The sequence below is a fragment of the Lepus europaeus genome, chromosome 3 (genome assembly GCF_033115175.1).
Source record: "Lepus europaeus isolate LE1 chromosome 3, mLepTim1.pri, whole genome shotgun sequence".
NCBI lineage: Eukaryota > Metazoa > Chordata > Mammalia > Lagomorpha > Leporidae > Lepus > Lepus europaeus.
Genome location: NC_084829.1, coordinates 48274553 through 48346641, shown reverse-complemented (window position 1 = coordinate 48346641; position 72089 = coordinate 48274553).

Here is a 72089-nt window from a genome sequence, read left to right as displayed (position 1 = left end):
AATCTGGATTGGGTGCTTGGTTTATAGCTTCAACTTTAGCTTCCTTGGTGAATGAACTAATGGATGGAAGCTCTCTATGTGTCTGTCTGTCTGTCTGTCTCTCTTTCTCTTCATCCCCCAAAATAAATACTTTTAAATATTTCAGATTTTTTAAAAGCACGTCTTTATTTCCTACCTCTATTATGCCCAATCTGTCAAGAAAGATATAAAGCAAAAAAACAACACAGACACCTCTCATGCTGAGAATATTACTATGTCAATATAAGTTGGATGTTTTTCATAGACAATACTAATTATCAAAAATATCTTCTTCTCCTTTCTGAGTGAAAAGATTATGCTTCCTTGACTCTTAATCATATATATTCCTGAACAATGAAAGCTATACATGTCTAATAAAATGAAATATCAAAAAGATGGAATAGTCTGTCTTCTCTTTCCTCCTCTGCTGAGGTGCTTCATTAAGGACAAGAGCCGCAAGATGAACCGTGCCTGACCACATTCAGTGGTCAACTACCAGGAGAGTTAGGTAGCACCTGAGCATACCTTTAAGTCAAAACAAAATGAAAGTGTATTGTGTAAGTTACTTCTCTTGGAGGTTGCTTATCACTCTGCCACATATATGCCATTCTAACCAACATTGTCATGTTCTGTAAATCTTACAGAATGTAAGCCTTATTACCTGGTTCATAGTTAGTAAATGGCAGAACCAGGAATTCAACTCAAATCTCACTGCAATATCACTATAGGATTCCTACTACACAACAATGACCTCTTACTAAATTTTCTTACTCTGTCATTCTTATGCCCCACCATGGAACTCTTATGCCCCCTAACACACTGACAGCCAATGTAGGTGTGACCTTAAGCAGTGATTTCCTATCTAGTCAACTGAATAATTCTTTCTCTCAGAAGGCTGTATGGAACTTCTTGCCAAAAGAATTTCCTAAAATATTCTTTGGTTACTCTGTTAAAACCCATTTTTAAAGAGAGCCATGGAATTTTCAAGTTTAGAAATAGCTTATTATTATCTACTTTGACCTTATTTTAAAGAATAGAATATTACAGTCTATAGATTCTATGACTTCTCTATGCTACCATAATTTTAATCAGTCAAACCAGACTATAATATAGTGTATCTATAATAATGGAAATGTACAAAATGTTTTTAAGCCATCTAAAGCTTGAGTTATGGAGTCAGAATATCTGAATTGAATCTGAGTTCTGTTGGCTTCTGGCAGTATAAAATTGGCAATTCATTTAAACTCTCGGGGTCTACTTTTGTCATTTGTAAACTGGGAATAATAACCTTGTCTATCTTAAAAGGTTAGTGAGAAGATTAAATAAGTTAATGTAGGAAAAATAAAACATGGTCTGAGAGGTGGGATAAGTAGTGTAAGTGCCCTCTCAGGATGTCTGCATACCATATCAGAGTGCATAGGATTGAGTTCCCCTTCACTTTTAATCCAGATTCCTGCCAATGCACACCCCAAGGCAGCAGATGATAGCTTAAGTACCTCAGTCCCTGCCACCCACATGGGAGATCCTAACAGAGTTCCTGGCTTCTGGTTTCAGCCTGGCTCAACCTCATCTGTTGGGTTCATTTAGAGAGATGATCAGTAGATGGAAGATATGTGTGTGTGTGTGTATGTGATGTTACTCTGCCTTTTAAATAAAAATTTTAAAACTTAACAAATACAGTGTCAGAAATGTATGAAGTTCTATGTAACGCAAGGAAATGTCACTATTTCCCCCCAAATTTGTGTCTTTCCACTAGCTCAGTATTCCCTTTTTGTTTGGAATATGCTATTTGAATTCATACAACTATTCTTTTGCCTTTGCTACTTCCATCAGGTGAGGACATGCCTTTTCTTTCTATGCTTCACATCATTCACCTATTTACTATGTCATAGTGAAATTACACATAAATTTAAACTATTCTCTGTCGTGGGTGTTTGACCTAGCAATCGAGACACCAGTTAAGACAACCATGTACCATAACGGAGCACTTTTGGGTCTGATTTCCAGTTTTTATGTCTAGCTTTCTGCTAATTCAAACTGTAGGAAGCAACAGTGATAGCTCTATTCACCAGGTTCCTGTCAAGCCCATGGGAGATCTGGAAGGAATTCTTGGCTCCTGACTTCAGCCCCAACCAGCGGCCATTTTAGGGATTTTAGGAGTGAAAGCAGATGGGATTTCTCTCTCTCTCTCTCTCTCTCTCTCTCTCTCTCTCCCTCTCTCTCTCTCTTTCTCTCTCTCTTTCTCTTTGTTTCCTTCCCTCCCTCCCTATCTCCTTCCCTTACTCCTTCCCTCTCTGCCTCTGCCTCTATGTAGTTCTGCCTTCAAATTAATAAATAAATCTTTTTTTATCACTCTCTCTCTTTCTTGTAGATAAAAAATAATTTTTGAATCCCAATCTTTTGTTATCTCTCTAATTTTGTGGTTCTGATTGTGTGTGTGTGTGTGTGTGTGTGTGAACTCACACCTACCCCACATCTGGTGCTTATCACATCATGCCTTATATCTTGATATAAGGAGATCTTGATAGGAAATAGTTTTCTCAGTTTGCACATTTTGATAAAACAAGCTGCTCTGCTGAAGAGACCATTGTGGCAAGGAAGTGAGTTTGCCTCAAGTCAAAAGTCAGCTAAGAGTTGGAGAGCTGGAGCTTTCAGTTCAATCCATCCATGATGAACTGCAGTGTATAAACCATGTGAAGCTGGAAGGGGATCCTCCCCAAATGAGTCTTCAAATAGGATCTTTTCCTGGCCAATACCTTGTTGACAACCTTGTGAGAGAACCTGAAGTAGAGGTCTTAATTAAGCCATGCCTTATCCCTGGCCCACAGGAATTAGGAGACAACAAACGTGTTTTAAATTGCTAAAGACTAGCCAAGGGTCATGTAGTAACAGAAAACTGATACACTGCAGCATGTGGAAGGAAGTAAAACAAAAATTAGAAATTTACTTTCAAGGTTGAGCAGAGGAAACAATCCACACATAAGCCAATGCTAATGCATGTTCAAATAGTGCCACGGCTCACTAGGCTAATCCTCCGCCTTGCGGCGCCGGCACACCGGGTTCTAGTCCCGGTCGGGGCACCGATCCTGTCCCGGTTGCCCCTCTTCCAGGCCAGCTCTCTGCTGTGGCTAGGGAGTGCAGTGGAGGATGGCCCAAGTGTTTGGGCCCTGCACCCCATGGGAGACCAGGAGAAGCACCTGGCTCCTGCCATCGGAACAGCGCGGTGTGCCGGCCGCAGCGCGCTACCGCGGCGGCCATTGGAGGGTGAACCAACGGCAAAAGGAAGACCTTTCTCTCTGTCTCTCTCTCTCACTATCCACTCTGCCTGTCAAAAAAATAAAAAAATAAAAATAAAATAAAAAAAATAAAAAAAAAATAAAAAAAAATAGTAAATGCAGCAAATAGAAGAGAAATGTAAACAGAAACTCAACCTCCCAATCGCCAATCATTAGAAAACTTCTTCTAGATGTAACATTTCCTCATTGCACGGAAATATCTCCCATTATCTGTAAATAATAGCAAAGACCTTGCTCTACCGAGCAAAGATTCTAGAGAACTTTATGGAAGTGACAATTCAATCATAGGGAACACCAAACGGATGAAATCTCCTCCTGCCTCTTCTCTCTCTGAAACCTTTCTTGCATATTTTGTCTTCTCTTTGTAATATTACCTCAGTAGACAGATATAAACATTACATTATAAGAATAGAAACAAAGACACTTTCTGTCCTTCTTCCACTTTAATTTCCTATACACGTCATCAGAATGTAGAATTCTGATGAATGAATTCATTAGAATTCATTCTAACGTAGATGGTGCTTTTTGCTTATAAGAACTGAAACTTAGCTAAAAATATCTCCTTATGTTAATGGTGCCATGAGCTGTATGTGGGATCTAGTTTGCATTAATTCAGTAAAGGTAGAATACTATATTACAGAGAACCAAACTTGGAAGCCAAAAAACATTTGAATTTGAATATTGCTCCTATAGGGTGATTTTTTAAATTTGTAAATCTCACCGAATCTGTTTTCTGTCTCCCTTGTGGGTGTCTGGGGATCCAAGTACTTCAGCTACCATCTGACAGAATAGAGACGGATAGGCACTCTGATAAAGGATGCATATGTCTTAAGTAGTGGCTTAACCTGATGAGCCACAATGGCCACCTCTTGTCATTTGAAGACAGGAAGAATTATTAACTCCGTGGGAAAATCTCTGTTTACCCAGAAAATGTCTCCAGTGTAAGCCATATGAGTACAATAAGAGGACCAGAATTAAGCATAAATGAAGTAGAGTACCTTCTAAGTGATGTCATATCAGGACAGTCTCTTCATCTGACTTTCCCTCAAAACAAAGAATAGGCAAGAATATGTGTACAGGAGTGTTATTTTCAATGAGATCCCTATAAGCAAGAGTAAGGAAACTGAACAAGTAAGAAAAGTAAGATGGAAACGTTAGAATAAAAAAAGAGAGAGAAGGAGAAACAGTGAGGGCAAGTGGGAGAGAGAATATGAATATGAATCTTTCAGGACTTTTGAGAAATATGTAGAATACCACCTGGAATTTTTCACATAATTAATAGGAGGCTTGATTTATAATATTTCTGGACCAGAATTGTTGAAGGATTATCCTTGGGAGAATTAACTGCCTTCAATTCCTGGAATAGTCTAGCATGCTATTAAGGAAGACTGAGACAAAATGAGAAAAAAAATAAATGCTTCAGTTTGAGGTGGAACACAGAAAGAAGTAATGCTGAAACAGCCCAGAACTGAAACTGAACTGTAGGTGTGCCAAGACGTATGGCACAGGCAGCAAGCTCTCTCTGACAAGTATTGATTACATCTTCCCCTTGAAATTCCTTTTAACATGTTCTTCTTATTTTCTTCTTGTGAAAAAATGACTTTTATCCCTAAATCAGATAAGCTCCAAAGGTGAATAACTTCTAATGTAGAAAAAGCTAAAATACTTTATCAGATTACTATGGAAATGGCTTATCTCAGAGATTTCATGAGCAGGTAAGTAATATGGTGATATTTCCTGAAAGGCACAGGGATCAAGAAATGAGAAAATAAGCCACTGTATATATTTTCTTTTTTTTTAAACTTTTATGTAATGAATATAAATTTCCAAAGTACAGCTTATGGATTACAATGGCTCCCCCCCCCATATCTTCCCTCCTACCCACAACCCTCCCCTTTCCCGCTCCCTCTCCCCTTCCATTCACATCAAGATTCATTTTCAATTCTCTTTATATACAGAAGATCAGTTTAGTATATATTAAGTAAAGATTTCAACAGTTTGCCCCCACATAGCAACACAAAGTGAAAAAATACTGTTGGAGTACTAGTTATAGCATTAAATAACAGTGTACAGCACATTAAAAACAGAGATCCTACATGATATTTTTTAAAAATTGATTACTTTTGTATGCAATTTCCAATTTAACACCAGTTTCTTTTTCATTTTCAATTATCTTTATATACAGAAGATCGATTCAGTATATGCTAAGTGAAGATTTCATCAGTTTGCACCCACACAGAAACACAAAGTGTAAAAATACTATTTTAGTACTAGTTATAGCATCACTTCACATTGGACAACACATTAAGGACAGAACCCACATGAGACATAAGTACACAGTGACTCCTGTTGTTGACTTAACAATTTGACACTCTTGTTTATGGCGTCAGTAATCTCCCTAGGCTCAAGTCATGAGTTGCCAAGGCTATGGAAGCCTTTAGGGTACACCAACTTTGATCTTATTCCGATAGGGTCATAGTCAAAGTGGAAGTTCTCTCCTCCCTTCAAAGAAAAGTACCTCCTTCTTTGATGGCCCTGTTCTTTCCACTGGGATCTCACACACAGAGATCTTTCATTTAGGTCTTCTTCTTCTTCTTCTTCTCCTTCTCCTTCTCCTTCTCCTTCTCCTTCTTCTTCTTTTCAGAGTGTCTTGGCTTTCTGTGCCTACAATACTCTCATGGGCTCTTGAGCCATATCCAAATGCCTTAAGGGCTGATTCTGAGGCCAGAGTGCTATTTAGGACATCTGCCATTCTATGAGTCTGCTGTGTCTCCCACTTCCCATGTTGGATCGTTCTCTCCCTTTTTCATTCTATCAGTTAGTATTAGCAGACACTAGTCTTGTTTGTGTGATCCCTTTGACTCTTAGACCTATCAGAGTCATCAATTGCGAACTGAAATTGATCACTTGGACTAGTGAGATGGCATTGGTACATGCCACCTTGATGGGATTGTATTGGAATCCCCTGGCGTGTTTCTAACTCCACCATTTGGGGCAAGTCTGATTGTGCATGTCCCAAATTGTACATCTCCTCCCTCTCTTTTTCCCACTCTTATTTTAACAGGGATCACTTTTCAGTTAAAATTTAAACACCTAAGAATAATTGTGTATTAATTAGAGTTCAACCACTAGTACTAGAACAAAAACAACAACAAAAATACTAAAAAGGATAAAGTATTACATTGTACATCAACAGTCAGGACAAGAGCTGACCAGGTCATTGTTTCTTATAGCGTCCATTACACTTCAACAGGTTTCCCCTTTGGTGCTCAGTTAGTTGTCACCGATCAGGGACAAATGATATTTGTCTCTTTGGGACTGGCTTAATTCACTCAGCAAGATGTGTTCCAGATTCCTCCATCTTGTTGCAAATGACCGGGTTTCATTGTTTTTGACTGCTGTATAGTATTCTATGGAGTACATGTCCCATAATTTCTTTATCCAGTCTACTGTTGATGGGTTTTTGGGTCAGTTCCAGGTCTTAGCTATTCTGAATTGATCTGCAATAAACATTAATTTGCAGATGGCTTTTTGTTTGCCAAATTAATTTCCTTTGGGTAAATTCCAAGGAGTGGGATGGCTGGGTTGTATGGTAGGGTTCTATTCAGGTTTCTGAGGAATCTCCAGACTGACTTCCATAGTGGCTTAACCAGTTTGCATTCCCACCAACAGTGGGTTAGTGTCCCCTTTTCCCCATATCCTTGCCAGCATCTATTGTTAGTAGATTTCAGAATGTGAGCCATTTTAACCGGCGTGAGCTGAAACCTCATTGTGGTTTTGATTTGCATTTCCCTGATTGCTAGTGATCTTGAACATTTTTTCATGTGTCTGTTGGCCATTTGGATTTCCTCTTTTGAAAAGTGTCTATTGAGGTCCTTGGCCCATCTCTTAAGTGGGTTGTTTGTTTTGTTGTTGTGGAGTTTCTTGATTGCTTTGTAGATTCTGGTTATCAACCCTTTATCTCTAGCATAGTTTGCAAATATTTTTTCCCATTCTGTCAGTTGCCAATTCACTTTCCTGACTGTTCCTTTTGAAGTACAGAAAATTCTCAATTTGATGCAATCCCAAATGTTAATTTTGGTTTTGACTGCCTGTGATTCTGGGGTCATTTCCAAGAAGTCTTTGCCAGTACCTATATCTTGCAGGGTTTCTCCAATGCTAATAATTTGATGGTTTCGGGTTGTAGATTTAAGTCTTTAACCCATGTTGAGTGAATTTTAGTGTAAGGTGAAAGGTAGGGGTGTTGCTTCATGCTTCTGCAGGTGGAAATCCAATTTTTCCAGCACCATTTATTGAATAGTCTGTCCTTATTCCAGGGATTGGTTTTGGATCTTTGATCAAATATAAGTTGGCTGTAGATGTTTGGATTGATTTCTGGTGTTTCTATTCTGTTCCATTGGTCTATCAATCTGTTTCTGTACCAGTACCATGCTGTTTTGATAACAACTGCTCTGTAGTATGTCCTGAAATGGACAATGGGTCACAGAAGAAATTAAAAGAGAAATCAAAAATCTTCTGGAAGTTAAGAGGATAACAGCACAACATACCAAAACCTATGGGATACAGCAAAAGCACTGTTAAGAGGAAAGCTTATATCAATAGATGTCTACATCAAGAAATTAGAAAGGCACCAAATAGATGAGCTTTCAAGTCATCTCAAGCATCTAGAAAATCTGCAGCAAACCAAACCCAAACCCAGTAGGAGAAGAGAAATAATTAAAATCAAAGAAGAAATCCGGCGCCGCGGCTCACTAGGCTAATCCTCCGCCTTGCGGCGCTGGCACACCGGGTTCTAGTCCCAGTCGGGGCACCGATCCTGTCCCAGTTGCCCCTCTTCTAGGCCAGCTCTCTGCTGTGGCCAGGGAGTGCAGTGGAGGATGGCCCAAGTGCTTGGGCCCTGCACCCCATGGGAGACCAGGAGAAGCACCTGGCTCTTGCCATCAGATCAGCGCGGTGCGCCGGCCGCAGCGCGCCTACCGTGGCAGCCATTGGAGGGTGAACCAACGGCAAAAGGAAGACCTTTCTCTCTGTCTCTCTCTCACTGTCCACTCTGCCTGTCAAAAATAAAAAAAAATAAAAATAAAAAAAAAATCAAAGAAGAAATCAATAGGATTGAATAAAAAAAATTACAAAAAATCAGCCAAATGAGGAGCTGTTTTTTTGAAAAAATAAACAAAATTGACACCCCATTAGCCCAACTATCTAAAAAAAGAAAAGACCCAAATCAATAAAATCAGAGATGAAAAAGGAAATGTAACAACAGACACCACAGAAATAAAAAGAATCATCAGAAATTACTACAAGGACTTGTATGCCAGCAAACAGGGAAACCTATCAGAAATGGACAGATTCCTGGACACATACAACCTACCTAAATTGAGCCAGGAAGACATAGAAAACCTAAACAGACCCATAACTGAGACAGAAATTGAATCAGTAATAATGACCCTCTCAACAAAGAAAAGCCCAGGACCAGATGGATTCACCACTGAATTCTACCAGACATTTGAAGAACTAACTCCAATTCTTCTTAAACTATTCAGAACAATTGAAAAAGAGGGAATCTTCCCAAATTCTTTCTATGAAGACAGCATCACCTTAATTCCTAAGCCGGAAAAAGATGCAGCATTGAAAGAGAATTACAGACCAATATCCCTGATGAACATAGATGCAAAAATACTCAATAAAATTCTGGCCAATAGAATGCAACAACACATCAGAAAGATCATCCACCCAGACCAAGTGGGATTTATTCCTGGTATGCAGGGATGGTTCAAAACAATCAACGTAATACACCACATTATCAGACTGCAGAAGAAAATCCATATGATTCTCTCAATAGACGCAGAGAAAGCATTTGATAAAATACAACACCCTTTCATGATGAAAACTCTAAGCAAACTGGGTATGGAAGGAACATTCCTCAATACAATCAAAGCAATATATGAAAAACTCATGGCCGACATCCTATTGAATGGGGAAAAATTGGAAGCATTTCCGCTGAGATCTGGTACCAGACAGGGATGCCCACTCTCACCACTGCTATTCAATATAGTTCTCGACGTTTTAGCCAGAGCTATTAGGCAAGAAAAAGAAATTAAAGGGATACAAATTGGGAAGGAAGAACTCAAATTATCCCTCTTTGCAGATGATATGATTCTTTATTTAGGGGACCCAAAGAACTCTACTAAGGGACTATTAGAACTCATAGAAGAGTTTGGCAAAGTAGCAGGATATAAAATCAATGCACAAAAATCAACAGCCTTTGTATACACAGGCAATGCCATGGCTGAGGAAGAACTTCTAAGATCAATCCCATTCACAATAGCTACAAAAACAGTCAAATACCTTGGAACAAACTTAACCAAGGACGTTAAAGATCTCTACGATGAAAATTGCAAAACCTTAAAGAAAGAAATAGAAGAGGATACCAAAAAATGGAGAAATCTTCCATGCTCATAGATTGGAAGAATCAATATCATCAAAATGTCTATTCTCCCGAAAGCAATTTACAGATTCAATGCAATACCAATCAAAATACCGAAAACATTCTTCTCAGATCTAGAAAAAATGATGCTCAAATTCATATGGAGACACAGGAGACCTCGAATAGCTAAAGCAATCTTGTATATTTTCTTATTAACCTGCTCAGTAATATAATTTTCATTCATTGTCATTTAGTATAGCTAGAGTCATAACTATAACAGACAAGGACATGTTCATTATCTAAGTTATCTATTGCTGTGTACAAACTCCACAATTGTTGTAGTGATTGAAAACTACTATTGTTTTATATCTTGAGATTCTGGGTTGGCAATATAGGCAGGGTACAACTAGAGAAATTTTTCTGCATATTTAGGATATAATTTTTATATTCAATGAGTGCTATGGACATTAATGAACTAATGCCAGTTGTACATTTAATATACTTGACATACCATGAAAATTCAAATGAAATGTTGTCTATCATGTAAAGAAAAAGTCTTCATTTTTCGATTGTTAGCAGTATTAGCCTACTTGAGGTCAACTTTACAGGATATGTGGATAGATCTAAGAGCAATTATGCATCAGCCAAAATATTTTTGAAATATCATGATTTTGTATGTATATACCCCACATTTAAAGCACAAAAACTTAAGAATGGTGAATATATCTAAATGAGTAAAAATTGTACTCTAAAATGGCAGATAAAGTTGGTTTTCTCATAAGTTAGGGCATTCTTTACCTAAGCATATGTATGGTCCCATGACAATGAGTATTCCTATCATTGTGTTTAATATATTTACTCTGAGACGTTTTTTATTTCGTGAAAGTTACCTGAACTTATATTAGTCCTTATATGAGAGATGAATGGTCAGTATCAAGGAGAATTCTTACATATGTTTGTATTAAAGTTACAGATAGATAGATCATCAAATACCTTTCCAATGAAGTTAGTGTTCATTCTGAAGATGAAAATGAGCCATCAGAAATTTTTGAAAGAGGAAGAACAACAGAGATGACAGATTGCAGAAGGGACACAAAACTTTGCAGCCTCTTTTAGTGGATGTAACGTGTCTTCTTTCGTGCTTAAAATCAGGAGTTGGCCAGGTATCATTTTTGTCTTTGCAACAACTGTAAAACTGACACAGCAGTGGTATGAGATGCATTTACACATTTGAATTCTGTCACTTTTGTTGCTCTGCAAATAACACTCCATGTTGAGGACCTTTTAAACCAATCTTTTCCCATAAGAGGTATATCGTGGCTCAGCTCATGTTAACAAGACACATATTTCTCAAAAGTCCTGTTAACAAGACAATAGGATCTAAATAAACAACTATTTTTGAAGTACTTGTTATGAAGCAAAGGCTAATACACTATTATTATTTTTCTCATAGATAAAGAAAGAAAAAATATCCCAAATTAATGAAATGGAATTTCTAGTCTCTTTCTTATACTCCTCATGCGTATGTTTTCAAGTTAAAAGACGGCTTCTAGCCTTCATCAAACCCTGCTGTCATTCATTAAAAATTTTATATAAGAATTTATAGAGATCTAGAATTTTCTAGAATATTACCTTCAGTTCAAATTATTTTAGGGAGTTGGAAGTTTCCACATCTATGTTTGTGGATGTGTCTTCTGTTAAATGATTGCCCCTCAAGGAAAAATAACCAAGTATGTTCATAATTTCTCCACTTAAGTTTCAGTTATTATAAATAACCATTATGTAACTAATACTCTTTTATTTTAAACTAACTTTATGATGAACATTTCCCAAAATATCTAGTGTGCTTTTTTTTCTAAATTTGAAGGATATCATCGAGGCCATTGTGGGAAGCCAAATAAATAATATCATACTATTCACCAACTTATGAAAATTTTGAGATATTATACAAAAGAATCAGGCAGATGGCAAATAAAAATATCAAATGTGAAAACAGCTGCTCCTAGACAAATTGGTATAACAGAGACAGTATCTGCTCTCTTACCTCAGTAAAAAACTTGGATGATATATGAAATAATATTGTTTAGTCATTGAATAGTAGTCAGTTAGCATGTGATTCTTGGGAGAAGAAAAACACAAAACAAATCCTACAAATTTAGCAGCATGAAGCATTTTTCATTGTTGCAACACAGAGCAAGCTCAAATGTAATTTTGGGGTCTCATTAATTTGAAGAGAAAGTTCAGAATGAGAAGACTAGAATTTTTAGTAAGAACACAAAAAAATTAGAAAGAGAGAAAGAAAGAGAGGAAGATAGGAAGGAAGGAAGGAGGGAAGGAAGGAAGGAAGGAAGGAAGGAAGGAAGGAAGGAAGGGGAGGGGGAGGAAGAGAGGGGGAGGTGGGAGGGGGGAAAAAGGAAGGAAGGAAGGGAGGGAGGGAGGGAGGGAGGGACGGAAGGAAGGAGGGAAAAAACAGAGGAATGCATCTAGAGATTTCCAGAGTTCTTCAGTAAAGTACCTATTCACAGTCGGGGAAATGGTCAACATAAAATTGTAAGAAAGTAGGCAAAACAATTCAGAGATATCAAAATGACTATGAAGAGTTTATCTTTCCACCAGATAGAATAAAAAGATATTGTGATATATGAGACATCAGCTATGGTCCCCTGAATTTTATGGCCCTAACACCGTGATTAAATTAGCCCTAGGTCAAAGGCTTTCTGGGCCAACCACAATATAAATTTAAAAATTCTATAAATATTCAGCTGATTCCAAGTAGCTTAACTGCACTCCAACACAAAACATAACAACCGAAAGTATAAGTTCACAATGTTTAGTGTCAGTCCAAAATTGTCAAGCATTCATTGATATAGGAAAATATGACCTATAATCAGCAAAAAATCAAATAATAGAAACAATCCTGGAAATGAGAGATGATGAAAGCAGTAGACACGGACAATTAGAGAACTTTTAAAATATGCTATAGTGCCCACATTGTGGCATGGTGGGTAAAACTGCCGTGTGCAATGCTGACATCCCATATTGGCATTGGTTCATGGTCCAGTTTCTCTACTTCCAATCCAGTTCCATGCTAATAGCCTGGGAAAAACAGTAAAGATGTCCCAAGTGTTTGGGCCCCTTCCATCCACATGGGAGAACTAGATGGAGCTCCTGGCTCCGGACTTAAGCACAGCCAGCATTGGCCATTTTGGCCATCTGTGGAGTAAACCAGAAGATGGAATATTTCTCTCTCTCTCTCTCTCTCTCTTTCCGTCTCTCTCTCTCTCTGTAACTCTTTCAAAATAAATACTTAAAACTATTTTGCATATGTTAAAGAAAGCAGAAGAAAGTGCAAGAACAAGAACAATTTCAGGAGATACTAATTAGAATTTTAAAGATTAATAATAATAATATTTAAAAGTAAAAATATATTTAAAGAAAAGCAGATTTGGAGAATTTCTAGCACTGAGTATTTATATTAGACAAAAAATAAGGCTTAACTCAAGAATCTATAATTTTAGTATCAGTAAAAAATAAACAGAAAAAATACGACATGATCTCACTCATATGTTGAATCTTTTTCAAATACATTTGAGTTTGTTTATATAGTGAGGTCCATAAAAGAACAAAAATAAGCACTACAGTTGGATGCAACAGTATGAATGACTTTCATAAATAAAGTGTTATGCAAAGGAAACAAAACATATGAACACACATGATGTGTGCTTACATTTATGTAAAACTCAGAGCCAAGCAAATAATCTATACTGCTGGACAACAGAATAGTTACAATCTTTGGAAAAGAAAACTTCAGTTGTGAACGAGAGGCCAAAGGAGAAACTTCTGCAATTTTTGTTATGTTATAGGTAATATGTTGACTCTAACAAAGCTAATCTCATACAAGTTTTGAGCAGAATAACAATTATAAGAGGCCAGGGGGAGTCGGAGGCTTGTTATCTGGGTGAAGATTGATCACTGTAAACTAAGTTCTTAGATTTGAAAACTACTTCTGGTGTTCTGTTGAACCGTAGAGAGACTATAGATAACAGTGGTGTTATCTATCACATTATCTATAATAATTTTTGAAAGCTAAATGATTTTAATATCAAATAATTAATATTTAAGGATATATATCTGCATGTATATGTATACATATATTTATGTTGATTTGACAATTACACAATGTATACAAAGACTTCACATGACACCTCATAAATATATACTGTGGGTGATCCTGTGAGACTGCCTGCCTAGTGGCAGGTGGCAGGAGCCTCAGTAGTTCAAGGCACATTTCCCCCACTCCTGCCTTCTGTGGAAGAGCCTAGTAATTGCCAATAAGGTAAATTGCTCTCTGGTTTGGCCCAGGCCCATCCGGAAGGCTACTGTAGCCTCGTGAACTTCAAGCCGATTGGAGAAGCATAGCAGCACTAATATGAGCTCTATCCTATAGAATTTGTTTTGCCCTGAATTAGCTTTGCCCCTTCTGCCTACCCTTTAAAAGGTGTGCTTGGTCATTAATAAAGCAAACATGTTCACCAAAACCTGTCTCTGGTGCTTCTTGTCAAAGAACGCCGTCGCCCCACCATGCCAGCAGCGCGTGGGCCTCGCAGGATGAGCCCACAACATATAACTGTGTTAATTAAAAACAGAAACTAAGAGCAAGTTAACCATAATTTCAAATAAGAATATGATGAATAAAGGCAAAAGAGGAAGTAAATGAAATAGAAAAGCAAATAAAACTAATAACAGTAAAAGCAAATAAAAGTAGGCTCTTCAAGGATTAAAATAGAGAAACTTCTAGACACACTGATGAAAAGAGCAGAAAAAGGAACATGATACATGAAAGATACATGAAAGAGGAGAAATTACCACAAATATTAGGAAATGCAGGGACTATAGCAATTTTATGCCAATAAGTGGAATAACAGAGGAAATGAACACACTCTGAGGAAAAAAAAAAACTATTGAATCTCATTAAAGAAGAAGATACGCTGAATGGTTTGATAACTACTGAATATTAGCATTTTTCAGTTATTAATCTTCTAACGAATAAAAACCCTGGCCAAGAGAAGTTTGCTAACTAATTCTACTAAATAGTTAAGAAAGCAAACCTTCCAGAAAATAGAAGTAGGATACTTTCCACTTCAATTATACAAAACTACCATTACTCTAATATCAAGATCACTCAAAGACATTATAATAACAGATAACTACAAATGACCTTTGCAAACATAGATGTCATAATGCATATTAAGATTTTAGCAAATTAAAAACATCAATATACCAAATGAACAAAATATGAAAGATCGGACATTATGCCAGTAATGCAAAGTTGGTTTAATGTTCAAAATGATGAAGCCATGTAACTTATCATCTGTTGCCTCCTCAAGTACACGTTAAGAGGATGCTGGGGCCGGCACCTTGGCTCAACAGGCTAATCCTCCGCCTAGCGGCGCCGGCACACCGGGTTCTAGTGCCGGTTGGGACGCCGGATTCTATCCCGGTTGCCCCTCTTCCAGGCCAGCTCTCGGCTATGGCCTGGGAAGGCAGTGGAGGATGGCCCAAGTGCTTGGGCCCTGCACCCGCATGGGAGACCAGGAGAAGCACCTGGCTCCTGCCTTTGGATCAGCGTGGTGCGCTGGCCACAGCGCACTGGCCGCGGTGGCCATTGGAGGGTGAACCAACAGCAAGGGAAGACCATTCTCTCTGTCTCTCACTGTCCACTCTGCTTGTCAAAAAAAAAAAAAAAAGAGGATGCTGGAGTGGGAGTTCATAGCAGCTAAGAGAAAACACTTTACAACTACCCTAATTAGTATAGAAGATTCACAAAAGCCCATCAGTCATTAATTTAAAGTCTCTCTTCAAAATTCTATTTTGAATAAATATTTCAATTTGATATGGAAATCTATTCTCACCTTTATATTCAATGTTTTCCTTCCTGATTTTCTTAGCCAGTGGAATAAGACATATAATTAAAAGGCTATAAAAGCTATAAAATATTTCTATTCACAAGTTACTTAATTGTCTAACAAGAAAATCTGAAGGTATTTATCAAAAAGCAATTAAAACAGTTAAATGGTGTTGTTAGATCATAAATGTCAGTAAACAACAATAAATTTTATTTCTTTAAACTAGCCATGGAACTGGAGCTAGTCAAATAAAAGAAAATAAGTCAGACTCAGAAAGATATGCTGAACAGTTTATATATATTAAAGTCATACAACAGAAATAAGAGAAATCTATTAAACAGAGAAATTTTAAATAAATATTTTAGCACGAGTATTAATTTTAAATAAACATGTGAAAATGTATTCAATATCAATAGTCACTAAAGAATTGAAAGTTATAATCAAAATTAATACCATAAAATTTACAATAAAATTCAGAAACCAGAAATACTAATTTTGGTGAATATATAAAGCCTTGTGCCTTGTTTGTGGCAATGAAAATTTATACAACCTTTGGGAAAACCGTTTGGCAGCTCTAATGAAGTGCTATATAAACTTACCTTAGAATTCAGAAATACCATTTCCATATAACTGCTCAACAGAAATAATGGATACGTTTACATAAAGTATTGTTCCTGAATGTTTATATCTGTTTTATTCACAAACACAAACCCTACACACAACTAAAATAGCCATTAACTTGTTTACAAACAAGAAGGAAGAAAATACTGATTAAAAACAACAAGGAGGAGAGCATGTGGCACAGTGGTTAAGATATCTCTTAAGAAACATCCCATATTAAAGCTGCTGGGTAGGCATTCCACCTCTGCTCCCAACCCAGGATCCAGTAAATGTGCACTTGGGGAGGCAACAGGTGATAATTTATGTACTCGGGTCCCTGTCACTGATATGGGAGACCCAGACTGAGTTCAGAGCGCCTGGCATTGGCCCAGCCCAACCCTTGTTGTGGGCATTTGAGGCATAAGCCAGCAGATAGAAGATCTCCACCTATCTTGGTCTCTGTGCCTTTCCAATAACTGTAAAGCAACAGGGACCTATCTCAAAAGCATTAGGCTAATGAAATATATAATTAGATTTGTGTGAAATTCTATAATGGAGAAAATATAGGTTAAACATGGTAATAATTCATTGTCAGGAGCCATGTTTATTGATTGCAAAGGGACACAAGGGAAAATATGAGTTATTACAAACATTATATATTGTTACTGTGTTGGTTAGACAACTATATGCATTTCTCAAAATTCATCATATATGTACACATTTAATTTTGATTATTTTTGGTAAATTTTATTTACATAATTTTATTTTAAAATAAATCATAAAAATATTGCCTAAACTACTAATATAAACTATGAGTAAATTTGAAATGTATTCTGCATGTTAAACCTGGACGCCAACCAGTCTTCCAAGTCAGACCTAGGAGATGCTATAGTACTGTAGCCAGTGAAAGCTTTGTCCACCAAAATATTTTCACCAGGGGAAAAATGACTGTTGTGATGTGCAGTCAGCTCATGGAAGGAGAAAAAAAGGTAAATCTGTGCTCAATGGAGATTCTTTTTCTATCCCATTTCGTCAGTCAGATAATCTAGCCCACTGCCCAGAGACATAATGATTAGGTGACTTAGAGAAGTATAGAGGGCAAAAAAATTTACCCATGCAGATGGAAATGATCAGGACTAGGGAAGAAGCATCCCCTAGGGCATATTCAATTTAGCAAATCAATAACTCATGTTTAGTTGCTTTTTCTCTCCTTTTACAGCCTATTTTCCACTGATAAATGCCACTTGAGAATTTTATTGCAGTACATACTTTAGCTGAAATACCTCTTTGTCACCAACAGTGAAAGAACTGACGTTTGGATGGGCTTTTGGCACAGCACTTATACCATCACTTGGGACACCCAAATCCCATATCTGAGTAGCTGGGTTAAGTCTCAGCTTTGCCCTCTATTTCAGCGTCTTGCTAAAGCATGCCTTGAGAGTGATGGCCCAAGTACTTGATCCCTATAATCTACATAGATCTAAATTGAGTTCCCAGCTTCTGACTTCACCAAGCCCTGCTGTTGGATGCATTTAGGTAGTGAATCATCTGATGGGAGATCTTTCTTAGTCTTGCTGCCTTTCAAACAAACAAATAAATAAAATTTTAAAAGAAGCTAACGTTTTGTGAATTCTGTAGAGCATTAAAAGTGATGTTTTATTGTTGGGTCACTACCTGTATCATCTCCTTTTCCTCCCAGTAAACCATGAATATCATTTGAGACAATAGTTCCTATGGCATGGAAGAATAATAAGGCTATTATCATAAAATACGATAATATCCAAGCAATGTTGTATACCGGGAACATTAAAGCTGGATTGAGTTCTTTAGGGGAAAATCTGACTCATGTAAGATTTCTGTTATCTTTAATGGGGGATCTTATAGCAGATGGTAAAGATTTTCCAATAAAATGTTAGGTTTAGGTGTCGGATTTCCAGCACAGCAGGTTAAGCCGCCATCTCTAACACGAGAACACTATATGAGCACCAGTTGGAGCTTGAATGCTCCTCTTATGATTCAGTTCCCTGCTAATGCACTCAGGAGAGCAACTGATGATGGCCCAAGTGCTTGAGTCACTGCCATCCATATGGCTCCTGGCTCCTGTCTCAGCCTGAACATTGCAGCTAATTGAGTAATGAACCAGCCAATGGAAGCATTCCCATTCTGTCTCTACCTCTGTGTCTCTCTGTAACTTTGCTGCTCAAATAAACAAATAGATTTTATTATTAGTTTCTTATATACTTGGGATTAACCCTGGTTTATTCAAAGGGTAAGAGGTAGAGTAACACATGCATTAACGAATTTATAAATTACTAGGACAAGGGAATAAGACACATTACATAAGGAAAGTTTCTATTATAATTGTCACTTTGTAAGTGATTTTTTTCTGATTTTTTCTTTCTTATAATCTATAAAGAATCATCTTTCCTTCTGTCTTCCACACAATCTTACAAAAAAAACCATGCCTTGGAATAGTGGACCAGATGGGTCTAGGTCTTTGATACAGAAAGATTGCTGAAGCAGAAGGATGGAATCAATTTTGGAGATCCTTAGCTAGTCCCAGAAATTTGACCAAATTTCTCCCTTTCCCTACTTTGTGCATATTACTTATGTTCAATTACTAACACACTATTTCATAGATTTTAAAAAATCTTGAATTATTCAGAAAAATATATAAGTGCTTTGTTTAATTAAATGTGATATTTATGCTTTGAGTCATAAAACCTCAGGGGGGAATGTTATATATTTAAGGAAATATCCCAGGTATTAAAACTGATTTCTCTTTCAGATTACTCTGCCTCTGTGATATCTTCATCTACATAGGTGGCTTCTCCAGAAGGCATTCTGTTTGGTAATTATAAAGACTGTATATAGAGACTATACAGGCTATCTTAATGGTGAAGAAGAGAACTTGTAAAATATTTATTTAACTAATTTGAAATAGAGAACACTCCTATTCACCAATTCACTCTCCAAAGCCTGCAACTGTCAGAGTGTCTGGGTTAAAGCCTGGAGTCAACTATACAGCCCATTTCTCCCACATGTGTGCCAGGGATCCAGCCACATGAGTCATTACTGCTTCATCCTAGGGTCTGTACTGACAGAAATCTGGGACCAGCAGGCAGAGGTGGGAATCAAATCCAGGTGTTATGATGTAGAAGAAGGCCTCTGAGGCACTAAGTCAAATGTCTGCCCCCCAATAACCTTTTTTAATCAATATTGACTCTCATAAATATATATTTCTATTATTTTATCAAAGTACTTGAAGTATTTCTCAGAGAGATTCCAAAAATTAAAGATTCAAAACCCTTAGGATGATGGAAGATGATCTCAGAGGATGAGATTAATAATCTATTATAATATATGTTTCATCAAAAGAATTACCTTGACTTCTTTTTATTTTTTATGATTATAAAGAGGACAGAATTCATGCAGTTCATAGATACAATTCTAAGAATATAGTGAGACTTCCCTCACTCTCTCCCTCATTCATTTTCTTTTAAATTTTGCAAGGACATATTTTTAGTTTATTTTATAATCACAGGCTTAATACTCTATGAAATAAAGAGCTCAACAAATAAAGTGTAGAAAGATCACTCACTGTTCCACAGGAGTACAGACAAAATATAACTTCCAAATGTAAAAACATGTAATTTCTGAAATTTTACTTTCTAGAGCAGAAATGATTTAAGGTTCCCAGAGGAGGTATTTTGGGATCATAAAGAAAACACAGTTCTTCCAGTACTTAAATATTTGCCTATTGTCCTTTCAAATGCAGGTTCTTGATTAATTAGTAATATTAACTAAAGATCAGGTGTGCATACTAAATGTGCTATGTATATACTAAAGCTTGTTTGGCCTTTATTTATGATAAAAGACATTTGAATAGAAAGAGGAACAGAGAGAATGCATGTAAGCTGAGCATTTGAAATATAAATGGAAATTCATATATATTTTATGAGTTAACTGTACTCATGAAAATGTTACAAAAGTGGATTCATCTACCAATATGCTTCTTAGAAACTTATGCTGTTTTATCTTTCCCAGATTTGATTAATGCTTTCCTTGCCCCTCCTTCCACATCATATGCAGTTTCATAATATCAGGGTTAGTTAACCACCCTTTTTTGCTTCCAGAACAGTATCTCCTTCATTTCTTTTCCCAACAACTCTACTTTAGCTCTCCTCATACTGGTTCTTTCCTTCTCTCTTGTTGCTGCATAAACTACTCATTTAACTAAGCCTACTTTTGATTATTACACAACTATTTTCTCAAACTAAACAAACAAACAAAAAACTCCCTCAATACTTTCAGAATTTTAGAAGAAATAAAATTAAACAAAGCAATTAATTTTAAATATGTACCTTAATTATCCTGATACAATATATCAAACAACATTAGGAAGGCATGTAGTCTTTATTTCATTACAATTCTGAGTTCCTCCAAGCAAAACCAGATTCTCAAAAATACTCATAGCACTGAATCAACACTAAGCTGAAAATAGGAATGCTTTTTAGGTAACCTAGTCCTTAACAAGAGCAGAAAGTACTTAACCATGTATTGAATTCAAAGTGGTATCATCTTGGATGATTTATCCCTAAAAGCTAGCAAAAGAGCACTTAGAAATTCATTTTGTAGCTACTTAATGCTATGACATATTCTATTTTGCATTTGAAAATCATAGAAGTTGTTTTTTCCCTTTTTCCTCTTCAGACGTAAAGAAGTGCGAAATGTAAGTTTGGAGAATTGCTGAGAACAGCCCAATAGCTCTGCCAAATGAGTATCTTGGGGAATATAACTTCTGTTCATTAGAGCAAGGCTTGCTGCTTAAAAGGCTAGCTACCTGCAGGAGTTGGGGAAGAGACTTGGTCAGCCAAATGTTAGTGCCCCTTAAAGTGGCAAACTGAACAGCCAGTTTTAAGGGATGGAGCATTACTTAAAGAATAGCTTGGAAAGGCAATGAACTTACTGACCTAGTTTGGAGAATTTTTGATGTTCTCAAGGTCCTAGCTGTGTTTTATGAGGTGAAAGGAGAGGAAAAGAAATGACGATGTCTAGTATTTTTCCATGAACGTTAAGTCAGCAAATGTAGCTTTTTGTTTAATTTTACACCTTCTTGCTCACATTTTAAAAGTTTTCTCTTAAGAAATTATTTTAACATAACAGAGGATCTGTCTCAAATCTGTGCTGTCATAGAGACTGGACTGTTCAGCGATGTGATCTATCTGAGAATGATCTAAATAAAAGAATCAGAGTATCTGAACTTTTTGTTTTAGAGACTGCCTGGATACAAAAATATTTACAAGTCAGTGTACTTTAATTTTTCATGTAGTAGATTAATCAACCACTATCCCAAATATCTGGAGTGTTATCATAGTAAGACTATTTCATTTCATTCTTCAATTTAACAAATGTTTTCGAGACTCTGCTATAAACCAGACACCATTTTAAGGACTGAGAAAACAGCCGCAAAGGGAGGAAAGAGAAATCCACACTTTCATGAAGCTAACATACTGATGAAACTAGAGAGACAAGAAATATAGAAAAAATTTGTAATTATATAGTCTAATAAGTGACAAATCCTGAGGGAAAGAATGGCACAAAACAAAGGAAGTTTTAAAAACTATGCAAGAGGCTACAATTTGTACATACAATGTACTGAGTAGAATACTGGGAAGGCGATTTCTTAGCAAATGTTTAAGAAGTAAGCCCTGCAGATACTCATATATAAGAAAGAATATTATAATCAGAGAGGACATAATGCAAAACTCCAAGTTTGGAGGGTACTTGGAACCTCAAGCAGCCATAAAGGTGGAGCAGATGATAGGGAAAGTCATAAGAGTAAATTATGTCAATACCACCAGCACTATGACTGGGATTTCATATTTACTCTGAAGCAAACAGGATGCTATTGGAGGATTTGGGGAAGGGTATGATGGAATCTGAAATCCCTATAGGTCTGAGAATAGACTCTATAGAGATAAGGGTAGGATGCAGAAGACCAGTTGAGAGTTCGTTGCAGTAGCCAATGCAAGAGATTATATTGCTTGGAAACAGTGTAAAAACAATGGAGGTTGTAATCAGGAGAAGGTACAGGATATATTTTTAAGGTAGAGTTAACTGCTTGATGGAATGAATGTATCATGTTGATGAAAGCCATATTTTTGCCTTGAGCCACTGAAAGATGAAGTAACCAATAATTGGCATGAGAAATTATAAAAAAGTAGAATTGGGAATAAGGTTATACAGTTAGTTTTATAAAAATTCATTAATTTACTTGAAAGGCAGAGTAACAGAGAGGGAGAGATAGAGACTGAAATCTCCATCTACTGGATCACTCTCCAGATGGCACAAAGGCCAGGGCTGGACCAGACCGTATCCAGGAGCCTGGAGTTTCTTCTGGGTCTCCCATGTGGTGGTAGGGAACCATATACTTGGGCAATGTTCTGCTGCTTTTCCAGGCACATAAGGAGTAAGCTGGATCTTAAGTGCAGCAACCTGGACTTGAATCAGTGCCCATATAGGATGCTGGTGTCATAGGCTTTTCTCACTATGCCATCACATGTCCCCTACACTTTGGTTCTGAACATGTGGAATTTGGTATGTTTAGATGTCTATTTTTATTAGAAACAAATAGAGATGTCAAGTAGCTAATGAAATAAAGAACTATTGATTTTAGGGGAGAAAGCAAGGCTGGTGAAATAGCTGTGCAAGTCATAAGCAAGAGATGTATTTGTGGAGATTAGATGAATCTCCAAAGAAATTATATTGGCAGAAATGATGTCAAATGAAGGCTAAATTCTAAGGCCCTCCAATATTAGTAGAATTATAGAACAAATATTAGCAAGGAAAGAGGAAGAAAGGAATGTAGCCATTTAGAGTGCAGATAACAAGAGTATTTCTTGGTGAAGGAAGTAATCAAATGTGTCAAAGGACTGCAAATTGACTCAGATTCAGCAATAGGAAAAATCATTGGTGACCTGGAATTGCCAATTTCACAATTGTGAAAGTGTTCACAGGCTACAGGTACTCTTTTATGATAAGTACAAAAGGAAATTAAACAATATTTGAGGGAACAAATATTATTGCTGTGCCTCTCTCATTACTAAAATAAGCTTACATCTCAAACTATTGTTAGTGCCTCAGTTTGAGAAGGTAAAAAGACCATAGTCTATTTAAAGAAGTGGACTTGAATCATTGTTATAGAATTTATTAGTTCAGTGAGGTAAAACATCTTACCACTTAAAAACTCAATTTTATGTATAACTTAGAAAAATAATATTCACTTATTGGTCAGTTTTAAGTTTTATATGTATACCATTCGTAGACTGAGAAAATGTCACTTTCAAGAAATCTATTTGGTAACAAAATTATATTGAGTTTATTATCCAAAGTGGAAGAATAGGACTAAACATTTATCTTCTCTTGCTGCTGAGACTCCATTGCAGAGATACTAAGAAAATAAATGGCGATAAATATTTAATAATCAAAAAAAGAACAGGAGTTAAGTGTTAGTGGTATAGAAATTTTGGCATCTTTGTAGAATAAGTGAAAGCATATGAAATATAAGCTGACAAATAAAGACAGAAGGGGCTATAGCCTAGGAAGTGTATGGTGCAGGCCACTGTCCTAGTTTATTAAAATAGTTCATCTCTTCAATCCTAAGAACACCTGTGCATAATAATTGGTGTCTACTATTTAGGTAACAGTGGAGCCAGGATTTGATGGCTCCATGATGATATCAAGGATCAGATAGATCATAGCCACAAACAGATTGTGTGAATTGGATTTGAGATTTATAAAAAAAAAAATTATTTGTGAGAGAAGTGGGGTAGGAGAGAGAGAACAGTGGCCAGGAATGAGTCAGCATCAAATTAGGAGGAATGAACTCAATTCAAGTCTCTCACAAATGGGAGATGGGGACCCAGTTATTATTTAAGGCAGTGAGATTTTTGAATGTTCATATAATGATTCTTCAGAAAGTTCATGGAGATATATATTATAAAAACTATGCATGGATTTCAAAATATTTTCGCACAAAATAAATGTGTTTAATTATACTTTCCATGAACTTTTTGAATACCCTTGTCTATTGTACACTATAAGTTTTGACACCGTAAGAAACTTTCATTATTTTATGTACAACCTGAGAAATGCTATTAAATCTTATCTAATTGAAGTACAATCCAGAGAGCATCAATCCTCTTCCCTCAAATTCATTTTTAGAAGGGTAAAACAAATACACCTTGAAAAAGCTGGTACTAAGAATGAATTCCATGCTTTTTTTTTCTTTCTTTTTAATTTTTTTACCTAAAGCAAAAAAATTTCAAATGTAAAGTTTTAAGAACACAATGATACTTCTCACCCTACTCTCCCTCTCTCCCTTGCTCCCACCCTTCCTCCTTCCTTATTTTTCTTTTAATGGTTGCAAAGAACAAGTTAAAAAAAATGTATAAAATTGGAAAAGAGAAAAAGAATGTGTTGGAGCATTAGCTGGACCATCAAAGAGATTAAGAAGTATCAAAGAAGGATGCTGAGTAAGGGATGTGACATTTAGGGATTAGGATAGAATTGAATGAAGCTAATGGGTCTTGAATAATAATGTGAGAGGCAATATGTTTAATGTCCTGGAGGAAAATAATGTAGTAAGATCTAAGTTGCTCTCTGAAACCAACTCATAGATCATATAGCACATGAATTTATTTTGCCTTCAAGATTGTACAGATTTCCCATATTCTGAAATGCATTAACTTCTCTTATCCAGTCATTCTTAAATTCTACTGTCATATTACTAATATTTATAAAATTCCTTACTTAAAAATCAAAAATTATAAATTTAGAAATTATAATGAAATTGATTCATTATTCCATAAATGATATGCAAATCTTTTATGCTGACATTTATGAAAATAACAGAATAGAACCTTCATGAAGGCTGTTACACCGGTTTTCTCCACATGTTGTGAGTAACTAAAATATGCTCAGAAGACTAAAATAAAGGATTCTTAAATTCAACTATTGCAGGATATCCAAAAATGACCAGTTTTAGGACACAGATGTATAGGCTTAGATGCCAGTAGAGATTCAACTAAAATAAGCTGAGTATATGCTTAAGCATATCTTATTCCTTACAAAAAATGCTTTATCCTCATCATCAAGATGTAATTCATAGATGTATTCCCAACTACAGACAAATTTTTGAAAATTTAAAAATGCAGTGTTTGAAAGTACATATTATTCATTAAATTATGCTAGTTGCTGATTTCCCCTTCTCTATTCCAAAGCACCTTGATTTGGTCAGATTGGAATCACCGCTATTGCGGTAGTGCATTCGGATTCATAGTAGAGACAAGATACTGCAGTCTTACTTTATGTTGGCATAAGACTCAGTTGGATTCCTCCAAAAAGACAAACACTGGAACAAAAAGTATTTCGTTCTTAATAATGATTTATTTGGAAGTCAGAGTTACATGGAGAGAAGGAGAGGCAGAGAAAGAGAAATCTTTCATCTACTGGCTCACTCTCCAAATGGCCACAATAACCAGGGGTAGGCCCGGCCAAACCAGGAGCCAGGAGCCCTTTCTGGGTCTCCCACACGGTGGCAGGGGCCCAGGGTCTTGGGCCATCCTCCACTGCTTTCCCAGGTGCATTAGCAGGGAGCTGGAATGAAGTGGAGCAGCCAGGACTCAAGCCAGCACCCATATGGGATGTTGGTGCTGCAGGCTTCAGTTTAATTGGCTGTGCACAGTGCTGGCACTGAGGGGGTGTTTTTTTATAAAACTTTTTAGCTTCTTTGTTTCCCTTATATGGCTACATGCATACATTTGACTGGATATTCTAATATTGATACAATACTGTTCATGTGTATATAGTTACTGAATTTTTCCCTCACACGCTTACTGAGCTGTATGGCTGGCAAGGGTAAACACTATTGCTCTCTACTAGCAAGCAGAACCTGAAATGGTTACATATAAGCAGATAATAACTACAATTGATGCATTCATAGGCAAGCAGATAATGACCTCATTTCATTTCCAGAGTTTCTTTTTCTCTGACACTGGGAAGGCCTCTACTACAGTAGTAGTAGTTTCAGTGACAATGATGATGACAAAGATCCTAAGGCTAGCATTCATTTGCTATGAGGTAAGTATGATTATAGAAACCTAAACATACATAGTTTATATAAGCTGTACAAATACCTTGTGATATGGAAAGTATATTAGATTTTTATATGACTAAATACAGGCAGATAAGTTGACCAATTTGACTATGTACACATAGCTTAGTGAAGGAACTAGGCTTAGAATCTGAGCACTAACCATTGCTATTTCAAAAAATAACATGTACTGTTTTATGAAATAAATTATAATGTGTTTATTTTGAAAATATATCTTACACCTTCAAATGGGAAAAGTTCAAGAATAATATTTTATATTATAGGAATACTTCCACTAGAAAGAAATATTTGCTCTCATCCACAAATTATCACCCATTTTTTTCTGATCATTGACAGATTTTTTACAAGAGTTTTGGTTTTATAAAGAGATAGAGTTTCTAATTTTATAGTCTGGTATGACTTATGAATAGACTTTCATTCTATAATTATTCAATTTACAATTATGATGAATTATGTTAGCATTTTAGATATTGAATCATTTATATTTGCCTAGAAAAAGGCTTATAAGTCCATAGAACAATATTTTCTGCCACATCGATTTTATTTGCTAGGTATTTGTATTATTCTTTTATGGTAATATTTTTATTTGAATGTGACTTTTGGCAGTCTTAATATATTTTGGTATTAAATGCATAATACTGTTACAAAATGATTCAAAAGCTTTCCATTTTCTCCTATAATTTGAATAATTTGAAGTAATGAAACATCTTCTCTAAAAATTGAGAAAACTAGTATTTTTCTGATTTTTGCTTTCTTTTTTCTTTTATAGTAGAGGGTCTACATCATTTTAATATTCTCTGATAAGTAAGATAAATTAATTTGTTAAATTTGATGCCTGGTTGAGGATAATATTTTTTAAAAGATTTTATTTACTTGACAGTCAGGGTTACACACATAGAGAGAAGGAGAGGCAGAGAGAGAGAGAGAGAGAGAGAGTGCTAGCTCAGGATCCACTGGATCACTCTCCAGTTGGCTGCAATGGCCAGAGCTGTGCTGATCCAAAACCAGCAGAGCCAGGAGCTTCTTCTGGGTCTCTCACGTGGGTGCAGGGACCCAAAGACTTGGGCCATCATCTACTGCCTTCTCAGGCCACAGCAGAGAGCTGGATCAGAAGCAGAGCAGCCAGGACCTTAACCAAGTGTCAATTTAAAATTTACAGACTATGCCACAACATCAGCCCCTCTGATAATATTTTGGTAATTCAGAATTTTTGTTAGAAAATCACCCATTTCCTTAGTGTTTCAATTTTTTTTTGAGAGTGTTGCAAATGACAATAACTTGTTCTTTCATTGTTTCCTAAGTTTGGCATGTATTATGTCATGTGTTTTTATTTCTTTCATTTTGCTGAAAAATTGAAGAACACTTCACAAATCATTAAAGATCTGAAAATGATCTGAAAAAATTCAGTTCGTTTTTCATTACAGAAATAGAAATAATTCTAAATAATGTAGTCTTAAGTACAGTTATTTAGAATAATGTCAATTTAAAATTTACTAAATATAAATAAAATATACTAAAAATCTGAAGAAAAAATATCACTGATAGTTAAAGCATAGGCAAGCAATGTGTTAGCTTTCATCCAAGTTTGCAGAGGAGCCTGACATATCTATCTTCATGGTAAAACTGCCCACCTCAACTCTAGTTATTCAGTCAAGATTAAAAAAAAAAAAAAAAAGGAGAACGATTCCTAAAAGAAGGCTTTCCCTTTGTGTGGTTTTGCCACTTTTTCTTTAATGCAAACTATACTTTCCTAGAGCATCTGCCTTTTCTTTTCCACTCAGAATTTTATACTTTGGGAAGCAAGAAAGGTGGCTGACAGACTATGTATTGAGTTTGAAAGCCACTTTTATAAAACCAAATGGGAAGAAAGTTTTAGAAAATGGTTTATGAATAAGAAACTTTTCTGATTCTGAAATTAGTGCTAATTTATTTAATGCTCCACTAAAGTACATATTACAGATATATTATTAAAGGCAATACAAACTAACAAGCAATCTAATGGGTCTATATGAGCCATCTTGGGGTAGAGGACTCATTCTTTCTCAAGATCCTAGTAATTTATCAGACTCCATAATAATGAAAAGGTTTTATTTGGTAAAAGTAACACTAGAGGCTGGTGCTGTGGTGCAGCAGGTAAAGCCACTGCCTACAAGGATGGCATCTCATATGGGTGCCAGTTCTAGTCTTGGCTGTTCCACTTTTGATCCCGCTCTCTGCTACAGCCTGGGGAAGTAAGATGGCCAAGGTCCTTGGGCCCCTGCACCCATGTGGGAGACCTGGAAGAAGCTCCTGGCTCCTGGTTTCAGATCATTGCAGCTCTGGCCATTGTAGCCAATTAGGGAGTGAACCAGCAGATGGAAGAAGTCTCTCTCTCTTTCTTTCTCTCTCTCTGCCTCTCCTTCTGTGTGTAGCTCTGACTTTCAAATAAATAAATATTTTTTTAAAGTAACAGTGAATTGCTAAAAGTATATTTCATAAAAATTTTAACTAAAGCGGTGGTAAAATCTAAAACAATATACTCAAGAAAGCACTCTTACATGTTGGCAAGAAGATAAATGAAACAACCATGGAATCAACGAGGAGGTAATATGTTCAAATCTTAAAAAAACAAAATTCAGTAGTATCCAATTAATTTTCTTTCTGTCTCCTTCCTTCATGTGTTCTGTTCCAGTTTTCTGCTATAGCTTAGAAAAGCAGTAGAAGATGGTCCAAGTGCTTGGGCCCCTGCACCCATGTGGGAGATCCAGAAGAAGCTCCTGGTTCCTGGCTTTGGATCAGCACAGCTCCGGCCATTGTGGCCATTTGGGGAGTGAACCAGCAGATGGAAGATCTCTGTCTCTCTCTCTCTCTCTCTTTTTCTCTCTGATTCTACCTCTCTCTGTAACTCTGTCTTTAAAATATAAAATAAATCTTTTAAAAAAGAATGTTTTTTCCTATTTTTCCATTTGCTCACCTCTAGCTAAATTTCACTGAAACAATGTGGTTTACACCCCACTATACCACTTAAATTGCTTTCATGTTAACCAATTAATCCTTGAGGAATAACCAAATAAAAACAGACTTTGTTTTCATGTTCATTGCTAGTGTTCTATTACACAGTAGGGTAGAAAGACTTCATAATATTCTATTGTATGCATTATGAAAAGCTTGGAAGAAAGACACTCAATGTATAAAGTAAATTCTAAGTAAATTGAAATACTAATTACATTCTTTAATCAGCTTACATTGTACAATGTCTTAAAATGGAATACTATACCCAATGAAAAGGTATAATTATTTCATAGTATATATTCATGAACATTGTATATTTCATAGTATATATTCATGAACCCATTTCATAGTATATATTCATGAACATTGGAGTTTTTCCATTTTTCTGCTTTATTTATTTTACTGGTATTTTATAATTATGCACACATATTCACATGACAGAAAACATGTGGAATTTGTGTTTCTGCTCCTAAATTACTTTAGTTTAATTATCCCTAGTTCCATCCATTTTATTACAAATGTAGTTTTTCTTTCCTTTTTATGGCTTAGTAATATTCTAGCATGTATATATACACATTATATTCTCTTTATCCAGTCATTTCCTGATGGACAACTAAGTTGATTACATATATTTATATTAATTGGGATGAAATACGTGTTATTGGATAAATCCTCAAGAGTGGGAGAGTTTGGTCATATGATAAATCTCTTTTTTTTTAGTTTTTTAATAATCTTTTTTTCTCACCAACAATGTATTAGGCTTCATTTCATCCTTTTTTAAAATTTTGGATAATATGTTATTATCTGGAAGGAGATGATCATTATTTTGTTTATTTGCATATCCCTGATGTCTATATGCAATTGAGATTTTAAAATGTGTTTGTTGGACATTTTTTATTTCTCTTATGTTTCTCTTCTTTATTTCATGTCTTAACTCAATAGTTTTGTTTTGTTATTGATCTTTTGCACACCTTATATATTCTGGTTATTAATCCTTTATCAGATGCATAGTTTGAAAATGTTTTCTCTAATTATGTCAGTGTCTCTACACTCTTAAATGTTTCCTGTTCCATGCAGTTCTGTACAGAAACTTCTTAGTTTGAGTTAATCCTAGTTTGTCTCTGCAGGCTTTTTATTCTTAGGCTTTTGAACTCAAATTCAAAATTCATTGCCTATCTGAGACACATCTGAGAGTGTTTCCTCTATGGTTTCCTTTTAGTAATTTCATGAATTAATTTTTCTATAATGTATAAGGTAGAAATCTTTTTTAAAATTTCTGCATATAACAATTCAATTTCTAGCATAAATTATTGAGAAGATTTTCCTATCTCCAGTGGACATTTTAATTTATTTTAAAATTTTATTTGCGATAAATAAATTACATATATACAGATTTAAGAACATAGTGATACTTCCCACCCCAACCTCCCTCCTGCACACCCTTCCCCAATTCCTCCTCTTTCCTTCCTTTTCTTCATCTTAATTTTTACAATGACCTTTTTCAATTTACCTTGTATTCATAAGATTAATCCTATACTAAATAATGAGTTCAACAAATAGTAAGAAGCAAAAAACAAAACAAAACAAAACAAAAACAAAAACAAAAAACTGTTTCTCACAAGTAGAGACAAGGTCTCTAAACAATCATTAAAATTCAAAATGTCAATTTCACTCCTATACATCACATTTTTTGTACTCTTGGTTTCCACAGAAGAGGGAAAACATAATATTTTTCATTTTAGGACTGGCTTATTTCACTAAGTATAGTGGTTTATAGTTGGATCCATTTTGTTGAAAAAGACAGGATTTCATTCATTGTATTGTTGAACAGTATCCCATAATTCCTCCATCCAGTCATCAGTTGATGGACTTCTGCATTGATTCCATATCTTAGCTATTGTGTATTGAGATGCAATAAACATGAAGGTACAAATAACTTTTTTTTTCTTTTTTAAAATTTTTGATGGGCAAAGTGGACAGTGAGAGAGAGAGACAGAGAGAAAGGTCTTCCTTTGCCGTTGGTTCACCCTCCAATGGCCGCCGAGGCCGGCATGCTGCAGCCGGTGCACCGCGCTTACCTGAAGCCAGGAGTCAGGTGCTTATCCTGGTCTCCCATGGGGTGCAGGACCCAAGCACTTGGGCCATCCTCCACTGCCTTCCCGGGCCATAGCAGAGAGCTGGCCTGGAAGAGGGGCAACTGGGACAGAATCCGGCACCCCAACTGGGACTAGAATCTGGTGTGCCGGCGCTGCTAGGTGGAGGATTAGCCTGTTGAACCATGGCACCGGCCACAAATAACTCTTTCATATGCTGATTTCATTTACCTTGATCTTTAACTCATTCATTTGGTTCTCATTGCTTATGAGTAATTCAATGATTAATGCTTTGAATCCCTTTTAAGGCATTTCATTAATCTTTTCATCTTCACATTCTAATATTGAAGTGTTGTTATGTTCCTTTGGAGAAGTCGTGTTGTCTTGCTTATTCTTTATTCTTGAATTTCTGTGTTTACTTTTAGGCATTTGTGAAAATTTGTTATTTTTGTCCTCTGATGTCTTTGAACTATGATTATGTGGCTTAGTGGAGTGTCTGTTCTTTCATTGAATGCTCAGAGGCATGTTCTGGGTATGTCCAGGGAGCTCTAGACAGTTCTCTGGTGTGGTGTGAGTATTCAGGGTGACTCTCAAGTTTGGTGGTAGAGCTCCACTATTGACAGCAGGGGAGTTAGTATGGCACTCCACCAATTCTCTCTCTGGCAACATCACCAGCTGAACTGGTTGCTATAGTCTGCTCTTACCTTGCCCTCCACATCTAGCACTTCCTGAAACTCTGGGCTGGGTGCATCTTGTGTCGTGTCTGCATTTGTTGCTGCATGTCCACACCTTCCATGCTAATTCTTGGTGTCCTTCTTCCTTCTGTAGAATTTCCAGTACAGATTTATTTTCTACTCTTCCCTGGGAATATAATTCCTCCAATTTTTTGTTACTGTTTGTCTCCTGTCTAGAGCAGTATGTCCTTTCCCTATTCTGCCATCTTTGAATCTCCAGTGAATGTTTTTAGCACATTTGTCAAAGACAAGTTGCTTATAGATACGTGGATTTATTTCTTGGGTTTCTATTATGTTTCACTGATCTATTTTTATGTCTTGCTGTATTAATGATAATAGCCCTGTCTTGAAATCTAATATTGTGATTGCTCTGGATGTTTCCATTGTACAACTGCTTGGCCATTTGGGTTCTTTTGTGTTTCCATCTAAATTTAGAATTTTTTTCTACTTCTGCGAAGAATACAATTGATATTTTGATGGTATTTTAACCTGTTTTGGGTAGTATGAATATTTTGATAACAATTATTCATATGCTCCATAAAAATGGGAGGTTTCCCACTTTTTGTATTATATTTGCTTCACTAGTGTTTTATAATAATCATTATAGAGGTGTTTTAAATCCTTGGTTAAGTTTATCCCAAGATATCTAACTTGTTTGTAGCTATTATGAAAGGGATTATTCTTCTAAATACTTTCTCAGCAAGACTATTATTGGTGTGTAAGAATGCTACTGCTTTTGTATGCTTGTTTTGCAACCTGAAACTTCACTGAATTATCTTTTCAGTTCCAATAGCTACTTGGAGTCTTTTGGTTTCCCCATACTTAGACTCCTATCATCTGCAAGCAGGGATAATTTCACTTCTTCCTTTCTGATGTGCTTACCTTTTATTTCATTTTCTTGCCTAATGGTTCTGGCTAAAACTTCCAGAATTATATTTCAGAATGTGGTGAGAGTGCACATTCTGCTCTCATTTCAGATTTCAGAGAAAATGTGTCCAACTTTTCTGCATTCAGCATGATGTTCACTATAGGTTTGTAAGATGTAGCCTTTGCTATGCTGAGCTTTGTGCCTTCTGTACATATTTAGCTTAATGTTTTATCATGAAAGGATGTTGTATTTCACCAAATTATTTCTCTTCATCTATTTAAATAATTATATATTTATCTTCATTCTATTGATCTGATGTAACAGATTTGTCAATTTGCTTATGCTGAAAAATCCCTTCATCACTGAGATGAATTCTACTTGTCCAGAGTGAATAATATTTTAAATGTGTTGATGAATGCAATTTGCTATGGTTTGGCTTGAGGATTTTTGCATCTATTTTCATCAGTGATGTTGGTTTATAGCTTTCTGCTTTGTTGGATCCTACTCTGGTTTTAGAAGTAATGTAATGTTCACCATATAGAACACGTTTGGAATGGGTCCCTCCCTTTCAATTGTTTGGATTAGTATGAGAATAATTGGTTTTCATTTTTCCTAACAATTTTGGTAGAATTTAGCAGTGAAGCCATCTGATCCTAAACTTTTCTTTGTTGGGTAATTCTATCACTGGTCCAGCCTTGTCCTTTGTTATTTATCTGTTCATGTATGTTTTAAATTATAGTTGTCCTTGGGCCAGCGCCACAGCTCACTAGGCTAATCCTCCGCCTGCGGTGCCAGCAGCCCAGGGTTCTAGTCCTGGTAGGGGCGCCAAATTCTGTCCTGGTTGTGCCTCTTCCAGTCCAGCTCTCTGCTGTGGCCTGGGAAGGCCACAAGTGGATGGCCCAAGTGCTTGGGCCCTGCACCCTCATGGGAGACCAGGAGGAAGCACCTGGCTCCTGACTTTGGATTGGTGCAGTGCGCCAGCTGTAGCAGCCATCTGGGAGGTGAACCAACAGAAGGAAGACCTTTCTCTCTGTCTCTCTCTCTCTCTGTCTATAACTCTCTCTCTACCTCTGTATCTCACTGTCTAACTCTTCCTGGCAAAAAAAAAAAAAAAAATTATAGTTGTCCAAAATCCATCCATCTTCTAGGTTTCCCAATTTGTTGACAAGAAATTCTTTGCAATAGTCCCTATTTATTCCTTGTATTTCTTCAGTGTTAGTTTTTTTTAATCTTTTTATTTTTATTTCATAAATGTGAATTTACAAAGTGCAACTTTTGTATTGTTGTGGCTTCCCCGCCAACCTCCCTCCCTCCCGTGGCCCTCCCCTCAGTGTTAGTTTTAATATAAATTTTCCTATCTCTGATTTTATTGTCTTCTTTTTTTCTTGGTTAATTTAGCTAATAGTTTATCAATTTTGCTTATACTTTCAAAAACAAAAAGCTCTTCATTTATCTTTTTATTACTTTTTAAATGTATATTTTATTTATATATTCTCTTTTTTATTATTTCTTCCCTTCTACAATCTGGGGTTTAATTTCTTGTTGTTTTCCTAGGTTTATGACTTGTATCGTTAGGATATTTATTTGATATCTCCCCACTTTTTTTTGTAAATGTAGAAGCTTATTGTTATAAAGTTTCCTCTTAATAATACTTTTGCTGCATCACATTAGTTTTGATCTGTTGTGTTGTTTTCATTAGTTTCAAATAATTTTTAAAATTTCCAGTTTGATCTCCAGCTTCCACTGTGGTCAGGAAGGATACACAATATGGCTTCAATTTTTTAAAACAATTCTTAAGAATTGTTTTATGTCCAAGTGTAAGGGCATAGACATTCCAGGTGCTGATTAAATGAACATGTATGCTGTACCTGTGGAATGGAATGTTCTGCAGATGTCTATTAGTTCCAATTGATCAATGGTGTAGAGTCACTCCATTGATGTTTGTTTTTTGTCTGGCTGTTCACATCCTTCATTTATGAGAGGACCTCAATTTGTATAGTATTCTAGGTTGTCAGATTTTTTCATTAAGAACTTGGACTATGTTTCTCCATTTTCTCCTGACCTGCGAAGTTTCTGTTGAGAAAGCTGCTGTCAGTCTAATGGGAGTATATTTTAAAAAATGATTGAATATGTGACTGCAAAAATTAAAGGTGTAAAAAATCAAAAGGAAAAAAGAAGAAGGGATTGAAGGTAGGAGGGAAGTATGGTTATCTTCTTAGGATTGTATCTATGAAAGAATAATTTTAATGTTGGGTGGAGGTAGAAGTTTCCAGAGATGCTGTTGGAGAAGTGGCTGGATATCTGAGAGAAATGTTGGCTCAGAATAAAGCTGCTCTTGGCCATTCTTCATGTGGTCTTGCTGAGCTGGATGGGATTCAGGAACCCCAGACCAGAGCCACTAGCAAGAAGAAATGCAATAGTCTTGGAAGGATGTAGAAACCTGGCAGCTTCTGTGGGATGGGCAGGAGTCCTGAGCCAAGTACTGAGCCTGGGAAGAGCACAGAATCTCTAGGCCAGAGTTCCCCTCAACAGAGCAATACACTGGGATATGTATTGCATGAAAACAACAACAACAACAACAACAAAAAAACAGAAGCCCATAGTGGCGTGCTGCACTATGAGTAAGCATGAAAGGCTCTGGCCAAAGCCCCAAGGAATGGATGGAGCTTCTGGTGCTCTAGATGAGGAAGGGAAAGTCCAGGCCAATGCCCCAAGCAAAAGCACTGCATATAATGTTAAGCAGAACATGAAAAGCCCAGGCCAGATCTTCCAAACATATACTGTGTGAGGCCAGAAAACTGTGTCAGCTGTTCATGGGAGGTCCAAGTGTCCAAATGATGCCTAGGATGGACATGGGACAGAAACTGGCTACCACCAGTGGTAGGGGCTGGAGCCTGGTGGTTCAGTGGTTATTTTGCAGGCACTTCTCTGGAAATTTTGCTGCGTTACTGTTCATAACGAGCAACATCCCAGCGTTTGCACTATCCTAGATGTACGTACTATCCGGAACCTAGGCACAGTATGTTTTGCATGCTCGGATCCTACTGCAACACTCATCCCTAATGTACAGAGAACCATGAGCTTTCATAGGCGGATTGGCCAGGGGACAGGAATCTTGACTAAGTACAAGTTTCCAGCGTTAGCCAGCAACGTTTTGAGCAATTGGGACAGGGCAGACAGTGGGAGGACTGAGCTCCCAAGTCCAAAGGGGCAGGCATCCCCACTTCTGTGGTCTTTAGTGTTGGATATTTCAGCTTTTGTGCTCCCACTGGCTGCTGAGGTGCAGAACGCTGTGTGGGTTAGAGTACTGGATTCACTGTTACTCTGTAAGATGCAGCTGGGCATGTGAGGCTCAGTCTTCCTCATTAGAATTCATAAAGGGCTGTGAGTACCTTGAGGAGGAGATATACAAGGTTTCTGTCCCCCAGTACAATATGGCTTGAAACAGTGACTCCTTTCTCAAGATGGCAACACGTTGCTGCAGCCTGAGCTGTGAGGGTTGGGCAAAGGGATAGCTAGAGTTCCTTCTCGTAAGCAAAGTGAGCATGGATTTTCCAAGCAGCCTTCCTTGCTGATCTTCTGGTCCATGGTAACTATTCCTTTCTAGTGAGGACTGCCCGCATAACGTGTTCTTGCAGATAGGATCTGCTAAGGCTCTCCTGCTCATATTTCCCCCTGCAACAGGTAATTATTCTCATCTTCAGGCCAATGATTCGGTCACTGCAGACTGAGTATGCACCTCTATTTTGGGTGTTTTGCCGTACTGTGTTTCCAGTGTTCTCTTACTGCATTCAGAAGCTCTACATTAGACACTCGAGATGTTGAGGATTTGAGTCTTCTCAGTAAAGGAGGAGGCAGAGCCTGGGCTTCTGCATTCATCTATCTTGACAACTTCTTTGAATATTTACAGATGCTAAGATGATTTAAATATTTTAAAATTACATATTTGATTCAAATACATGAGCATACTTAATTTTTCTCAAAAAATTTGAATATATTAAATTGAAGTGTCAAAATTAGATTTTTTTGTAACAAAAATATACAAGATCTGTGGTGTAGCTGGGGATTCTCCTTTGCATGGACTAGATAAATTTTAAAATGGAATAGTTCAGGTTTTATTTATTTTATTACAGTTTAAATATATACTTGAATTCTGTAGGAGAAAATAAAAACAAACTTAGATGAGGTATATTTATGATGGAAGAAAGATTATTGTTAAAGGAAATAATTCTCTTGGCTTTCTACACTGTTTACAAGCAATGCTTTTCTTTACAGACTCATTTTTTAATATCTAAAATGAGTTTGCTTTCCACAAAAGCTTACTGATTTTCTGCTGCTGCCAATGGTCATCAAAAACACAGATTTTTGTTAGAACAAAAATGGCGGACTTCTTTTATTGCCAAAGCAAATTTATTAGTCTTAATTGCTTTTCAAGCTTCTGAGTGTTAAGTGTACAATTTTCTTTTTTACTTATTTATTTATTTATTTACTTATTTTTATTAATTTGACTGGTAGAGTTATAGACAGTGAGAGGGAGAGAGAGAGAGAGAGAGAGAGAGAGAGAGAGAGAGAGAGAAAGGTCTTCCTTCTGTTGGTTCACTCCTCAAATGGCCGCTATGGCCGGCACTGTGCCAATCCTAAGCCAGGAGCCAGGTGCTTCCTCCTGGTCTCCCATGTGGGTGCAGGGGCCAAGCACTTGGGCCATCCTCCACTGCCCTCCTGGGCCACAGCAGAGAGCTGGACTGGAAGAGGAGCAACCGGGACTAGAACCCAATGCCCATTATGGGATGCCGGCGCTGCAGGCGGAGGATTAACCAAGTGAGCCACGGTGAGGATCTTCTCAAATAACATATTTATAATTCCCAGAGACATTGCAGAGGATATTATGGAAAAGCAAAGGATCACGTGGGGCTTCAAATATTTCCTTAGTTGAGTATATTAAATACATGGAGAACATACTGAATAAAGAGAGTAATTATTTGTATCAGGGTACTTTAATAATGATGATTTTGTCTTTTAGGATATATATGCCTAAGAATTCTGATACTATAATTTCACCATTAGTGATTTCATTGGATATATTTTTCTTCTAGATATTTAGAATTCGTTAATGACATAATAATCTTTTATTGATATAACTGTTTCAAAGAACAAATGTGTGCATTATAGTCTGAGTTAACCCTTGCACATCCTTATCACTCTAAAACTTTTGGCTTCCCTAAGGAACCACACTAAAATAATACACTATGCAAGACAACTGTAAAGTAATGATCATGTAATGAAGAACTATCTTACTACATATATAATTTTATATTCTTTTGTCTTCACACCTCACGGTAGTAAGATAGATTCAATGGCATATGTATGCTGTTTGCCATGTGGGACACAGAGCACACTAGAATGAGAATGCCAACCCCCACTGTGGTTCAGTTCTAACTCTAAAATCAATTACCTAAGAGTCTTTGAGAAAATTACTTAATGTCTCTAGTTCTGCATTTTCCAATTTGTTAATCAAGGGAGTTGGAGTTGTCTGGTATTCATGACTAGCTGCACTTTAGATTCATTTGAAAATCATTAAAAAAAAAACTGTTAATTTCCAGAGCACATCCCAAAAGATTTTGGAATAATTAACCAATGCTAAAGACTAAGCATTATTTGAACCTTTTCAAATGATTCTATTTTATATCCTGTGTTGAAAACTACTAAGATAGATTCTTAAATCTCTTTTGAATTCTATGAATTACATTGTCTTCTCATTATCAGTGAATTGACTACATATCACTTTTCCTGGATTTCTATAGTCAATGCTAAAAAGATTTTTGATCACTCTTTAAGACAATATTATCATAAAATAAAGATTGTTATATAAATTGAAAAGAAATAAAATATTTTATACATGAATATTTATAGCTGAGTAGTTTTATTACATAAAGCATGACTACTCATTTTCATGGCTCTTCTGTGCCTTGGGCTGGGCCTGCATAGAGCTCATGACTTGAGCATGATACTCAAACTGTATCAATACATATCTTCATTGAGACATTGAAAAAACTTCCAGTGGCAGACACACTATGCCATCAACTATGCTAGAATGTCTTGGTAAATATTAAAGGCTGAATATTTGTAGTTTGTGGTGAATCATTTTGTCAAGACGCAGAAAAGCACATGAAACTTCTAGTCAATCTACATTTAGGTTGTCTTCAATAAAATGTAATATCAAGAATCCATCCCAGAGCAGCCATTTTTGCCGACCAGTTAAAACATTAGTAAATGTAATTGAGTCCCATATTGGAGTACCTGGATTTCATGCCAAACTTCAGATACTGACTCCAGATTCCTTACAGGACAGACCCTGACATGTAACTGGTGATAGCTCATGTAGTTGGGTCACTGTCAGCCATGTGGGAGACCTCAGTCAGCTTCCTTCTTCAACCCAGCTCAGTCGCAGCCCATATGAGCCTTTGGAGAGTAAAAAGGTAAACTGATAAACTCTGTCAGCCAGTCTCTCTCTCTCTCTCTCTCTCTTTGTTGTTCCTTCTCCATCTCTCTCTCTCTGGCTCTCCATTTGCTTATCTTTCTCTATCTCCCTCCCTCTCAAATATTTAAAAAAAAAAAAATAGGATCCATTCTATTCACTGAAAATCTTCACATAAAAATATTCAACAGTTAATATAAACAAAAATTGTAAGACCCTTATTTAAATCAAGTTACTCTTCTGAAATCTAACTCAATAATTCTATATTTCTTCATATCTATTTTTAACTTATCCAGATCACTGCTTTGGTCCTATTTTTCTACCAAGAACAGTTTTAAACTATCTACAGGATATATGCACAAAAATATCCTGTCCCCTCCCCTCTCCCCAGTGAAATATTAAAATAGAAATTATTTTTTGTCTTTTAAGCTTCAGCTCCAGATGTATTTTCTACTTTAATTAATAATATCATCTTTTTACCACTGGTCTATTTTAGGGTAATGTTTTTGAACTAACACTTAACTTCCAACATTTTGTGAATCATTGACTCTTAAATACACTACTTCTAAAGACTCTATTCTGCTTTGATATTTGTAATTTTTGTTAACAGTATACCAAGAATTCATATATTTAATATATATCAGAAATAAGGATAACATATAAAACAAGTTAAGGAAAACATCAACTCAATCTCTAATTGGTTTAATAACAACTTATTTCTACCTGGATGACCTTAAAATATTTTGGTAAACCTTCCTTGGAGAAATAAAAAATAATCCTGGAACTCAATTTGTCTCTAAACTACTTATATACAGACCATTTAAGCATCAGTGAGAAATATTAGAGAAGACCACTTAGATGCAAATATATAACATACTCATGAATTGGAAAAAAAAACCCATTAGGATAATGAGAGTAATATTTAAACGAATTACATATTTCATGTAATCACATTGGTATTCTTAGTGACTTATTTTGGAAATTGAAAAAATGATTTTACAATTTATTTAAAATAAAATTATTGTTAGCTGAGACAAACCATTAAAATTTGGCAGTCTATATCATATATTGTTATAAAGACACACTAATTAAACATTGTGCTATCATAGAAGTGATACAGAGATAGACAACTACATCAAAATGACACATGTGTAAACATACTCAAACATAAGTGGACACTTGAATTATGACAAATTGGCATTTTGAGCAGTGAGAAAAAGAAAGTCATTTCTATGATCTATCGTAGTCTCTTGTGTAGGGAAAACTTAGTTACATTATTCTCTTACTTGCTTGCATTTTAAGAATCAATGATGAGGGTCAGCACTGTGGCATAATAGGTAAAACCTCCACCTGCTATGTGGCAACCATTATGGGTGCTGGTTCCAATACCAGCTGCTCCACTTTTTATCCATCTCCCTGATAATGGCTTGGGAAAGCAGCGGAGGATGGTCCAAGTGCTTCAGTCCTGCCACCCATATGGGAGACCTGAATGAACCCCCCGGGCTCCTAGCTTCAGCTTGGCCTAGCCCAGGATGTCTGGATGTTGCAGTCATCTGGAGAATGAGTCAGCAGGTGGAAGATCTGTCTACCCCTGCCCCTGTAACTCTTCATTTCAAATAAATAAATATTTTAAAAAATAATAATCAAGGATCCCTGGCACAGCCATATAGGTTGTCAATCCTACCCGTCCAGATGAATGAAGATAATCAAGTGTACAGGTACTTCAAAATATTTTTGGAAAATCAAAATTTTTAAGTCCATTTTTTCCATGAACTTTTCAAGTACAATTCTACATACTAATCTTTTCCTGGTACTCTATCACCCTCTGGTTTTTACCTTTCCCCTCAAGTATTCTTAATCTTTAATCCATTTTTCATTCTACAAGGTAAGAAATCTAGTATAGTCATACATTAATGAATGATGAAAGAATGAATGAATGAATTTAAACACATTTGTCACTATGTGAGTATCACAGAATGTACTTACACAAATCTGGATCAATCATTGTAAGTGGTCTTTTGATGCAATCAGGAAATGTGATAGGCCCCCAAAATAGCAATAATAATGTACATTACTATGAGAGTATATAAAAATTGTAGAAACATGAAATTAAAAGATAAATATATTTTGATACAACAAAATTTGCAATTCTATGTGAGAGATATTCAGAAAGATTGTGAAAAACATCTATTATGATAAAAAAACTGCATGGACTTCAAAATTTCTTTGTGGACAAAATAAATTTATTTTTTGATTCTACATTCAATTCTATACATTGCATTATAATTATTCGCTTTTATGTTTGTTTTGTTCACTATCCTAAAAAGTTTGAAGAGCAGTAAATCTTATTTTTATGGAATACTCAGTAAATCACCTAGAAATTGGTGCATATAAAATCTTTTCTTTTCTTTTCTTTTTTTTTTTTTGACAGGCAGAGTGGACAGTGAGAGACAGAGAGAAAGGTCTTCCTTTTTGCCGTTGGTTCACCCTCCAATGGCCGCCCTGGTAGCGCGCTATGGCCGGCGCACCGCGCTGATCCCAAGGCAGGAGCCAGGTGCTTCTCCTGGTCTCCCATGGGGTGCAGGGCCCAAGCACTTGGGCCATCCTCCACTACACTCCCTGGCCACAGCAGAGAGCTGACCTGGAAGAGGGGCAACCGGGACAGGATCGGTGCCCCGACAGGGACTAGAACCCTGTGTGCCGGCGCTGCAAGGTGGAGGATTAGCCTAGTGAGCCGCGGCGCCGGTTTTTTCCTTTACGATTAGGAACAAAACAATGATTCTCACTTTTGAAATTCTGTTCAACATAGTATTTGAACTCCTAGAAACATATATTTACTGAATTTGTCAATAATTATCTATTTTTGAGAAACCTTTTATTTAATGAGTACACATTTCATAAGCATAACTTTAGGACTATAGTGATTCTTCCCACCGTACCCACCCTCCCACCCCACTTCTTCCTCCCTCTCCCATTCCCAGCCCCATTCTCCATTAGGATTCATTTTCAATTAATTTTATACACAGAAGACCAACTCTTTACTACATAAGATTTCAACAATTTGCACATTCACATACAGAAAATATAAAACACTATTTGAGAACAAGTTTTACAGTTAATATTCTTATTACTACTCATTGAGGGCAGTGGTCCTGCATGGAGAGTAAGTACACAATGACTTCTGTTGCTAATTTCACAATTAACACTCTTATGTATGACTTCAGTGATCACTTGAGGCTCTTAACATGATCTGCCAAGGCCATGGAAGCCTTTTGAGTCCACAGCCTCCGTCATTATTTAGACAGGGCCATAAGTGAAAGTTCTCACCTTCCTTCAGAGAAATGTGCATCCTTCTTTGATGGTCCCTACTTTCCACTGGGATGTCACAGAGATCCTTTATGTGGGAATTTATTTATTTATTTATTTATTTATTTATTTATTTATTTTTGCCACGGTTTCTTGGCTTTCCATGCCAGAAATGCTCTCATGGGCTTTTCAGCCAGACCAGAATGCCTTAAGGGTGGAATCAGAGGTCAGAGTGCTATTTAAAGCAATTGTCATTCTATAAGTCTGCTGTGTGGCCTGCTTCCCCTGTTGAAGCATTTTCTGCTTTTTAATTCTATCTATTTGTATTACCAGACACTTGATCTTATTTATATGATCCCTTTAACACTTAATCTTATCTATATGATCAATTACACACTTAATATGATCACTTTAACACTTAAGATGGCTTTATTACCACCCAGCTTAATGAGATTAAGAGTCCCATGTCAAGTTTTTAGCTGCACCCTGAGAAATAAGTCTGCAGGAATGTATGCAGAACTCTACAGCTTTACAGTTGCAAACTTCCTCCTCTACTCTTAATTTTTACTTTGGTCTATTTTCAATTGACTTTATACACATATGATTACTTCTGTGTTAGGTAAAAAGTTCAACCAATAGTATTAAGAAGGAAAAAACTGTTTCTCAACAGTCAAGAAGAGGGCTGTTTAATTCATTGCATTTTAAAGTGTCAGTTTCACTTCTATAGGCTTTCTTTTAGGTGCTCTGGGAGAACATATGTCATTGATCCCTTTGAGACTGGCTTATTTCACCAATAAGATGTTTTCCAGATTCATCCATGCTGATGCAAATGACTGGATTTCATTTTTTTACCACTGTGCAGTATTCCATAGAGTAAATATCCCAAATTTTCTTTATCTAGTCTTCAACTGATGGACATTTAGGTTGATTCCATGTCTTCACTATGGTGAACTGAGCTGCAATAAACATGGTGGTGCAGACAGCAATTTTATTTACTGATTTCATTTCCCTTGGGTAAATTCCTAGGAGTGGATGGCTGGGTCATATGGTAGAAATATATTCAGATTTCTGAAGTGTCTTCATATTGTCTTCCACAGTGGTTTTACAAGTTTACATTTCCAACAATGGATTAGGGTACCTTTTTCCCCATATCCTCACCAACATTTGCTGTTTGTTGATTTCGATATAAAAGCCATTCTAACCAGAATGAGGTGAAACTTCATTGTGGTTTTGATTTGCATTTCCCTGATGGCTAGGGGTCCTGAGCATTTTTGCTATTGTCTGTTGGTCATTTGGATTTCTTCTTTTGAAAAATGTCTATTTAAGGTCTTTGTTCATTTCTTAATGTGGTTATTTGTTCTGTTGTTGTGGAGTTTCTTGGTATCTTTATATATTTTGTTATTAATCCTATATCAATTGCATAGTTTGCAATTAATTTCTTCCATTCTGTTGGTTTTTTTCTTCAATTTCCTGACAGTTTCTTTTGCAGTACAGAAACTTCTCAATTTGAGGCAATCCCATTTGTTAATTTTGGCTTTTATTGCCTGTGCCTCTGGGTCTTTTCCAGGAACTCTTTGCCTGTGCCAATGTCTTGCAGAGTTTCCCCAATGTCCTCTAATAATTTGATGGTATCAGGTCATAGCTCTAGGTCTTTAATCCATTTTGAATTGATTTTTGTTTAATACGTAAGGTAGGGTTCCTGCTTCATACTTTTGCATGTAGAAATCCAATTTTCCCAGCACCATTTGTTGAAGAGACTGTCTTAGCTGCAGGGATTGGTTTTAGCTCTTTGGTCAATTCAAAGTTGGTTGTAGATGCTTGGATTGATTTCTGGCATTTCTATTCTGTTTCATTGGTCTATTCATCTGTTTTTGTACTAATACCAGGATGTTTTGATTATAACTGCCCTGTGGTATGTCTTGAAATCTGGTATTATGATGCCTGCAGCTTTGTTTTTGTTGTAAAAGTTGCTTTAGCTATTAGAGGTCTCCTCTGCCTCCATATGAATTTCAGCATCATTTTTTCTAGATCTGAGAGGAATGTCTTTCGTAATTTGATTGGTATTGCATTGAATCTGTAAATTGCTTTTGGAAGGATGGACATTTTCATGATATTGATTCTTCCATTCCATGAACGTGGGTTTATTTTTTCCTTTTTGTATCTTCTTCAATTTCTTTCTTTAGTGTTCTGTACTTCTCTTCGTAGACATATGTGACATTCCTGGTTAAATTTAATCCAAATTATTTGATTTTTTTTGTAACTATTGTGAATGGGATTCATCTTAGAAGTTTTTTTTCTCAGCTGTGGCATTGTCTGTGTATATAAAGGCTATTGTTTTTTGTGCATTGATTTTATATCCTGGTACTTACCAAACACTTCTGTGAGTTCCAATAGTATATTGGTGGAGTATTTTGGATACTCTATATATTGAATCATATCTGCAAATGGGGATATTTTGACTTCCTCTTTCCCAATTTAAATTCCTTTGACTTATGTATCTTGCCTAATGATTCTAGCTAAAACTTCTAGAAATATATTGAATAGCAATGGTAAGAGTGGACATCCTTGTCTGATTGTGTATCTCAGTGGGAATGCTACCACTTTTCCCCATTCAATATGATGCTGGTTGTGATTTTGTCATCAATTCCCTTGAATGTGTTGAAGATGTTTCTTCTAAACCAAATTTGCTTAGAGTTTTAATCATTAAAGAGTGTTATATTTTATAACATGCTTTCTCTGCATCCACTGAGACAGTCATATGGTTTTTGTTCTTCTTCAGTTTGTTAATGTGATGTATTCCATTGATTGATTTGCAAATGTTGAACAATCCCTGCACAGCACTTGGTCCATGTAAATGATCTTTCTGATGTGTTGTCAGATTCAGTTAGCCAGAATTTTGTTGAGAAATTTTGCATCTATGTTTATTAGGGAAATTGCTCTGTAGTTCTTTATCTGTTGCTTCTTTCCCGAGTTTAGGAATTAAGGTTATCTGGCTTCAGAGAAAAAATTCTGGGAGGATTCCGTCCCTGCAAATTGTTTTGAATAAGTTGAGAAGAATTTGAGTTAGTTCTTCTATAAATGTCTGGTACAATTCAGTGGTAAACAGTGGCATAGCGGATAAAGCCACCACCTGTAATGCTGGCATCCCATATAGGTGCCAGTTCGAGTCCTGGCTGCTCCACTGCTGATCCAGCTCTCTGCTATGGCCTAGGAAAGCAGTAGAAGATGTATCAAGTCTTTGGGTCCCTGCACCTGCATGGGAGCCCAAGAAGAAACTCTTGGCTCCTGGCTTCAGATCAGTGTAGCTCCAGTTGTTGAAGCCATCTGGAGAGTGAACCAGCAGATGGAAGACCTCTCTCTCTGTCTCTGTCTCTCTCTCTGCCTCTGCCACTGCCACTGCCATTTCCACTGACTCTTTATAACCTTGTCTCTCAAATAAATTAATCTTTAAAAAAAAGAATTCATGAATCCATCTGGCCCTGGGCTTTTCTTTGTTGAGAGGGTCGTTGTTACTGATTCAATTTTCATCTTGATAATGCATCTGTTTAGGTTTTCTATGTCATCCTGGCTCAATTTAGATAGGTTGTATGTGTCCAGGAATCCATCCATTTTCTTCTTGGTTTCCTTGTTTGTTGGCATACAGTTCTTTGTAGTAGTTTCTGATGATTCTTTTTATTTCTGTGGTGTCTGTTGTTACATTTCCTTTTTCATCTCTAATTTTATTGATTGGTATCTTCTCTCTCCTTTTTTGTTGGTTAGTTTGTCCAATTGTGTCAATTTTATTTTTTCAAAGAACCAGCTCTTGATTTTGCTGATCTTTATATTATTTTTTTTTGGTTTAGATTTTGTTGATTTATTCTCAAATTTTAATTATTTCTTTTCTCCTACTAGTTCTGGGTTTGGTTTCCTGTTATTTTTCTCAATCCTTGAGGTGAATTGATAGTTCATTTATCTGGTGCCTTTCCAATTTCTTGATATAAGCACAAATTGCTATGAACTTTCTTCTTAACACTATTTTTGTTGTATCCCCTAAGTTTTGATATGTTGTATTGTCAGCTTCATTTGTTTCCAGACATTTTTTGAATTCTCTTATGAGAATTTAATTCTGTTTGGAGCTATTATGAATGGAACTGGTATTAAATCTTCTTTTTCAGCCATTGCATTGTCCATGTATACAAAGGCTACTTATTTTTCTGTGTTGATTTTAAGACAGTATAGTTATACTTCAGAAATCTGAGTATAGACTTACCATATGATCCATCTATCTAACTCCTGGAAATTTACCCAAACCAAAAGAAATCAGCATCTGAGAAAATTATCTGTCTCACATATATTGCATCATAATTCATAATAGGTAAGATATGAAATCAACCCAGATGTCCATCACCTATTGACTGGATAAACAGATTATGGTATATATACACTATGGAGTACTACTCAGCTGTAAAACAAGAAAAAAAAAATCCCATCTTTTGCAACAAGATGGAAGCAACTGGAAACCATTATACTGGGTAAAATAAGCCAGTTCCCAAAAGAGAGATATCAAATGTTTTCCCTGATCCAGGGTAACTAATAGAGTACCTAAAATGGAATGTTCAGGAGTGAAATGGACATTTTGAGATTCAATGATCATTTATAGCCCTTGTCCCTTCTGTTGAGGAACAGTAGGGTTTTTTGTATTTATTTTCTTCATACTATTTGTTTAAGTCTTTTGCTTAGTGTAGGGTTAACTATACAATCATTTAGTAATCTGAAAACAAATGTTTATAAAAATTAAGAGTGGGAATGTAAGAGATAGAGGAGGAAGAATGGTTGGAGCCTGGGCAGCAGCAAGGATATGTTAGAGGGGGAAGTATCACTATGTTCTTAAATCTGTACATATGAAATGCATTAAACTTGCATAACTTAAATAAAATTTAAAAAATAAATTAAAAAGGAAATTTAAGAAAAGTATACAGACTGTGACAAGAAAATCAGGACATACACAAATCTTACTATAATTATTTAAAGATACATGAAAAAACCTCAATGAAGATGAAGGAAAAGATGATAATCTAAGTAACATGGAAATAAATGGAATCTGTACAACTAAATATAAATGTAAACACACATAGTCTCAGCTTCTAGTTGATTTCATCATTTCCCTTGGTGGTAAGTGTTATCAGTTCTGACACTGCCACATACATACGCTGGAACTGAACAAAGATATAAATGTATAACAGATATCACATTCCAGGCATCTCATTGTTGAAGTGTAGATCTACAAATAGACAAAGATAGAAAAAAAGTAGAATTACACACATGGTAAACACAGTTGGAGATGACATTAAGATGTCATTTTTAACTGAATATAGGGACAGGTAGTAAACAAATGCATTCCCTTGGTAAAAGATCAGATAGACAGATATAAAAAGAGATATATAGATATATTTCTTTGCTCACACGATGAGAAATATAAAAGAAACAAGACCTCACTGGCAATGAGCACACCTAGTACTCAGATCTTGATTTCTAATAACATTTAAAGTATCAAGGGTTCTTTGAAGAAGTACTGATTCCAGGACTAGAGTGAAAATTCAGAAAACATACAAGATATACCTAAAGCATCTTACACTGTTAGATAGTGAGATGTTCTAAAAGTAAACAATAATACATGGAAAAGCACAATATACAATAATAGGGTGTTAGGGTGTTTCAAATGGGCATAGGAACCAATTGAGTCATCAATGGCCATAATAGGAATCGCTTGAGAAGAAAAGAAGTAAAAGAGTACTGAATTGTAAACTACAGTATAAAATATATATCCATGAGTCTATAATGATACAAATGAATGATTGAATAAATACACAAATTATAGTGACAAATGGATCATTTACAAAAATTCCAATAAAGTACTTTGCCTTAAATAGTTGGAGCAAAATTTACTTTATATGAAGTATGTTGAACATCTTTTAATTTGATTATGGGTTATAGTCTTATTCTATTTTCTTGCTGAACTATGGTCTTTTTTTAAAGATTTTATTTATTTATTTGAGAGGTAGAGTTGCAGACAGTGAGAGGGAGAGACAGAAAGAAAGGTCTTCCATCTGCTGGTTCACTCCCCAGATGGCCTTATCGGCCAGACCTGGCGTGATCTGGAGTCAGCAGCTTCTTCCAGGTCTCCCACGCAGGTGCAGGGGCCCAAGCACTTAGGCCATCTTCCACTGCTTCATAGCAGAGACTGGATTGGAAGAGAAGCAACCGGGACATGAACTGGCACCCATTAGGGATGCCAGCATCGAAGATGGAGGATTAACCTACTGAGCCACAGCGCCAGCCCCAATGAACTACGATCTTTTACTTTTTATTTGTTGAACTTTTTTTTTTTTTTAGTGGAACATTAAGACTTTGAGTTGAATGTAAATTAAAATATCTCAAAAATTAAATAAAAAGAAGAGGACCATAAACCCTCACTGTTTAAGTGTGCCTGTGCATATTGATTTCCATCCAAAGACTACAGTTTGTAAAGGCAGGAAAATGTTAACTATTCAGTAGAAAAACTTGAAAAATACTACCTGTGCCAGGTAATCAAGGTAGGATTAATAGTTACAAATCATCTGATATCTATACTTGATATGATTTGCTGAAATTGGCAGTTTATATTTGTGATTTTCTCAAAAATACATAAACCCAGTACAATCATGAAAAAAAATAGGGAAGTATCAATAGGCATCTTAGAGTATGCCTGATCATTACACTTCCAGCCTGTCAAGATTTACCTAAAACAGCAAAAGTGATTGGAATTTTCACAGCCAAGAAGGAGTTAAATAGATGTGTCTACTAAATGTGATGTGATCTCCTGGATAAATTCCAGAAACAGAAAAAGGACATTAGAAAAAACTAAGTAAATATGAGTAAAGCAAACTTAGTTACAAAAAGTATCAATATTAGTTCATAAGTTGTGAAAAAGAACAGCAATACTGGAACATATTAATAGAGGAAACTGTATGTGGGCATGCAACATATGGAGACTGTCCCATCTGCTGAATGCTTCTGTACATCTAAACTGTGATAAAAATAATCTTTATTAACATGCTTTAATTTTAAATGACATCTTTATAACATTCGATAGATAAATTATTTACAGAGACATTCTATTTTAGATGGCCTACTTCACTCTTTAGTCTCAATTTGCTCTGTGATATTTCATGTTAATATTGTTTTGTAGTAATAGTCTATGAAATAGTGACTCTGAACTTTTAAAAAAATCTTAGGCTGGTCTAAAAACAAATTTTTTAATTATTTATTTATTTGACAGGTAGAGTTATAGACAGTGAGAGAGAGGGGCAGAGAGAAAGGCCTTCCTTCTGTTGGCTCACTCCTCAAATGGCCACAATGGCCAAAGCTACGCCGATCCGAAGCCAGGAGCCAGGAATCTCCTCCTGGTCTCCCACACGGATGCAGGGGCCCAAGCACTTGGGCCATCCACTGCCCTCCCGGGCCACAGCAGAGACCTAGACTGGAAGAGGAGCAATCAGGACTAGAACCCAGCACCAAATGGGATGCTGGCACCGCAGGGAGAATTAACCTAATGTGCCACCATGCCTGCCCCGACAAATTCTTTTCAATTTTAGGTGAGGTGGAGTTATCCCCTCCATCACTGATATTAAGGTTCTGAAATAATTAATATAAATAATATTCAACAGGATTCCTAACTATATCCCACAATGGTTCATGACAACAATGGAACTGTCAGGTTCACTTCAGCAATTTACAATTTCAGTGATGTCTAACAAGAAATAGTTGCTCTTCATTCATGCTACATGCTAACAGCTGTCACCCAGTTAGTGTGGCTTTGTTCTATGCTTGGATTGAATCTGTTGCAAGTATCTTTTTTTCTGATTCTTAGGTAGAAGGCTAATCTCTCCCTCTGAAGTAATCTTGTTATGGTGGAGGACAGGACCAAAGAAGCCTGGTGGAATGCTGTACTCCCTATTCCTTCTGTTTGGAACTTATTCACTCATTTTCCATTAACTGCTGCTGTCACATGGTCAACTTCAAAATCATAAATACAGAAAATTATATTTCTGATGGAGGGAGGAAAAGAAATGGTGATTTAAACATTTGCATTACACTGTGGCAATCCAGCACCCTGTAAGGCCATGACTATTAATCAGTTATTTCGATCAGTCAACTATTTCTTTGAAATGGGATTAATAGAAAAAAATAATTTATCTGGGCTGGAGTTGTGCCATTGTGGGTAAAGCCACCACCTGCAAAGTCAGCATCCTATATTGAGCTTGGAGGAACTGCTTCTCCCTTTATTTTTTGAAATTCAAGATGTATTAGTGTAATTCTTTACATGTTTGGAAGAATTCAGCAGTTAAGATAGTTGGTCATGGATTTTTCTTTAATGGGAAACTTTTACTACTAATTCTATCTCTATGAATTATTGGTCCATTTAGGAATCCTATTTCTTCATGATTCAATCCAAGTAGAATGTGTTAATCCAGGAATTTAACCATTTATTCAAGACTATAAAATTTTTGTTCTATAATTGTAAATGGTAATCTGAACCAAATCTTTGTATTTCTATTGGGGTCAGTCATAATGATCTAGTTTTTTTCTTTAACTTAATGTGTTTGAATTTTCTCTTTCTTAATTTGTCCATTTTGTTTCTCTCTACAATACATCTTAGTTGCATTGAGTTTTTGCATTTTTAAACTTTTATGTGATTTATTTGTTATTTCTTCTGATTAATTTTGCATTTATTTGTTCATGCTTTTCTAGTTCCTTGAGGTACAGTGATAAGTTGTTTACTTGCATTCTATCTGTTTTCTTGATAATTATATGATTATTATAAATTTCTCTGTACAACATTTGCTATACTTCATAGATTTTGATATATTATATTGCCAATTTATTAATTTTTTTAAAAGAATCCACCTTCATTTCTTCATTGATCCATCACTTTTTAAAAGTATGTTGGTTAATTGTCATGTACCGATATAGTTTCCAGTTTTTCTGGCTGTTTAGTTTTCTTGCATTGTGATTAGAAAAAATACTCTAAAAGATTTACATTTTTATTTGATGACACTTGTTTTGTCAGCTACCATATAATCTATCTTATAGAATGTTCAAGGTACTGTTGAGAAAAATGTGTATTCTGCAACTGTTACTGGATCTTAGCAAAAAGTCTGAGAAGTGATTCTCCAACTGTTGAATGGAACATTCTATAATTGTGTGGTCCAATTGATGTAGATAACAAGTTCAGTGACTTATTTTTTGTTGAATTTCTGTCTGGATGATCTGTCCATTTCTGAGGGTGGGATGTTAAATTGACCTTTATTATTGTAATGGAATGTATTTCTCCCTTTTATTCTATTAATTTATGCTTTATGCACTTCTGTGCTCCAGTATTAGGTGCTCACATACCTGTATGTGTTATTTCCTCTTAATAGATTGAGTCTTCCTTCACTCTTTAATTACCTTCCTGGTCTCTTTTGATTTAAAATTGATTTTATATAATAGAGTTATGTCAAATATTTGTTTTTATTTCTATTTGCATAGAATAACTTATTTCATCATTTTTGCTATGTATGTCTATATATGCCTTTAGAGGTAAAGTGAGTTTTTTTAAGTAGCATATGTTTGAGTATTGTTTATTTATTACTGTGACCACTCTGTCATTTAATTTGAGAATTTAAACCATGTAATATAAGCTAACTGATAAGCAAGGACTTACTACAATCATTTTAATACTTGGTTTATATTCAATGCTTATTGTAATTCCTGTCTTTCTTTCTCCATCTCTTAAATATTCATTCGTGTTTTAATGATATTCTCTGAAAGTGTATTTTAATTTTTTGCTAATTCATGTTAGTAAGTCTATTATAAACTTTTATTTGTGGTTACCATGAGATTTATAAGAACTTTTGGTCATATTATGCTACTTTGAAAGAATAAGGACTTAACATTAATTATAAATATATGTGGAAAAGCAAAATGCTAAGAGATAAAAAGCACTAATAAAGGACTCTACAGTTGACTTCCATTTGTCCTCACATGTTAAGTTTTCATATGGCATTTTACCTCTGTCTAAATTGCCTTCTCTTATTGTTTTTTTTTTTTTTTAATTTTTGACAGGCAGAGTGGACAGTGAGAGAAAGAGATAGAGAGAAAGGTCTTCCTTTTTGCCGTTGGTTCACCCTCCAATGGCCGCCACGGTTGGTGCACTGCGGCCGGTGCACCCAGCTGATCCGATGGCAGGAGCCAGGTGCTTCTCCTGGTCTCCCATGGGGTGCAGAGCCCAAGCACTTGGGCCATCCTCCACGGCACTCCCTGGCCACAGCAAAGAGCTGGCCTGGAAGAGGAGCAACCGGGACAGGATCAGTGCCCCGACCAGGACTAGAACCCTGTGTGCCGGCGCCGCAAGGCGGAGGATTAGCCTATTGAGCCGCGGCGCCGGCCATTAACTTGTATTACACTATACATTCTCCATGATCTGTGATAACTAATAGAGCATTTAAAAGGTAATCTATAGAAGTGAAATTGACACCTTGAGATTCAATGCCTTTGAACGTCCCTTCCTTGTTCTTGACTGTTGAGAGTTTTCTTTTTTTTCCATATTACTTATTGAATTCTTTACTTAATATAAAGTTAATTATATGAATATATAATTAATTGAAAATAGATCTTATGAAAAATAAGAATGATGGTACTGGTGCTGTGATGTGGAGGGTAAAGCCGTTACCTACAGTGCCGGCATCCCATATGGGCACCAGTTTGAGTTCCAGATGCTTCACTTCCATTCCAGCTCGTTGCAATGGTCTGGGAAAGCAGCAGAAAATGGCTCAGTTCCTTGGACCCCAGTACCCACATGGGAGACCTGGAAGAAGATCCTGGCTACTGGCTTCGGATCAACATGGCTGTGGCCATTGCGGACATCTGGGGAGTGAAGCAGGGATGGAAGACCTCTCTCTAACTCTCGCTTTCCCTCTCTCTCCCCCTCTCTCTCTGCCTCTGCCTCTCTTAACTCTACCTTTCAAATAAATAAATAAATCTTTAAAAAATAAGAATGGGAATAAGAGAGGGAGGAGGAAGAAGGATGGGAGGGAGTGTGGGTGAGGGAGTGGGTAACGTGGGAAGAATCACTATTTTGCTAAAGTTGTACTTACGAGATGCATAATAAAGCTTGTATTCCGTAAATAAATGTTTTCTGGAAAAAATATATGAATGGTGTACACACATTTACAGTATTAGAACAATATAAGTTTGTTTTTTTGCTTACTCTTACCATTGCATTTTCTACCTTCTGGTATTTTCTTAATACTCCCTAGAGCCTTTTTCATTTCAAAGGGAAGAACTGCTTTTGGCATTTCTTGTAAGACAGGTAAGTTGATACTGAATTCGCTCACCTCTCCTTTGAGAATATGTTAATCTCTGTTTATATTCACACGATAGCTTTTCTGGGCAGAGTATTCTTGGATGACATTTTTTTTCCTTTTTCATACTGTCAAAGTTCCATCTCATTTGTTCCAGTTTGTAGGTGTTCTGCTTATAAGTCTGCAGTCAGTCAAGTTGGGGCCCTATTATAAGTTATTTGCTTCTTTTCTTCTACATCTTTGAGAATCTTCTTTTTCTGTAACCTTGGAGTTAGTTAAGCTTTTGATTATATGCTCTGGGTCACATTTCGTTAGGATGAATCTGACTGGTGGCGTTTGAGCTATCTGAAACTGAATGGTTATATCTTTTTTAGGGTTGTAAATTATCTCTGAATATGTTTTCTATCCCTTTGGCATTCTGAAGTCCCTAATGAACCACAATTACTTGATATTTGACTTTTCATGCTGTCCTAAATTTCTTTTGCCCTTTGTGCATTTCTCTTTATTTTTCTCTAATTCTATATTTTCAAATAGATTGTTTTGAGTCCAGTGATTTTCTGTTTGACCTATTCTGCTATTGATTTCTTTTATCATGTTTTAAATTTTGTTTATTTTACTTTTAAGTCTTTGCTTGATTTTTTTAAATTCCATTTATTTATCAATTATATTTATAGTGTTACATTTTTCACTGGGTTCTCTTAACATTCTTAGAGTTCCTTTAAGACATGTATTTTGAAATCTCCAAACATTTGTGATTTTTAGTTCCTAGATGGTTGGGTTGAAACTGACATATTGAGACTTATTGTTGTTTATAGGCCCTTGTCTATACTCCTGAGGAATGATGGCCTTTCTACCTACTACTTATAAACTTCTTAGTGGAGGATTAAGCTTTTGATTATAAAGTAAACTGAAAGTATGTCACTGCAAAATTTAAAAGAAAAATAAGAAAGAAGGGGGGAGGAGGGTGGGGATGAGGATGGGAGGAAGAGTAGGATATGGACTTTCATTAGGTTCTTCAGTTTGGAAGGCTATTGTCCAAAAATTAAAAAAAAATAATAATACTGGTGAGGATCTAGAGAAAATGGTATCCTAATACATTATTGGTGGAAATGTAACCTATCACAAATGTTATGGAAGACAATATGGAGATTCCTCAGAAATCTGAAAATAGATCTACCATATGATCCAGCAATCTCACTTATGGGAAATTTACCTAAATTAAATGAAAATAGCATGTGAAAGAGTTATCTGTACCCCAATGCTTATTGCAGCTAAATTTGCAATAGCTAAGACTTGGAATCAATGCATAAGTCCATCAATTGATGACTGGGTAAAAAGGGGTGTTATATATACACAATGGAATATTAATCAGCTGTAAAAAAATGAAATCCTTTCTATTGTAACAAAATAGATGCAACTAGAGGTGATTACACTTAGTAAAACAAACAAGTCTGCAAAAGACAAATATCATATGCTTTCTCTGATATGTGGTAGTTAATATACGATACAAAAATTATGTAAGAATGAAACTGGTATTTTATGGTTTGATTGTTTTTAGCCTTTGTCTGCATACCTCTGGAATGGTGGTCATTCTACTTTTTACTTGTTGAACATTATGGTTAGTGGTGCATTAATCCTGTGAATATAAAGTAAATCTTAATGCAAAAATTAAAGGAAATAAAGGAAGTAAGTATGGAGGAGTTACTGAAGAGGGGTGAAGGAAGGAAGTATGCTTTGCTTCTTAGAGTTGCATATATGAAATGCATGAAACCTGTTCTGTTTATATTAATACAAATTTTAAAATGGTATACATAAAATTGTTCCCTTTATATAAAAAACACAGAGTATTATAGCATCATTTCCAAGATGTAGCCACAAAGATGGAATCATCTGAACAAATATTTTATTGTTTGTATTAGTGTACTCTTAGCATGGTAGTTGAATGACAATGATATGGTTGGAATATTTTTAAACAATTCATTGGAATTGATTTCATAAGACCATCTATCACACCAAATACTAACCTGTATATGTAAGAAATAGCATATATATTGGTAATATATGTATTCAAACAATTTTTTACTTGAAAGGCAGAGTGGCAGTGAGAATGGCAGATAATAAATAGATGGGTAGATGGATAGACGGATAGTGATTGATCAATCTTCTATCTATTGATTCACTTTTAAAATGCTCACACAGCTAGGGTTGGACCAGGCCAATGCTGAGAACCTAGAACTCCACTGGAACTCTTATGTGCATAGGAGGTACCAAAGTATATCAGACATCATCTACTACCTTGCAGAGCACACATTAACAGGAATCTGGATCAGAAGTGGAGGAAGGACTAAATCCCAGGCACACTAATATGGGATGCAGGTGCTCCAAGTGGTAGTTTTAGCAATTGCACCACAATGCCTAACCTATATATAATATATATTTACATATAATCCTATATATTATATATTTTATTTGTATATAATTATATTTGACACCTGTTTTTATAAAATATTTATTTCTATATATGGTATTTCTATATGTAACATATATTATTTCTATATATAATACTTCTATAGATATGGAATACTGGAATAGTACATACCACCAAGTAGGAGATATATACATATATACATATATATACATATATATTGGTGATAGACACTATTCCAGTATTCCAAGATATAACTTCAAATAAGATTTAATTCTTAACAAATATTAAATCTAACCCTAAATGAAATTTTGCTACTATTTATGACATTTAAATTAATTTTCTGGTAGTCTGGAAATAAGCACAAACGTATATATTCACCTGATTTAACAAAAGCAACATTGAAATTCAGCAGAAAAAGTACAGACTTTGAATAGATTATTCTACTTATATGGAAAACATGTATTTGTCCCTACACTATTCTCCACATAAAATTGTATATGTATCAAATATTTAACTGTGCAAATCATAAATTTGAGTTATTGGAAAAAACGGAACATCTTGATGGATTTTGAATAGGCACAGATTTCTTGTTAGATGAATTAAAAATAACCATAAATTAAATATAATTGATAAACCAGAATAATTAAATCTAGGAACTACTATTTAGCAGAAAGTATCATTAAACAACTATAATGCCAATTCATATACTTGAAGAATGTATCTCTAATATATATTTCTGACCAAACAACTCAGTGTATATAGAATATTCATGCATATATATTCCATAAAAATCACCAATCTCAAATAAAAAAAGAACCCAATGGAAAACTGACAAAGAACTAAAATAGTTCATAGAAAATATCCAAATTAGCTGATATTTAAAAGGAGCTTAATTTCCTTAGTGAAGTGGAAATTAAAGCTTTAATTAAACATTATTATACATTTATTAAAATGAAGACTTAAGAAGAAATATACCAAGTAAAATTCTGTAGTATACAATCAATTTTCTCCAACATTTTAGCACTATCTGCTAAACAAAATGTGTATACAATGTAACCCAAGAATATAAATCTAGACATTAGATTAAATCCTATAATGTTCATATTATTTATTTTATGAATTATGCAATTTTAATTTTTAATGTTCATATACCCAAAAGCAATATTTACATAAGTCTCCAAATACAATTTTTATAATTTCGTTTCAACTTTTATTTAATAAAACTAAATTCCCAAAGTACAACTTTTGGATTATAGCGGCTTCTCTTCCCATAACCTCCCTCCCACTTGCAACCATCCCATCTCCCACTCCCTCTCCCATCCCATTCCTATCAAGATTCATTTTCAATTATCTTTATATGCAGAAGATCAACTTAGTATATACTAAGTAAAGATTTCAACAGTTTGCATCCACACAGAAACACAAAGGATAAAGTACAGTTTGAGTAGTAGTTTTACCATTAATTCGCATAGTACAACACATTAAGGGCAGAGATCCTACCTGGGGAACATGTGCACAGTGATTCCTGTTGTTGATTTAACAATTAACACTCTTATTTATGATGTCAGTAATCACCTGAAGCTCTTGTCATGAGCTGCCAAGGCTATGGAAGCCTCTTGTGTTCACAAAGTCCGATCTAATTTAGACAAGGCAATAGTCAAAGTGGAAGTTCTCTCCTCCCTTCAGAGAAAGGTACCTCCTTCTTTGCTGGCCTGTTCTTTCCGCCTGGATCTCACTCATAGAGATCTTTCATTTAGGTTTTTTTTTTTTTTTTTTTTTTTTTTTTTTTTTTTTTTTTTTGCATCAGTGTTTTGGCTTTCCATGCCTGAGAAACTCTCATGGTCTTTTTAGCTTGATCTGAATGCTTTAAGGGATGATTCTGAGGTCAGAGTGCTGTTTAGGACATCTGCCATCCTATGATTCTGTGGTATATCCCACTTTCTATGTTGGATCATTCTCTCCTTTTTAATTCTATCAGTTAGTATTAGGAGACACTAGTATTCTTTATGTGATACCTTTGACAATCCTATCATTACGATCAATTATGAACTGAAACTGATCACTTTGATTAGTAAAATGGCATTGGTAAATGCCACCTTGATGGGATTGAAATGAAATCCTCTGGCATGTTTCTAGCTCTACCATTAGAGCTAAGTCTGAGTGAGCATGTACTGAAATGTACAGCTCCTTCCTCTCTTATTACCACTCTTATATTTAATAGGGATCACTTTTCTGTTCATTTTAAATGCATAAGAATAATTGTGTATTAATTAAAGAGTTCAACCAATGGTTTTAAGTAGAACAAAAAATACTAAAAGGAATAGTAGAATAGTAAGTTGTTCCTCAACAGTCAGGACAAGAGCTGATCAAGTCATTGTTTCTCATAGTGTCCATGTCACTTCAACAAGTTTCCTTTTAGGTGCTCAGTTACTTGTCACCAATCAGGGAGTACATATGATGTTTGTCCCTTTGGGACTGACATTTCGCTCAGCATGATGTTGTCCACATTCCTCCATTTTCTTGCAAGTGACCGGATTTCATTTTTTTTTACTGCTGTATAGTATTCCATAGAGTACATATCCCATAATTTAATCAGAACTCTTCATGGTATCCCCAACCTGGAAACCAATCAAATTCTCTACAGTAGAGCATTGAAAATATTTGATTAACACCTACATTGATTATAGATTGTATTAAAAATATACTATCAGGAAAAGTAGACACTAAGAAATACACATTATTTTGCTCTCATTATATAAATTACAAAAAAAAACAAAATTATCAAGATGTATAAATGTCAAGTGGTTGTTTATTTTTGTTTGGGTTAAGTGATACCCAAAAGAGATCAGAAGAGATTTCCTGGGTACAAGCTGAGCTCACCAGTTGGTGAAGATTTGATGCCCTGTACACTTATGATACATGTAGTTTTTAAAATGCTTCACTAACATATAAAATAATCATCTGTAATGCCATGGAGGTATACATTGAAGACAAATTTTAAAATAAATTGTATTTCACTGAATCATCCCACTTAAATGACAAAAAACTCTTCTGTTCCCATTATGATCATTATCATAGATTCCTCAGTCTACCTGTTTTTTTCAAAGAAAAACTGTGATGTATGTAAGTATAAATGTCTACATTAGAAGTTATTGTGTCAAAATGTTAAAAATTATACAAAAATAGGGGCCTACGCTATGGCGCAGTGGGTTAATCCTCTGCCTGTTATGCAAGCATCCCATATGGGTGCCAGATCGTGTCCCAGCAGCTCCTCTTCCATTCCAGCTTTCTGCTATGGCCTGGGAAAGCAGTGTAAGATGGCCCAAGTCCTTGGGCCCCTGCATCCACATGGGAGACCTGGAGGAAGATCTTGGCTCCTGGCTTCAGATCGGCACAGCTCCAGCCATTGCTGCCATTTGGGGAGTAAACCAGCAGACAGAAGACCTTTCTCTCTGTCTCTCTCTTTCACTGTCTGTAACTCCACCTCTCAAATAAATAAAATCTTTTAAAAATATACAAAAATAATAATACAAAACCAAGAAATTTATATAAGAATAAGGTATGTCAATAAATAACAACTTTTGCAAAAGTGCCATCTGTTGCAAATAACCAGCACTTCATTTTTGGAATTGTCATGAAATTTATTCTAAGAAGCTATGAAGTTCAATATTTAATTGGGTGGTACAAAAATAAATCTATTGACCTCTTAAAAATACTTAGAGAAATGGTAGGCTTCTTGAAAAAATACTGACTTCCGAAGATATTTGCCTCTAGGAGGGGAGTTTTCAACATGAGTTGCAAAATAGGACACAAAGTTTTATTCAATGCAGAGCTAGATGCTGCAGAAACAGAAATGGTTTTTTAAATTAATATAACTCAACAATGGCAGATTGCCGGAAGACTCTCCTTGTGCTATTTGCAATGATTTTTCATAAATGGTGTATGCGAAGAATATTACATTAGGTGTTTTTGAACAAAAAGGGCAGGGACAGTTATATAAAACAGCAGTAATTTAAATGTACCTATAAACTGAAGCACTATGGTTTCCTTTACTCATTAAAATTGAAGGGATTTCTATCATTGCACATCATGTCCGAAATGCTTTTATGATATTCGTCACTAACCTATAATGGCCATTTTCAGTTGCACAGTGAGACTTCATGTAATTCTGGAAAAAATAGTATTGTATTTTATTGCTCACTGTCAGTGTTTACTTCTATGTTTTCATAATACTAGTGATATGTAATGATATTTTATATCTAGTTGTATAAAACATGAATTTTTATTTAGATACATGCATAAATGTTACTGCAGTGTATTTGATCCAGTGTATTTGGTAGTTATAAACTAGCTCTTCACCAATTTACAGCAGAGATAATAAATTTCTTCCTAGATTAATAGATTACTTGTATTAATCTGATACAGTTTTGCTACTTAATGACTGTTCTATTTTTTCTTTAAGAAATATTAATGGTATCACTAGCTTTTTTCACAGAGATTGATAAAAATGCTTTTTTTCAACATTTTTTTCATTGTAAAGAGAACAGATTTCATATATTTCACAGATACAATTCTTGGAATAAAAACCCTTTTAAAGTTAAGAAAGACTATTTGGCAATGTATCTATAGACAAATCTGGACATCAAAACACTACCAAAAATATTAAGGCTACAGATTGTTTTAAACTAAATATTAAACAAAAAAATAATGAAAAACGAAAAGTTCATTGTCTAATTTGTATCATTTTGTGCTGTGTACATATTTTGATCTATCACAGTACTCAACAGAAATGTCCAACAATATGTGTTAACAATTTTTTTTTAAAAAAATTATGATCTACTTATCAAAAAAAGCTATTTAATTTTCAGTTGAGATTAGGACTCAAGTTTGTACTATAGCATTAGATTTGGAACCCAACAACTGACTATGGTTGGAACTTGTTTACAACTAAATGTAGGAGAGAATAAGAATAATTTGTAGCAGTTTATAGGTTTGGAAGCTGAATCTCAAAAAGCTAATTTATCCAAGACCATAAGTTTCAGTGACAGGAATAGGGAACCTATTTTCTGCCAGGGCCATTTGGATAGTATAACATCAATTTGTGGGCCATATAATACGATCAACGTAGAGATTAGCCTGCTACAGATTTATGGAATATCAAGTGTCGCATGTTATTGCCTTGGCAGGGGCAGAGAAAATGATTTCACTGGCCTTAAATATGGCCCCATGTATTGTAAGCTCCCTACTCTGGGTAGAATAGCTGTCTTGAAAGAACAAATTCCAAAATTTTTATATTCATATATTTGCTACCAGGTTGGCATTCTATTTTCAAATAAACCGGCCAATGTCTTGTTTAAACTTACCTGAGATGAAAAGAAAAAAAAAATCCAAGATAGAGAGTTTTCCTGAAAGTTGCATACCTAGCACCCAGGTTTATGCAACAACAGAAACCCAGTGCAACTAGGGAAGGTAACTTTAGAACCCTTATCATTCAGTCATGTGGTCACGCTTCCATTTGTCTCAAGTCCTAAAGACACCACAGCACATGAGTTGAATACAGCCTATCCTATTCTTAGTCAGATTCTCTTAACTTACTAGCATTGAAAGGGAAACATCAAACAAAAGTAAATAAGCAGGTATCCTTATAAAGCAGTCAACAATACTTGTTTATTAATTTCAGGTATTCTAAATTGCTATACTAAATGCCCAAATATATACTCATTTATTTTTGAATTTTGTTTTTAACTGACAAAGAATTGTATACAATTATATGGTATAGTGTAATGTCTGAAGACATGGAAATGTGTATTACACTGAAATGAAGATATTTGGCAAAGATAAGTCTTCACACTGACTTCTAGGAAGAAATAATTTAAATACATGAAATTAATATATAATTTAATCTATATTGACATAGATATCTAAAATCCATATGTATGTAATCTCTCAAGATAGATAGATTTATAGACATTAAAATGAAGAGCAGAACTTTTTTAAGCCAGTCATGTGTGCAGGGCTTGTCATACTATTTTAGTTTTATTGACTCAAACTCCATCTCACCCTATTGCCTCACCCCTGCCAGGCAGTAGGAAGGTCAGTCTTAGACATGCTTTGGGATTCTGAAATTCTTCTTTGGAGCACATTCTTCAGTGCCACCTACTACATAATCCAATTCAGAATTTCTAAATTTTATGAATGGTATGAATGATTTCTGAACACTATGAATGAAATATACATAGCAGAGTTATTCTTGTGGGATTCCAGTTTATTTTTTAATTATTTTTAATAATGCAGAATGGTGATCTAAAGGCCTTTTAATAAAAATATTTTTCACATAAAATTAAAGGTAATTTAAGTCCTTTTAAAATTAAATTTTCCCAATCTTACATTGCCGTATGTTTTAATGTTATCTGTAGACATAATCTTCCAATTTTAACAGTGAAGATAACTGTAATTTGCATTCCCCCACTGAATACCTACAAGAGGAATAGTGTCACTTGTGTTTTTAGTTCAGACTGTGTAAATAGTTATGATTCATGGATTTAGCTCCTTTTAAAACTTTAAAATTTTAATTCTTTCATTTACATGAACTTCTGGTTTAAACATATGTTCATTGTCATGTGAATGCTAACACATTCTACCTGAAAGTTAAAAGTTTCTATCACACAAGAGAAGGAGTTAGCAGGTAAAATTGACATCTATAACTTCATGGAATTATAAATAATGTTTTGTTATCAAAGATAATTTTGATTATAAGAGTTCAACAATTCCATACTGCAGAACACGTGTTAAGCAATAGACTGCTCAGTCTAAAACTTTACCTCACACATCTTTCTTGTGTTTTACCACAATTTCATTGAACCTCAAAATTTTGCATCTTAGCCATTTCATATTGGGAACATTTGCAGCCATCATTAGGTACAATTTTGAACAAATATGAAAGAGCAAATAAATGGAGAATATAGTGCAGAGTAAAGCTCCAGGGACAGAGCATATGGCATAGGAAAAAGGGAAGATAAACAGGTTTCTACAAGAAGATGGTGCAGCCGTTATAGTAAAGACAAGTTATCTCCAGGTTTTGCCAATTAGCTCTGAAATTACACAATACTTCTAGATTGATATATTCAAACTATATCAGGTGATTAGAAAGTTCGAAACAAACATACCAAATTATAAATTCTCTAAGAATATATTCCATGACCATATTCTAACTCACAGTACTCATACCAATGAGATAAAGTGTTCTCATATTTCCTGATAATCATTTTACAATTGCTCAGCATTCCTTCAGAAAAACTTATGCACTTAATGGATAGACTTTTGAAGCACTTCATGAATTTTAATTTAAGAAGTGATGTGAAATGTTATAATTCTTTTAAGTGTATGCCTTTTCATGGGACTATCTCTTCTTATCAATAAAAGGGTAAGATTTATTGTTGTATTTCCAAGGGCACAAACACACTTCTGGAATGTTGACTTTTTGGAAAAGCAGGAATAAAGTAAGGATTCTAATGCTTGAGAAAAATATTTAAGAATTGTGTTTTGAAGATTTATTTTAGAAAACATCATTCCAAATCTTGGAGAAGGTAAGCCTGATATGTAAAGAAAATGAAAGAGATGGTGGTGGGCATTGTGACTTAGCAGGTAAAGCCTCCACCTTTGAGTTGGCATCCCATATGCATGTCGGTTGGTGTCCTGGCTCCATGATCCAGCTCCTTGCTAATTGCACAGGAAAATCCATGGAAGATGGTCCAAGTGTTGGGGCACTGTCACCGATGTGGGAGACCCTGATGAAGCTCCTGGCTATAGCATCATCCAAAGTTGGCCATTGCGATCATCTGGGGAATGAACCAGCAGATGGAAGATTCTCCCTCACCCTCTCCCTCTTCCTTTCTCTCCCTCTGTGACTGCTTCTGAATAAATAAATATTTAATTTTTTAAAAGTAGAAGAAGTAGGAAGGGAAGCTGAGCTGGATTTCAGAAATGATTTTCACCTAGGAGGTGGCTTCATCAGAAACTAAGAGAGCTATAGCTCCAGACCCCAAGAATGATAACATGAAGTGAACTAAGAAAGATCTGAAGGTAGAACCAGTCCATAAGATGAGGACATCTACCAGTTGCATTTTGTAGAACTGAACATGTCAATAATAAGCACAAGAGCATACTTCTTGACTGCACCCCAATATTTTATGTGTGGTGTTAATAAAATTATATTTAGATAGAAAATATGTGCACATGTTTCTTGAGAAATTCAAAATGTGGATAGAAAGGAGGTTTGCATTTGATGATCATAATCTTGGCTTAGTTTACACTATCTTCCTTTCCCAACCTAATGATGGGTATCATTCCTTTACACTATTTATCACCTTACTAATTTCAGAAATCATTTCTTTCACTTTAGGTCTCTGAACCAAATAGTTTAAAAATGTGGAATATATATACAATAGAATATTATTCAGGTATAAAAAAGAATGATATTCAATCATATGCAGCAAAAGGATGCAACTAGAGGACATAATATAAACTGAAATAAACCAGATCCTGAAAGATAAATACTGCATGTTCTGCCTTAGATGTGGGAGCTAAAATTAAAAAAAAAATTATGTGTGTATCAGTATTGCTACAAATATAGTTTTGTAAAACTTGGTTTACAACTTCATCAAACCAATGGTTAAGAATGTTGAACTGTGATAGTTTTAATGATCTGTGATTACTTTAAAATTTACTGTATATGGGTAAAATGGTCATTTTTCCATTTAATTCTTGTTTACAGCCATTGTCTATATTCTCACTGAACTAGTTTTTTTTTTTTTGCTTTTTATTTTTTAATCTTCTTATTAGGTGAAGTAGTAAGCCTTTTTACTGTAATATATTATTAAAAGATGTTATCTCAAAAACAAAACAAAGGAGAAGGAAAGAAGGAGGGAGGGAGGAAGAGGGAAGCAAGGAAGAGAAAAGCCTTATGTTCCTGGAATTTTACAAACCACATAGAATCTGCTAAATATTAAAATACATTTTAAACAACAACAACAATGAAGAAAACTTCCTCGCAAATGGAGTAACATGTCTGATGTATATTAAAATTTTTTATCTAAAAAGATAACAAAATAATTAGTTAAATCTTTTATCCATTTATCAGCCAATTCTGATAACTAAAACAGCAAAATATTTCCAAATTTCTTTCTATCAACACAATAAAAACTACAAATCCAAAGATTAATGAGGTAGTATTTGATATTTTCATAGACATAATGAAACATAATGTCAAAAGTTTTATTCATTTTACCTTTGTCATCTGACTAACTTTGTAGCCTCATGATTTACTACCTCCGTACAAGAGTAATTTATAGAGGATGCCTTAGAACCTCATTATATGACATCAATAACTCAGTACTATTCTTGCAAAAGATCACATAAAACTCTAATACCTGGGACATGCAACCCCTGGAATGGCTTTTAAAAACCCTTCTATTACCTAATGCTAAGAAATAGCTTCCTATATTTCATCACGAAATGCTGCAAACTCAGTACTGTTGACAGATGCAATTAAAGCAAAAGTCGCTGGCCTTCTATATCTCTATTATCTGATCAGCAGAACTTGAAATGGCTACATCCCATCAAGACAGGCCTCACTAGCATCACTAAAATTCTGATTCAGGACAATGAAAAATTAACACCTATCACTAGAATGACAAATACCATCAATGTGTGTCACCACCACTTAATATTTACCACTAGCACTAGCCTCAGAAGTTACAGCAACATCGTTAAGAACTGATGATGGAAGAGTAACCAATTAAAGCCTATGTTTCCTCTTAGAGTAGCTTGTTTGTGGAAACTGTCCTGTATTCATGAATTCACAGAGTGTTCTCCAGGATATTAGTTTATCTGAATCTTCAGCCATCTCTGTATTCCACATTTTTTCAGTTTAGATTTTAATCTCTTGGCACAGATTTTGCCTTAGTCATTTGTTTCTGTCATTTACTGCTTCTATATTCTCAAGTAGAGATTGTTCTATCCCATTCATGAAACAAGCTTATACTAGGAGCTTCAATAAGTTCATAGAATATAGAATTAAGTTTATTTGATGCAAAATTGAAAGTAATGCATCAGTTTTTCATAATACAAACTTTCCATGAAATTTGGGAAGACATTTCAATGTAAAAATTAAAGTTTATGATCAAAAAATTAAGGAGGCTCATACCTAAATTCTAGACATACATGATTTATTGTACACTATGCTTATCTTACAAAAATGGGATTTTCCTTCCTGCGGAAGATGTTCTTAAGATATTTCTTTTTACATTTTGTCTTCATGATTTAATTGCATCTAGTTTTATTGGAGCATCCCAAAATGCTTCCTGATTTTTCAAAGTTTTTCTGCCACTGGTCAACAAACAGCAACCAAAATGGGAGAAAGAATTCTTGTATTTTCTTTTTTTAAAAATTTATGTGACAGATAGAGTTATAGACAGTGAGAGAAAGAGACAGAGAAAGGTCCTTCCCTCCATTGGTTCACTCCCTAAATGGCCACCATGGCTGGCGCTGTGCCAATCCAAAGCCAGGAGCCAGGTGCTTCCTCCTGGTCTCCCACGCGGGTTCAGGGCCCAAGCACTTGGGCCATCCTCCACTGCCCTTCCAGGCCACAGTAGAGAGCCTGACTGGAAGAGGAGCAACTGGGACTAGAACCCGGTGCCCATATGGGATGCTGGCGCCGAAGGCAGAGGATTAACCAAGTGAGCTACGGTGTCGGCCCCCAGAATTCTTGTTTTTTAAGTATCTAGACTGAATTCCTATGACAACCATGACGACATGCCTATGTATCTTCCTCTTTTCAAATTCAGAGGAGTTTGAAATAAACATTTCTTCTTCTTTTTTTTTTTTTTTTCATTTGACAGAGTTAGAGAATAAGAGTGTGAGAGACAGAAAGGTCTTCCTTCCCTTGGTTCACCCCCCAAATGGCCGCTACGGCCGGAACTGAGCTGATCCGAAGCCAGGAGCCAGGTGCTTCTTCCTGGTTCTCCATGCAGGTGCAGGGGCCCAAGCACTTGGGCCATTCCCCACTGCCCTCTAGAGCCACAGCTGAGAGCTGGATTGGAAGGGGAGCAGCCGGGACTACAACACGGTGCCCATATGGGATGCCGGCGCCGCAGGTGAAGGATTAAACAAGTGAGCCACGGCTCCGGCCCCTGGAATAAACATTTCTAAAGCACAGTGTCTGCTGCATTGGTTACATGAATCCCCATCACGTAAGTCAGGTAAACTCAATTCAGAAAAACTTCCACCAATTTTCCTTTTTTATGGACCATGCTTTACTGAACTAATCCCAATTCTCCAATCCTGTTCCTTTTCCATTATCCCACTAGTCCATCCTAATCTTACCATTAAAGCAGGGTTGAAGCTTTGAAAAGAATGTAGCTTCACCAGTGTAACTTACGTATAAGGAAACAATTGTTGCTAAATGGGCTCCATGGGCCTGAGAAGTCTTTCCTATCAAATACCTTGTGTATCAAAATTAGCAATTCTTCCTATTTTTGTATTTAAGATCCTTATCCCCTGTTAAAATGTAAGTAGAAGCTTTCATAAGTGAAAAATATCTAATATAGCTAATAGATTCTAGAGAGGGAAATAATAAAAATAAATAGGGGTGAGATTTTGATTTTAAAGTTATATACATTTGTGGGTATATTTATGTATCTGCATATTGGTATATCTTCATTTTTGTGTGTATCTAGTATCTCTATATGATGATGAAAATATTGTATGGCTTAAAAGACATATATCACATACATAAGATGTTTCTATGTGATAATAAAAATAAATATAACTTTTGAAATCCAAGCATTCTTTGAAATATATAGAAAAAATTCTTAAGTATTTGTTGCTTTGTGATAACTTAAATATAATATTTGGCTTTGAAAATAATGGAGGTGCAGGTTTTGGTACAGTGATTAGTTTGTCACTTGGGTTGCCCCCATCCCACACTGAAGGGCCTGTTTCAAGTCCACTTCCTATACAACTTCCTGCTAACACACACTGGAAGGCAGCAAAGAATGACTCAATTACTTGGGTGCATGGGAGACATAGATTGAATGAGAGGCTGCTTGCTTCAGCGATCCCATCCCTAGCTATTGTAAGCTTTTGAGCAATGAACAAATAGATTTTCGTTCTTCAATTGTTTCTGTATTTCTCCCTGTCTTTCTTTCAAACAAAACTAAAACAAAGAAAAATCAAAACCAATATCATTTATACATCATATGATGAATACTTTCAATAAACTTAATTTACAAATGAAAGAGACTCTGAAACACTAAAAATATGAAAAGATGTCAGACATATGTGTATATTTGTTCACTGATGCTATTCAAGAGAGAGCTATGAACATCTAAAGTAATTGCAATTTTTAATTTGACAACATGATTCAGAATTTTTAGAACAGATAGCAGAAAATGAAATACTTGACTTTTTCAGGAAAAAAAAATAAAGCTAATGATAGATGGTTCCAGGACACTTATGCTCCATCCATTTTAAAAAATGGTATGGTTTTATAATTAGAATATTCTAATTGATTTGGAAATGCATAGCTGGAGATCATCTTACAAAGGTATGAGAAGTTTAAATATTTTTTATGCATTCCTTTTAATTATGAATAAGGCATTAGTCTTCATTTTTATACCTGAGGTTTTAATATCATTATGCATATTATTCTTAAACCTGTAAGGAGGAACAGTTGTAAAGTTTGGCATAGATAATTTGGAAGTCTAGTAAATAGACTGGTGCCATGGCTCACTAGGCTAATCCTCCACCTGCTGTACCGGCACTCAGGGTTCTAGTCCCAGTCAGGGTGCAGGTTCTGTCCCAGTTGCTCCTCTTCCAGTCCAGCTCTCTGCTGTGGCCCAGGAGTGCAGTGGAGGATGGCACAAGTGCTTGGGCCCTGCACTCGCAAGGGAGACCAGGAGGAAGCATCTGACTCCTGGCTTCATGATCGGCACAGCACACCGGCCATAGTGGCCATTTGGGGGTGAACCAATGGAAGGAAGACCTTTCTCTCTGTCTCTCTCACTATATAACTCTGCCTGTCAAAAAAAAAAAGGAAGTCTAGTAAATAACAAGAATGGCTTACTCACTATCTCTAAATGAGAAGCTCTGGGGTTAACAATAAAATTCCTCATTTTAGGAAGCACTAATCTGTGGTTACAGGGTAACTATCACTAAAGAAAAGAGTGTAGGGGCCACAACTGTGGTGTAATGGGTGAGGCCGCCGCTTGTACAGCTGGCATCCCATATAGGCACAAGTTCAAGTCCCAGTTGCTCCGCTTCCAGTCCAGCTCTCTACTATGGGCTGGGAAAGCAGTGGAGGATGGCCCAAGTCCTTGGGCCTCTACACCCGCGTGGGAGACCTGGAGGAGGCTCCTGGCTCTGGCTTCCAGCAGTTCCAGTGGTTGTGGCCAGCTAGAAAGTGAACCAGAGGATGGAAGACCTCTCTTTCTCTGCCTCTCCTCTGTGGAACTCTGACTTTCAAGTAAGTAGATAAATCTTAAAAAAAAAAAAAAGTGTATTAATCTGTGTTAAACTAAAAAGAGAAGTTGTTTTATGTCCCAGGGAACCAATTCTTCTGTCATCTTACTAGCTTTTGGCTTCAAGTTCCCTGAGTTGGGTTTCTACCTAGGATTGTATTGAAACCAATTGATTGATAAATTTATCCTATAGCTGAGTCAAGCTTTAGATACTTTTTTAAAAATATCATCAATGACAAATTCTTATATGTTATGGATAATTATCAAGATGTTTATTCTGGTTTGAATGTTTTCATTTTTCTAACTAATATACTCGAAATCTTACTTTAATGAATTCCACTATATATTCATTGATAGTCATATGGGTATTTTCCCCCCCAGTAATGGATTGTTAATTCTTCATTTTTCTATAAATTCAACATTTAAAAACATTTTATATAGGCATGAAATTCTTTATGTTGTAGCTTTAGGAGTTTGGAAGAGGCCAGTGTGGTGTTGGTCCAGTGAGTTGTTGGCACTGGGCACTGCCGCAGTGATCTCCATGTCCTTCAGCATCTGCCAACAATGATGTAATCAATCTGATGCCATCTTTTGGCCCTGGGGCATCTATGATGCATTTCAGGTGCAAATGTGGTACCCATAAGTACACTGCTGCTTGGCCCAATTTTAAAGATGCTGGACAATAACTGCTATCATTCTCAATAATACATGATCTGCCACAGGTTGAACTACTAGTTGTAATTTATACAGGGAAATGTAATTGAAGGTAACATTAGATTCCAACAACACTGTAAATAATTGCCTAGATCTTACTGTAATATTCTTATTTACCCATTCTTCATTATTCTTATTGTTCATATGCTAATAACTTGTTCTGATCTCTAAAAAGCTGGGATATGATTAAAAGGTCATCATTATCTTTAGGTATGCCTGTGAGTTTTTAGAGATTGGCTTGAATATTACTTTCAAAGAAAGCACTAAAATGACAATGATAAATCTATGCTCCATTATTATTGCAATAAAAATCAGTTTTACATTCTCATCTTTAAATTTTTTTCTTGTTTCTGCTTTCATATCTTTAAATTGGCAAACAACTTCTTTCAGATTTATGTTTCTAAAATTTTTAGACTTTTATGTTTACAAGGTTAATCCATCAAATTAACTTTATTTGAGAATAGAAGGCTAATCAAAAGCACAGTCACATTCAGTATATGTTAAATTCATCAGTGTTAACTTCAAGAATGCCAATTTCAAGATCAAAGTCCAAAACACTGCATTTTTATGTTCACTTTCACATAAAAATTCATCTCATTATAATTTCAACTTTTGAAGGTATGGTAGTTGTTTTATTTTGGGTGTCAAATAACAGAAATCTATTCCTTCAGCTTTGTGATAAATGGGAATTTGTTATCAGGACAGAAAAACATCCCCTGAATACACTGGCAAAATGCACCTGACACTGTGGATGGGCTGAACCAAAGTCTGAAGAGCAAGGTGTGTGGCAGTCTGCCCCACCTACAAATATTAACTTAAAGAACTTTGCTTCCCCCATTTTGCTCCAATATAAAATATTTCTTCTTGTTACACTTTCTCCTTTCAAGTATATTTTCTTTTTAGATACTTAGCAGAATTTCATTGATTACATATTTCTTCAATGAGCATGTATATTTTATTACATCAGTTTATTGTGTTTGCTTCACTGAAGTTAAGCTCTCAGAAGGCAAGGATTCTAGCAACTTTTTCAAAATTGCTATCAAAATGGCAATTCCAAAACACAGTATTACTGAACAAGACATAATTAGATTTATATAATGCAAAAATGTAAAATCATTTTAATAAGGAACTTTGGATATTAGACAATATATATAACAATACTATTCAGCCCATTTT